This window comes from Apteryx mantelli, chromosome 1, assembly GCF_036417845.1.
Source record: "Apteryx mantelli isolate bAptMan1 chromosome 1, bAptMan1.hap1, whole genome shotgun sequence".
Lineage (NCBI taxonomy): Eukaryota > Metazoa > Chordata > Aves > Apterygiformes > Apterygidae > Apteryx > Apteryx mantelli.
Window position 1 is genome coordinate 66,068,221 of NC_089978.1, and position 72,089 is coordinate 66,140,309.

At 40.4% G+C, this 72,089-nt stretch overlaps 1 protein-coding gene across 4 annotated transcripts; it reads right to left on the minus strand.

Annotated features, from left to right (window-relative positions):
• Window positions 1-10,596: 10,596 nt before the first annotated feature.
• Window positions 10,597-43,247, minus strand: IRS2 (insulin receptor substrate 2). Of its 4 annotated transcripts, none has more exons than XM_067293880.1 (2): window positions 39,739-43,247; window positions 10,597-12,989 (listed from the first exon to the last, which is right to left on the minus strand). In XM_067293880.1, the coding sequence occupies exons 1-2, from the start codon at window positions 43,220-43,222 to the stop codon at window positions 12,985-12,987; spliced, it is 3,489 nt and encodes a 1,162-aa protein (XP_067149981.1). In that variant the 5' UTR covers window positions 43,223-43,247; the 3' UTR covers window positions 10,597-12,984. The 4 variants fall into 4 exon arrangements, with proteins under 4 accessions (XP_067149981.1, XP_067149960.1, XP_067149972.1 ...); XM_067293859.1 differs by lacking the exon at window positions 10,597-12,989 and adding an exon at window positions 35,681-36,973; XM_067293871.1 differs by lacking the exon at window positions 10,597-12,989 and adding an exon at window positions 36,886-37,715.
• Window positions 43,248-72,089: the final 28,842 nt, after the last annotated feature.

A 72,089-nucleotide genomic window follows, 5' to 3' on the forward strand; every position in this document is an offset into this window, starting at 1 on the left:
GAACAGAAAAGTAAATTATCCATGAGATATTAGTTAGGTTGCAGTGTACTGCTGATCCATAGCCTCTGATCTGACAAATTCCCACCAGCCAACTCCAAGAGTATTTCTTTCCTTTTATTCAAGTATATAGAAACAGGCTACCTGTTCCTCTGATGTAAAGGGCAGCAGAGTTGATGACTATTCACCAGCATTAGAGTCGTGCAAGCAAAGAACAAAGACAGATACACAAGTTGGCCTCACAGATAAAATAATCCCAGTCAGTCAGATTTAAAGTGAAACACACATTTATGGATGGGATTGCAAGCATTCATGTGTCTGACACTCTCCTGATTTGGATTATAATGGTTACACACAGATGAGTTAATCCTCTTCACTGTACAACCCAATTGTGGCTAAGAGAGAGATGATCTATCTTACGGGATCTTATCTTTGAATCTATAGTTTGCATTCAGGAACATCCCCCAGGCAGGGTGAACAATCTTGTATTGATCTTCTATGTGGAAGAGCAGGAGAAATCCCATTATTGGCCTCTTGGAGTTATGTTGGTTTGGTCAACAGCTCATTTTTCAAGTGTAATGCGTCTGTCTTGGGTTCTCTCTGGTCCACCCTAGTGCAGACAATGTGCCTTCCTCCCTACCAAGCAACTTTTTAATACCCTACAAGCTCCACACATCTCTTAGCTGTGCCGCAAGCTGAGTACCTGCAGCAGCAGAGCTTGCTTTGCAAGTTGCCAAGGTTACCCCCTAAACTCTTCCCTCCTTTCCTTTGCTTCATGTATTCTTTTCTCGGTACGCAAATGTCAGCAGTTGTAATCTACTGTAGGGAGGCATCTGGCAGCAGTGGTTGCCACAGAGAAGGAGGTTCTTGCTGAAGATACTCTGCCAGCAGTGTTATGCAGACTCCCCTTCTCAATTCACATTTTCTTGGCACTTACACCCCTGTCTGACTGACTTTTAAATAGGCAAAGAATCAACCCAACAGATGGGCCTGGTGGCAGGCAACCAAGGCTCAATGAATGTACATTGTCTGGGTGCAGGGAGTCAAATTGCCAGTCAGGAATATCCAAATAGCTGCCCATCACAAAGTTATGTGACGACAGTGCAGAGATATGCTGTGAACAGCCAAATTTGAATGTCTTTCGTAATAGCAGCATTTGTAGACAGAAAAAGTACAGTAAAATGGTGTTACAGCTGACAATACTTCTGAGGAATTTAGGACAAAATTGTAATGGAGAGGAGAGTCAGGTGGAAGAATGTGTTTCCTCTAGCTAAAAGACTGCACTGTCTCCCATTACGATACCTTTCAGGATCACATGAGAAGATTCTCTTTTTATATGGGGCAAGGGAAGCAGGAGAGAAATTTTATCTTTTGTCTCTCAGAAGCCCTTTAAAATTCATACAAAAATCAAAAACATTAAATATTTTTGCTAAACAGATCAATAAGCTTTGGACAATACGTAGTGGCCTCTGCATGTATTATGTGGGTAGACTAGACTAGGAAGTCTAGTTATCAAGGAGACAGTTTTTAAACTTGAAACATAGATAGTCAAATAGACAACAAGATGTTACAGTTATTTGGAACGTGTCTGTTTTGTGAACAGAGAATTTGGTACCTTGTTTTAAAATTTTCCTCAGTTTGGTCACAGGGCAGGTGGAAAATATTGTTACGTTATCAACCCTGACCCATTGACCTAGCAGAAGATGAACCAGATTATATAATAAAAGATCGTTATGTTGCAGTGCATAAGGGTTTACCTGAAAAGAAAGCAAATATGGGTGTTAATTAGACAAGCACTTCCTTTCTTTGACAGAGCCAACCAATCAAGCTTTTTCTGCCGTGAAATGAGATGTTTTCAGTATAAATCTTTGAAGTCCCAATGCTATGTCTTTATAGGAAGAGGAAACTGATCACAGCCATTTACCGACAGAGTGGCTCTGAACTTAAAGGATCTGTCTTGCAAAATTCATTCACTAGTTCCTTCTCTCAATCTAATCTTGAATGTATTTGATTAAATGATTTAAATAATTTCTTCTTAAAATGACAGCTTGTAGGAAAATCTTAATTAAGCTCTGGGATATGAAGAAGGGAATAGCATGTGCTACACTTCTTGCTTTGTATGAACTCCTATTCTTAAATAACCACATGACAGCCATTGTAAGCCCTTGCAATATGTTGGGCATCTGGCCTCACAGATTCCTGTCTGCCTGACTCTCCAAGCCCAGATAGCTACAGGTTGCCCTTTACTGTGTGGTGCATTGCCCCAGCCATTACTCCCCCACCCTAAAAACAACTCTATATCCACTGTAAGCAAAGCCAGTCTTTACATCTTCTCATTTCACAACTCCTCTCAGAATGCAACAACCAGTCCCTAAGAACTTGAAAAATCTCTTGGTGCATATAACCAAAAGGGTTGTCCTGCTATCTTCATTGTCATTTCATCATTTAAAGATACAAAAAAAGTTACAATCTCTGTAGGAAAGATAGTGCAATAAAAGTTGTGAAACTATTACTTTCTCAGCACTTTGTCTGATCAGCCTGTCAGGCCTTATCTACAGAGACAGAAATCTGAATCTTATGTCTTTGCTAAAACAGTACCACCAGTTATGGCAGCAGTGTAAGTATTAACACAGATTGAGATCTCCAGCATTGTTTCTTTTAAATTTCTCCAGTTGTCTTATCTTAGCAGTTTAGAAATACCTCGCCTCAGCTTTGCTAATGTTCACAGTGGATCTAGTCCTCTTGTAGGATCACCAGTGCTAGCAGTGATGGATGTATTGCATAAATATACCCATTTAAATAAGGTTTGAGAGAAAGTATGAAGGAACAGTTACAGTGGACTTAATACCATTCTCAGTTATAACTAAGCAATTCTATTGACTTCAGTGGAGTTGCATAAAAATAACAATAAGCAAAACTTGGCTTAGAAACTTAAAAAAAAAAAATCCTTAAACCACAAACAGTATGTGGTTCATTTTGCAAACAATTCTTAACTCACCAATATATCAATGATAAAAACAAACCTCCCCCACTTCCAGACAAAAATGTACCAGGAAAGCAAAATTGCCTACACAGGGTAAATGACACACAAATAAACCAGAACAGGAAAAACATATTAATGAATCTTCTTTTAAGAGGTAAACAAAATATTGGCTTCTCGCCAAGGAGGAATACATTGAAATCAAGCAGGGGATCCCAGAAAGCACAGCAAAGCAGCTGATAAAGCCTCTTTAGTGCTGTAAATGAGGCAGACACAATCTGAATGATTGCTGTGCCACACACATTAGCAGCAAGTGACCTGCCTGGGAGCTGCACACAGCAGGGGAAGCCCTCCGGGCAGCCTTGCCTTTGCTCTCCGCCGGTGAGGAGCTGTAAGTGGCTGGTTTCCTTCAGCAGCCTCCTTTGAGGAATGCACTCAAATACCTCCCGGATTCCTCTCTTGCCCTTTCAATGGGGCGAGCACAATGGCAGAAAGCATCAGCCTGGGCTGAGTGTGATGCTTTGTGACATGCCCCACTACCACCGCTCATTTGAGAGCAGGCAGCTTGAGCCGAAACAAGCAGCTGATGCATCCATGCCATTAGCTCGCTGGGTCCCGGTGGCCGGGAAGCACTGCGGTTGTTTATGCCGGGCTTCTGCATCCGCCAAAGCAAAAGCTAAAGGGTTGCTTGAATAATGATGCACTCCGCTCTGTGCTTAGCTGGAGGTTTTTATTTCTTCTCTTGGAAGTCTCCTGAAAAAACTAGGATACAAAAGGAAATATGAAAAGTCTCCCTTTTCTTTTCCTCAGATCAGTCACATGCTGGAGCCACCTTGCAAATTAATGCATTAAAACAGCAGTTCAAAAAGAGCTTTGCAGAGTGCTCTCCCTCACTAAGTCTCAGTCACACCGATTAATGGGACGATTTAAATGAATGCACTAATAGAGGTGCAGTTTAAGTTATGAGGCAGTGAGACGAAATCTTCAGTAGCTGTCAAAAATTAGAGATCTCTTTTAAATTTCTGTGTTCATTCATGTAACAATCTCTTTTCTCCTTGCAGATTTTCTGTGTTAGAGGACAAGTACAATAGTGACCCACTAATGGCAAACCAAATAAACAAATAAATAACCCCTGCCAGTACATGGCACTCTGTACACTGACAGCTGTCAAGCTATATCTGACCACACACAAACCCAGAGATTTCTTGTGTAGTATCAAGCATAATTAGGCACTTAGTACAGTATCCATTGATAAAAACAGAGCGCTTCCTCTGCAGCAGAGAAGAACTGGGGAGCTTAGCTGAACAGCATGGGAGAACTTTATCCACAAAGTGATGATACATCCCCCAACATTGAGAAGGTACATAGCTACTTTATATGCCAAACTGAGGAAAATCACAGTCTACAAGTGACAGAATTGCTGGAACTTATAATTTCTAGCAGGACAGGCTGGAGGGTCTAAAGGCAAGTCCAAACATAAAGAGGTTCTTCTAACCATGATCCCTGGATGTCTCCCCTAATCTGCAATTCTATAAATGAACAATGAAGATCACAGACATAAACGGGCAATGTAGTTCTCCTGGTACATCACACAACAAATGTGTTTGTTAAAAGAGAAAAGAGCAGGTTTACAAACTGAAAATTATGGTATCTTGAACTTCTTCACAGTACAGCTATTCTATTTATTTTTTTATTTGGGCTGCTCATTTATAAATCTCATTTTCTTTATTCCTTTAGAAAAGAAAAATCCTGGGGTCTGTTGACTTCTGAGAAATACAGACAAAGTCAATAAAGTAATGAAATGTTTGTATTGTCCAAGTGTTTCCTGTGAAATATTAGGTTCATTATTCATAAATAATAATAATAATATAGACTCCAGCACTGGGATATTAATCATGCTGCATCAAAGGCAGAAAGGAAAAATATTATTCCACTTTTGTCAGTCTGTTACCAAGAAATGACTACTCAAAGTCGAATTACTTCAATATTTGTTTCTTAGCTAAATAAGTTGAAATTTTAACCATTAGTCTTCTGAAATCCTTGGAGGAACATTCATTTATCTGCAGCTGAAATTAATATTGGATTACTTTATTGATTCATTGGCTAAAAGCACAGATTGGCCATGGAAACTCCTCTCTGCTTGCATTGACACATTGAACAGGAACAAAAAAAAAGTCATTTAAAAGCAGTTTAGCCTTGAGGAAATGGGCAGTCATTGTGAGGTCTGGCATTCTAGCAAAAAAAAAAAATGTTCTGAGTGTATCCCACTTAAAAAAATCAAGATCTTTCTTTATATACAATAGTTTGATAGACATGATAAATAACTGACTATAATTACATTTCTTGAGGTACTGCTCAAGGACATCTTTGGCAAACTTATACCACAACATAAAAGGCCTTCACAGGACATAAGGATTAAAAAATATATATATCGACATACCCAAACAACCTCCCAAATACCTGAGTCAGACCTTCAGTTGTGGTAAATTATCATGAATGCAATGGTGGCACATTCCTAATCTGTGGCCACCAAGACTGTGGCCCCAGGGTTTATCTTTGTGCAACAGCTTGTGATATTTATACTGCAAAATGGCAGCATTAAAAGGGCAATTGGTGGGTACTTGTAGGTGATCAGGGTGATCTTACTATGGATGAGCTCAGTGTGAACTACTTCCCTGGCTCTACACCATGAGAGCTAACCTGTGTTTATACTCTTATCCCATGGGTAATGCAGGATAATTTGAAGTAAGTACTGCTCCATAGGAAAGGAGTAAATACCTCACGGTTATCACTGGGAAAGATTAAGTAAAATGATAGATATGGTGGTGTAGCTGCCGTATCCCTTATTCCTCCTTTATCTCCACAGCTTGTTTATGGCATATACACATTTATATGAACTATGGCAGGTATTTTTATCATACAGCTGAAGAAATGGCATAATACACCATCCCGCACCTTCTGGTCTTTTTTCAGGATGACAACACTTGTCCGAAGGGTTTGATCAGAACAGGCTGCTCTGTCACATCAACCAGCCTTAGCATGGAGGCACAAGGAAGCTGGGGGAGCCCCGGTAGGGATGTCCCCTAGGTGCCTGAGCCCTCCTACTATCCTGTAACATGCGGGAAGGCTTTGTCTTCCTGAAAGCATGCGTGCTGCCTCCTGATAGGAAATGACACCGTCTGTGACTCTGAGAGAAGTCAACCATGGTTTTGTTTTGTTTTTTTTTTTTTGGGGGGGGGGTAAAATCATGATGTTCAATGATTAGTTTTGTCTTTAACTGGGTAAGAGCACTCTTGAGCAAACGACCTGAGTTTTAATTGAGATTAACCAATCTACCAGTTCAGTTCTCTTCAGTATCTGCTTCTAAATCAGATCAATTACCAGTTAAAGGCTGAGGTTACAGAAATTATAATTTTTTTTTTTTTTCCAGGAGTAGCTGTTCTGTCAAACAGGATTGCAGTGTGTTGTAGCACCACAACTTTAGATTATACCTTGGAGACCTTACATGGAACATCTGTGCAACTTTTCCACAGTCATTTAGTATACAACCTCGTCTAAAAAGCCATTATGCCTGGATGAGGGGAATTTGTTTGTTTGCTTGTTCAAGGAATTAGGGGCATTAGGACATTAATTAATACAAACTCTGCTGTTTTAATGTCAGACTTTTCACACACAAATATTCACAGAATCACAGAATTGCTGAGGTTGGAAGGGACCTCTGGAGAACATCTAGTCCAACCCCCCTGCTCAAGCAGGGTCACCTAGAGCACATTGCACAGGATTGCATCCAGGCGCGTTTTGAATATCTCCAGAGAAGGAGACTCCACCACCTCTCTGGGCAACCTGTTCCAGTGCTCTGTCACCCTCACAGTGAAAAAGTGTTTCCTCATGTTCAGATGGAAGTGTCTGTGTTTCAGTTTGTGCCCGTTGCCTCGCGTCCTGTCGCTCGGCACCACTGAAAAGAGTCTGGTCCCATCCTCTCTGGTTTGAGATGTTTCTTCATACACAAGTTTCACCATTTGATCTGATATTTTGAATTAAGGATACACATAAGGACACTTGCTTTAGGAAAATCTAAGTCATGTTGCAAGATCTCAGTCTGGACCCTCTTGCTTAGGCAAAATTCCCATTGTCAGAGTTGTCTAAAGTAGAACAGTCAGCCTAGATGTTCACCTGTAATAAAGCTTATCCAGGTTAACAAATGAATAGGGAAGTAATAACTGCACTGTTGGATACACCCACATTTTCAGACAGGATCCTTATTTAATGTGAAGGAGTTATTTTTAGGAGCAGTAGCAGAAATTCCAGAGGTTGAGACAGGATATTATTTTAATGTTTAATTCCCACCAAATGTGGGAGTTTCAATTCACCAATCCATCTCCAGCAAGCATGATTCCAAATAAGGGAATCCTATTTGTTTATCTAGACTCCCTGATATTCATATTAATGGCTGTTTCAAGGTGTGTCTAATTCCATCCTCTGCCTCCTACATTTAAAATACATAAACATAGCCTGATGTTTATATCCTCTTCTGCAGGTAAGAGCTAGTATATTGTCAGTAGAACTCCTCATCTTCTAAACATAGCTTCTAAACTCAGTGTATTATTTATTGATTCATTTTTATGATGTGAAGGAATACTAAGGATCAAATAGACTTTTCAAAAACTTCTGGCAGACACACATTTAACATGTTACACTGTGTTGCCTAATAATAACAGGAAAAAAATTATGAAGCCATGGCTCATATGAAACAATATTATGGGTCACATCCATCCCACGGGTCATAGTTTTCCCATCCCTCATCTAAACAGTATAAAACGTGTTCAGTCTGATACATAGGTTGAACACATCATAATAATAAAAAACAGGGATCTATACTTTCAAAAGTGGATGGTGACATCTTATGTCCCTATTATTTTGGTGAACTGCTGAGATACTTCAAAGAAGTCCTGTTTTCAGAAGTCAGATTCCCACTAAAATGTCACAAATTATACCCTTGAATAAGAAACGCCTATTATCAACTGTAAGTTTAATATTTAGGGCTCCTAAAAAGCAAATTACTCATTATTAAATACAGCCTCTGCTTGCAGATCCTTTCAGAGACTCTCATCACCTAGGAAAAAACAGGTCTGAAGGCGAGTCTTGCACTGTATCTTGACGTCTTTGCAAAAGCTGACTGAAGTTTCTCACAGTAGAAAAGATACCTGGGAAAGACTGAAGCAGTGGAGATGCACAAAATATTTGGTAGGTGACTTGCCTCCCACAGAGCATGAAGACTGGCATCTCTGGCCAAATCTGTTCCCTTCATGCTATTCAGCAATGGCTCTTCCAGGGGCAGAGACTGAGCCAAGTGATCCACATTTCCTTACTCAGAATACCCCCAAATGTGCACAGAATGAATATATCTGAGATTTGAATCCTTTCTCCTCCTCCCATCATCTTTCAGGACAGAAAGTAAGTTAAACAGTAGGAACAAGTGCTAAGAAAACACCTTGCTTTTCCTATACTGATTATTTAAAGACTATTGCAAGATGTGGCCTTTTACAGTGGTCTCCAGGGCCACTCTGAACTGGAGAATTTGGGAATGCTTCTAAGTTCCAGGGCACAGGTATATGCTCAAGGTAGCCTCGTTCCTTACTGGAGTGACACCAGGATACCTACAAACCCTTCTCTGTGCTCTTTACCACAGAAAGTAAACCTAGGTTCCCAGTGAGCCTGGAAGCCACGGACTGCTTTGAGGTCCTTGAGCAAGACAGTCACTATATGAGGACTTAGGACCACCACCCTCAAGTCAGTGCAGATGTTGCTCAGTTTGGAAGCAGCCTCGGTCACTCAAAACTGTGCTGTGGATGGGCTGAGTACCCAAAGGTTTCCTCTATGCTATGATCATCAGAAGCCAAACACCAGCGAATCTGACACAGGATTTCTGTATGTCTTACCAAACAGAGTCCTGTTCTATGGTAACATAACATATCACTCACACACCTGTTGACAACAGACAGGACAAGATACTTCTAGATTGTTCTAAGTATTTCTCCAGAGCCATCTCAAAGACTAAAGCAATTGAGGTGCTCTACCTCTTTTAAGGATGTAGGCACTGTGAGATCCGCAGGGTCCCATTTTGTCTCCCTCAGCTAAACCTACAGCTGAGATGGTGATGACAGACGAAAAGAAGGAACTGGATGTTCTCTCTTGGGCAGCAAATTCATTATTTGTGATTCATGTTTTCATTCTGTGGCTTATATTGACATTCCAGCGGCCACAGGATGATCCTACTGCAGCAACAGACAAGCCTGCTCTTTCCATTCAAGCCACATTCAGAGAAAGAACCTGAGTTTGCCAGAATGATTCAAGTTTTTGTGCTTTTAAGACAAATATGATCCTTCAACCCTCCCCCAAACGTAAGGTAACTATGAAGGTACCAGCCCCCTTAGTGGTAGATGTTTCCAAGAGAATATAAAAAACATGCCCCAAGATTGAATTTCATTCCAAATAACTGAATGTGCTACATTAAGAGATCAGGTCTCCTCTTGTGCCAGCAGGCCTCATGTATGCTGCACAAAGGTGCATTGTTCAGATACTCCTCTGCTTAAGTGAAGGAGATCTCAGCAGGACTGTGCTATAAAAGGGACATCACACTTTTTTTGAACCTACTGCCCGCCCCACACATGAAGTAGTCTGATTCACTGACTTTCAGAGCATGCTCCATGGCCAAAATGTTTACTTAGGAAAATGAAGAAAAACAAGGCATACCAGGAACTGATGTTCCTCAGTAAGGGTTTGCTGTGGAAAGTTCATAGATTAGGTGCTTTGTGTTACAGCAGCTGATGTGATTTTTATAGTCATGTTCAAGGCCCTTAGAAACATGTCTATACAATTTGTGAGCTGTTAAGGACAGCACCTGTCTCTCGGGAACAATATATATACAGTAATGCAACAGATCTCTGGCTCTGGTTACTTCCTGAGGGGTCTGCTTCAGTATATGAGATAACCACATTTTCCTCTCATGACTAAATGACCCTTATAAGGTTCATTTACACAGGTACAAGCAACATTGTAAAGGGTCATTTACATGGGTACAACGAACGTTCCTACTGACCAAAAGCAGATTAGACTATAGCGTTCCCTTGGTGTCCCTCACTGTGCCCCAAAGGCTCTGCACAAAAGCCAGCAGATAAAGACTAGTTCTAGGTAGGGCATTAGGTTCCCATTCACTTTGTACCAGTGTAAATGACTATACAGTATGAAAGGCAAGTCAAGTTCCACTCTTCTAAACAAACTCCTGAAAGGATCCCCATAGTTTTTTACTCTCCATTGGGATGAAAGTTTTTTGAGCTGGAATTAAAAACCAAGACCAAATTCTGTTCTTAGTTATTTCTTTAAATGTATAAATTGTGCCTTTATAATACTGATTTTTTAATTCTTAAAAAAAGATTTAAAGTGATTGCCTGGTTTTCAGGAGTGTTATAAGGAAAAAAGGTAAGGATCTGCAGAACAGTAAGATTTATTCAGAGAAAGTGTGTTTCACTTTAAAGGGACAAGAATAAACTGATTTTATATCAACAAACAAAAAGGTCAACCACCCCTAGAGAAAACAGGCGCACAAATACTTTACTCCCTTCATAAATAATGTATTTTATTGCATATGGCTATTAAGGAGAGCATCCATGATCAATACAGACTAAATACAATACACTACTCTAGTTCCATTTATTCTGGTCTCCAGCAGCATCACATTTATCCTTATATACAGCGCGTACATTGGAAGACACAGCAAGATAAGTTAAGTCTCTTGTCATATCACAATAGCAAGAAATATATTTAACATCTTGATATCCAGAAACAAAAGGACCCATAAAGAAAACACTGCTTAATAACTGGTTATATAGCAAAAAATATTTTAAATTTAAGGTAAGTCAGGCAAAATGTACAAAGACCCAATATACATTGTGAAGTTTTAGCAAACATAACATTTATACATTTTGGTTCCATTCTGTAAACTAAATTAAGAATGTAAGTATTGCATATGCCTTTGTGAAATATACAGGATAGAGAAGAATTGACTACATTGTCAAGTTTTTGTTTTGAAGTTGCTGTATGCATAATAGCTATTTGTTTTAGTGGCATGATTCCATAATTGGTACAGAGGGCTACTTCAAAACAGAAGTTAAAACATCATCTTCAGCAGGTACCACATTCAGTGCTACTGTGTGTGTGTGGCAACGGGGGGTAGGGAGGGGCAGACAAAAAACGTCATCAACTGTATTTGTTTTTCTAGTTCCAGAACTGAACAAGCAGCATTTTAGAATGTTTTAGAACCTTTTATAGTGCTATAAAAAAAAAAAAAAATCCCAAAGCCCAAATAGATAAATTAGATATTTAAATTGATTTTTAGATCTAAAATTGTACGGCCTATGCATTGCTGTGATTTAAAACCCCAGAAAATTACACTGAAAAATAAAGTGTGCCATGGGGTAGGGAAGGAATTAGTTTACATTCATCTTTGTCTTGTAATACAATCCTCAGTTCTAAAAATTCAGCATGTAAGCAGGAAGACTGCGTTGCCATTCATTATATTTGTAAGACATAAACTCTCGTCTTCCTCAAAGAAAAAAAAATCCCAAAAGATAATGCATTGTTAAGAGTGACATACAGGTTCCACCTAGCACAACAATTTTCAAAAAAAATCTCACATAACCCAGATAACCTAGTAATACTTACAAGACTATCAAAGCAGGCACTGCGGAGGTACCCTTAAAATGTATATGAACTCTTCAACAAATTTACCAAAGGAGAAACTAGGAGACATGACATTCTGCTAGTCTGGTGCAACAGTTTTATATGACATTTGTGACAATAGCCGCCATATCAGCTGTATTTTCAGAATACAGGAAACGTGATATATGGGTAATCTTGAAAAGAACTCTGGATAAGTGACTGCAATGTTTCTTCTTTCCCCTGTAATAATGCCTGTAGCTGCAATGACGCTTTTCTGGTAGAAGGCAAGTATCAGGACTTTCTAGATGGCAAGATAATACTGTGTTAACATTAGCGCTTCAATCTGTCCAATACCCATTATCATCCCTGCATTCCTAGCGTGCCTGTGTGGATTTTTGGTTACAAGAAATGCAGCTAAGAACAGGGTTAGCTGACAAAAGTGAGCTTGTAAATAGGAGAAAAGGCTTTTGCAATCTGAAGTACCTACATAAACACCTACATAGAGAGGATAAAACAAGTGTGTCAAAGGTAAAGAGAGATACCCCCAATACAGTTTGATGTTTTTAACTTATGTTGCTTAAGTTACACATTTTAACTATTCTGAATCCTTCGTCCAAGTCTGATGCACGGAGTTTTATCTTATTTTAGACTTTTTAGTGCCCACGTTAGGCTTTGTCTGATAAGTAAACACTGCAGCCAGGGATTCAGAACCACCCAGCAGCTGTACGCGTTAGAAGTTCAGTAAGGCTGATGACTGTTCTTGAGAGATACTCAGCACAGAGATACAGGAGGTCCTGTTGCACACCGACACCGCAAATCCGGCTTTACTTTGAACTGAGGTAGTACTGTGATAGGCTTGAAATTATGCCAGTAAATACCAGATTTTGCTGCTTTAGCAGGTGTTACAGAATCTCCTAACATGCCGAAGAATAAATACAGTTTGTCTTTGCAGAAAAAGGAAATGAAGGCATTGGCCAGTAGTTAAAGAGGCCGGCAGAAAAGTTCCAACTAGCTAAAGAACATCTTGAACTTCTGTCAAAACAGCAGCAAAATGGTACTGTAGATGCCAATGACAGGTAATGAGTTAGGCAGGTTGCTTTCCCTTCCTTGCAGATTTGTTGTACAGTTTAGTCCACAACACTTTGAAAGTTAACTGTCCGGACCAACGATAACAACAACAAAAAGTAAACCTTAAGCAGCTTCAGTTTAAAAAAAAAAAAAAAATGCTGAGCAGCTTCTTTGAATGTTGTACTCTGTTGTTTGAGGTCATGGTGATAAAACTAACTCCTTCACTCTGAAAAGAAAAATGAAAGAAAGTCAATAAAAGCTGCAACAAAAATCTTACTGATGACTTAAACAATACAAAAATACCATAAAGAGTTTATTCAGACAGGTTTTCATGAAAAAGCTATGGAATAACTGCTTTTATATTTGCATACATCATAAGCTTTACAAAGGGAATAAAGGGAGTTCTTCCCAATCAAATAGTACTTCATTTCTAAAGAGCTTTCTGGCTGCTGTCCTTCAAACTAGCAAGACAGGGGAGATAGAATTAGTTAAGAAACCTAACCCCCCCACCCCAAGTTCAAGTTGTGTCCCTCATTGGTTTGTATCAATAGCACAGAATAAGACATTGCAGAAAGCAGGTACCAACTCAACTGTTTTTTTGCCTTTGTGTTATCAAACACTGTCCATCTCCAGACATTACAAACAAGAGTTTCTTCAAATTGTTTTGTATTGAGGAAAAGATTCCTCTAAAAAAAATGCAAGCAGGGTGTATACGGGTGTAACCTTCTAATTTAGCTATCTGATTTACTAAATAACTATTATTCCATAAAGTAAAAAAGCAGGTATGTGAGCAAACAGAAGGAATCCGCTCCAGATTATGGTCTATAAAGCTGCTTTAAAGAGTCAAGGTAAATTATACAGTTGATTATAAAGCAACCTATTCTATTTTAAAGAACTCAGCTGACCTGCTTTGTATTTTTTCACTGCAAAGAATTAATGGAAAATGTGTGCCACTGCCATAATGCGACATGGACATATTGATTAACTCACAACATTAAGATGGTTTGTTAACATGGTCATTAAAAATCAGATTTCCTTAGCACTTTGCTCATCATATAGATTTTTCCAGTTTGCTATAATATTTAAAAAGCAGAAATGCATAAACAATAGTGATCAAAACACTCAGGGGGCTGTAAATTTTAAATGAAAAAAAACACTGACACCTCATTTTGAAAGATGCCAACAAAGTGGCATATCCTGATACAATCTCGGGCTGCAGCATTACATTCATGTCAAGCGCTATTAACGGTGTCTCATTCATTTAATAGTTCATAGCAATTTTTTGATGTTTCTTTTTGACCCCAAGCTTACAAGTTAGGTGAAAACTCTAGTTTGAAAATGGATTACAAAAGTTTTCCTAAAAATTGAAGTTATTTGGAACACTTTAGGAAGTAGCATTTTTATTCTGAACGGTCTGTAAAGGACATAACCCATTAATTTTGGCTAGTGCTTTGTCATGGTATAGATATAAGGTTAAGAATGCACAAGTCAGTATTCATGTATATTTTTAATTATTTTGGGACCATAAAGGCCAAACATGAAATTATATATGAAACCTAGATGTCAAAGGAAGTACGGTATTTATATCGGCAAGTTTTAATCCATATAAGCTTCTGACAAACCAATACAAAGGATTTTCTTCAAAACTATACAAAATCAAAGGCTGACATATCTTGGCATGAATGTGAAAATTACTAAATTGCTATCGAATCTTTCAGAGCTAAGGTTTACTTAATGAATATGTCCTGTCAAAGTCAATCGGAGCTGCTATATGATCAGTTTATTGAGATGTTACTTAGGATTTGGTTTCATGATACAGCTTGAGATGAATTAACAGTTTGCCAGGACCAAAAGGAAAATATCTCATTGCCCCCACTCGCCTTCCTCCCTCTTTCCTGTTCCTTGCCATTTACTTGGTGCCACTTTTCAGATCAGACAGTAAGTCAATTCTACCCATTCAAACTTCAGAAAAATTGCTTTTGTTGTTTTATTTTTCAAATTAAGAACTTGATTGGCTTATGATGCAACCAAGGGAGTCCCCAAACTGGCAGTAGGACAGAAGGGGAAGATGCATACAGGAGGAAGAAGGAACTGAGGGAGTAGTAGGAAAGCCAAGATAGGAAGAGGAGGACTTGGAAAGGATGGAGGGTCAGCGAGATTTCTCTTTTTTGCTGGTGGTAAGCTGTAAATCCAGCTGGTGAGGATGCTGATGATCCCATAACACAAAACTACACCTCCAAAGTGTTTTGTAAACTTCAAATCTGGAGTTTGGAATCAAATGAAAATTATTGCCTTGGCAGAGAGCCTCATCCAGCAAGGTTTTGTGGGAAAACAAGTGGCAATGCGGACGGCTCTCAAAAGGGAGCAGAGATCCCTCTTTTGGGGGAGAAGTGCCTAACAAGCCACGTTGTTCCAACTTCTGTTCAGGGAAGCAGGATGTGTGTGCTTTATGTAGGCAAACAAGTGAGTGACTGAGGATACATCGTGATTCTGCATTATTGCTTTTCTATTCCAAATGGAAGCCAACCCTCCAACTGAATTTAGGTTACCACTCCATCAAAGCGACCACATGATGGTGAAAGCCAAATAAGTTAAAAAATAAATAATAAATACAAAATTCATGTGCTCAGATGGAGAAATCAGAGGGAAAGATTTTGTACATGCAAAGAACACAAACATATACTTTCAAGAAGCATGTCAGGCAAGGATGGTTATTAGCGAGGATTATTAGCACTTGAGTAATTTTGCTGTTGCCCTGACTGCACAACAGGTACTTTCCAGCCAGAAATATACTGGAGAAGGTGAAGCAGTCCATGCTTCAAAGCACTTCCAAACCTAGATCTCACAGTTTTGTAGGTGTATGATAGGGACTGTGGACTTAAGCCTAAGAGCCTAGGACAGACCTATGATGAACTCAAAGAGTCTACAACACTGACCTATAGTCTTAAACTAGGCCAAAAGTAATCTTCAATTGTGAAACAATTTTATCTGACTTCAGTGAGGCTTGAATCCAATCTTGAATAAACTTTAAATCAAGAAAGGAAAAATAACTGCTGCTACCATGTAAAACAGATAATACCAGTGTCAGCTTCACAGGAAGCCTACTTTTAAGAAACAAATTGCAAATTTTATGCTAAAGTTAAAATAAGAAGAAAATTTATGTCAATATCACTGCTAATTTTTACTTCAGCCCCTAATATCTTTGATATTAACGGCTATTAATAATCTAATATCATTAACCTCTATCTCACGTCAACATTGCACTTAAATATCTGATCTATGACAACAACCCAAACAAGGATATATTGTTTTTATGCAGGGACTAAACAAAATTCATATGGGACATGAATATGCTTTTTGATAGCATCATCCCCCAAAGGCACACACAGATCACACACAAAATATAACACTGTTTCAATGCAGAAGTTTCCTCTAAATGTTTTGGGATATTATTAAGAAAACATCCATCATTAGTGCTGAGTTTCCAAAACAACTTAAAGTCATCTGATCCCACTAGCGCGTCTTGTGAAATAGGTCAGATAATAAACACATAAGAATTGCTAGAAAGCTACTAAATACTCAAGGACTTGTTAAATATACTGTGAAGAGAACACAATAGTTAGTCAATTAAAGAAGATCCAGTCTACTTACTAATTTTCAAAGTCAGTAAGCAATGAATAAGAATCTTCTTAATTCCTAAAAATAATTCTCACCTGCTTACAAGCATACAAACAGAAACAGCTATTCATGTGGCTCATGACAAAACATGTTGCTGGCTATTCATAACCAGTAAATTTATTCAACTGGCAGCGCAATCGTTAGAGCGGATAAAGCGTTGGACTTGAAACACCCTGCTCTGCTCCTGGCTTGCATTGTGACTTTAGGCAAATCACTTCACGGCTTTGTCCCTTTGTTTCCCCTCCCCACGTCGCCTTGCCAAATCGATTAAGGCTCTGATCCTGCTAACTAACTTTTCCCGGAAGAGCAATCCTATTGATATAACTGAATCTGAAGGTTAAGAACGTCTAAGTTTGTAGGCTTCGGGCCAGGCCATTAGACGCTATAGCCCAAGCAACCGAATCCCGTCCACAGGGAAATGTCTTTGGCCCCCGGCACCTGGAGGCAAAGTGTGGCTCCAGGCGAGGCAGCTGGCCAGCCAGAAAAAGCAAGTGTCCCCAGCTGGCCGGCCGGCCAGGCAGCTGCACGGCTCTGACTGCCCACTGGTTCACGTGAGTTAGGCATGTGTACCTGCCTGGCTATGCAACGGGAGATAGGTTTACAAGCATATGTACGGATTATACTGTTGCACCTTAGCAACGCTTCCCCTGTGCCAAGAACAGGCAGCATCAGACAACAAGTGGAGGAGGGAGGCAGGCGGCATCACGATGCATGTGGGGAGGGAGGAAAGGCAACGCGCGTCCTGGTGGTGATAACCTGGTGCCTACGTGGTACCTACAGCAGTGGGAGATGGTCTGAACTGCAGTCGCCAAGAGCTTCTTTATTCACACGCACACGTGCACATTGCAAAGTCACTGTCTCTAATTGGAGACAGAGATGCAGGGAAAAGACACATGACCCAACTTCCCAGTAAGATCCCAGCCCTCCTGCTCCCCAGCATATACAACAGCAGCCAAATCCGGACTTAGCTCTGACCATCACTAAGCAATTTACTGAATAATATACTTAGAATTAAGCACACAGGTAGTCCTACTAAGGATAACAGAACAACTCATGTGTTTAGCTATGGGTCTTCACAAGTAATTCCAGGGAATGTGAATTCCATTCAGTAAGATTACTTGTACCAAATTAAGCAGCATTTGGCCATCATCACAGGTAAAACATTTGCCCTAGCAACACTTCACAGCAAAATATAAAGTAGTATGCTGTAACAGTTTAAAAAGTCCATGAATAATATCAATCCAAAACAAAATGCCTCCAGGTTTGATGGGACAAACAAGTTAAACCATGAAATTAAGAAGACATGTTTTTGTTGTTTGTTTTTTTTCAAAACAAGTCATGGTTACTCAGAATTTGAGACATGCTGCCACCAACTAACTATACTCTTTTGGTTTGTTATTCCACTAGGAGACAGTACAGAATGTTATTTGGAAGTTCTTGTTGTTGTTTTATGAATTTAGAAGTGGGTACCAGGTCAATATAGGTTCTTCACGACCAATAATAAAAATTACTGAATTTCTTCAAAGAAGCAAAGCGGGGGTGTTGTGGACACAGTCACCTACATTAAGATGAGCTTTACAGTACTTTTAACTCTTGGATTAAATAGTTAAAATCGTAAGACGCATTGAATTGCATTAATATAAAGAAGGAGAAAGATATTATCTTCTAAAGTGGGAAACAAACCACCAGAACATCTGAAAAAGATGCTGCGTGTCAGCACTTGCAAGTACATTATTTTTCTTCCCCCAGCACACACATGGGAGAATAAAATGTTCATCTGGTGGCATGGACAAATTCCCACAATTCATAACAAGTATCAAGTTTCATCCAAAGATACTAAAATCAAGGACAGTTGTATTTAATGCCATATATTTACACGCATACCATAATTATTTTCACTGTCATCTTGCACTATAGTATAAGCAACTGAGTCTACAATAGACGTACGCACGACAATGAGGGCTACGCTTAGTTTATTTCAGAATTTGATATAATTTGCATTTCAATATCATTTTGTCAAGGTTCTCATAGATTTTGTAGTATGAATAACTAAACATTAAAATGTAATTATGTGGAAAATAAAGGATTAAACTTACAAATGCCATTATAATGAATTTATTGCTAAAGTGCTGGTCCAGAAATGCATTTCCCATATCAATTATAACAAAAATAGGCACTTTAAATTTGAAATTAAGAAACTAGATGTGCTTATTTTTTCCAGGATTAATTTAATACATTTGCTATTACACCTCTTAATTTCAGAGCTACAGCCATTGTATACCATTAAACAAGTTCGTATAGATGTGACTTAATCCCATGATTAGGAATAAAATAAATTAAGCAAAAAAACCCAACATAGCACTATTTGAAATTTGTTCAATTACCCTCTCCCTTGCAACCAGAGTATACTACTGTTCAAAAATGTTAAATGAAATTAAACAAAGTCAAGCTGCTTTCTCTGAGCAAACAAAACATTAGAAAAAAAAATTTAGTCCTTTTGGCCTTCCACTGGGAGTTTACAAGAGGGATAGAACACAAAGAAGTAGATGTGTAAAGTATATAGGAAATATGCCACTGAAAAGATTAGCCTGTGGCAGCCAGCCAAAGAGCCACTCTACAGTTCACTTGTACAGGATTTGGCCATCGTGGAAAAAGAAGTCACACCCTGGGTTGGTGGCCACTACCGTGCAACCGTAACTGCCTCCCACCTTACAAGCCGTCATTCTATTTCTTTATCAATGAAGACGCAAAACCAGAATATTGGAAACATGGTCTCAGTTAGACTGTTGGCTTGATTTTTACAGATTCTTCTGGCAGTGAGAGGGTAGGAGTCTTCCCAAGAACAGACTAATGGCAATAAGCAAACTTTAGTAACGCCACTTTGCATACAAAGTGAGGCTGGAAGTTTCCTAAGAGAGACCGAATTTTTGCAAAACAACACACTCGCCTTGCAAGCGATGAAGGGCGAGGGAGGAAAGGATTTGTGACTAATACATTGTACAACTTACCAACCCCATCCTCGCAGAAACAACCAAAACAACCGAATTGGCATGTCTGCCCCTGCAGCACACGTAGGTTAGGCGATATTCATCTCAACTAACTTCAGGCATCCACAACATCTTCTACACCTCTGACCTAGTCACCCTATGAGGAGCTGGGATGACTAGCTTTTTACAGGCAATGGAAAGAAACAGGCAATCCTAAGCAACAATTCATGTGCCCTATTTTATATACCTACATTAGGATTAAATGAGTAAGAGTTATGAAAGATCATGGAGTCTGTGAGGTGTATGACCTAGCATTCATCTTAAGAGCAGAGAACATATCCTTTTAAACACATGCTTACATACCATTTGTCCCTCTTCTGCTACATATTGCTAGTCATTAAGAGGGGCAACAAGGTCTGACAAGAAAGAAGAGCTCATGTAGGTGGAGCTTGATAGTCTCACACACTGCCTACTGAAATGCCATCAATGTTGGTGGACCTATTTCAGGTAGGTGGCAGGGAAAAAAAAGAAAAAGCAGAATCAGACTTCAGGTTAGATCCACAAGTGAGAAGGTGACTGCAATTTTAGACAGCAGCATCCAACACCAATGTCTGATAGCTGCTTCTAAGCCATTGGGTTACGTCCATCCACATGCCTAAACACACAATGTTAGAGTGCTCTCAAAGAGCTGAAAGCATGCTTTTTCTCCCTCTCATCTGGGGGGGGGGGGGAAGCAATGTTTTCCAGTGAATAAATTGAAGTATTACTCATATTAAATATTTAAATATTCATGGAAACAGGGATAAAGACTCATGTAAGTTGTGGGAAGCCATGTTCACTCTGCCTTTCCACTACAATAGGTTATCTAATTATTCCATAAAATTGCTTCAGTAAGGAAGAATGAGAGCACTCTGCCAAAGAATATACGGCCAAAACATGTTGGGGTGGGAAGGGGGGGAAAGAGGATTTAGATCTTTTCAGGCAGAAAGGTAATGGATGCAGGTCAGTACTGGGTGAGTAGTCTAGCCACTGACATATTGCGGTTAGGGGAACAAAAACACTTCTTCCAGGCGCTCTTTGATCCCTGCCTCCACCACTGACAAAAAGGCTTAGGCACCTAATACCAAAAGAGGTTTCAGGTTTACAAAGTCTGTATGGAGACTGGAGAATCCCTCCATCCTAAAGGAAGACATTTATTTTCAGAGTGGCATGTTTTAAAACACAAGGCTCTCCTCAGCTTTCACAACCAACTACCCGCCAGTTTTGTAAACTGACTTTTGGACTTCTTGCCATTTAAACTGAAATACCCCTTGCATTATACGTCTCATTTATGCTTCTAACCTGGCATCTAAACTCACTGGGTGGTCACACACTAAATGTTAGGCTGACTGCTATAGCTCTTAGGTTTTCATTGTAGGATACGTGTCCAGAGAGATGCTTCTTGAAGAAGCCTCCTTGAGCCATGATGTCCTTGCTGAAGCAGACAAACGCTGAAGATTCCTTGTTCTGGCGCAGAAGAAAAATACGGGGAGTGAAGGAAGGAAAAGAGAAAGAGAAAGCAGGAAAGGCTAAGAGGAACAATCTGGCATGGATGGTAGGTAGGTATGATATAAACGAACACCAAGCAACCCAGCCTCAGAGATGCAAAAAAGAAACAATTTCTTGGGCAATCTTTTTCCTAATGCTTTCTCTTGTTGTCATATCCTCACTTACAACTCTGAGCATCCGGTGGTGGAATAGAAAAAGATTTTAATAAATGATTTTCTATTTTGTATCAAAGCTTTTCTAGAAATCTTTCCTGTTATCACCTTTGTGAATCAGTTAATCACAGAGGAGTGAGAGATGAAGCTGGGCAAGAAGTCACAGGTTTCATGTTCCAGGAAGAAGAGACCAAAAAACCCTCCTAAAAAACATGAAGTGAAATAAACAATATAACACAAAAGCACCCATACTGAAGCAGACTAAAGACTCCTCTAGCCCAGTTTCCTGTGTCCAACAGTGGTTAAAAGCAGAAACCTAAGTATGAGTATAAGAACAAGACAATACAGAGATACTTCCCAAATACTCATCCAGCCTCCAATAACATATAGATCAAGGACCCACTCTGTCTAGCCTCCCCTCCCGGAAACCTTTAGTATCCTGGAGCTTCAAACCTTAACTTCATGCTGTGAGAAGAATAATCTCTTTTTGTTTGTTCTGAACCTTCCACATGTTAGCTTAATGTCCCCAATAAAGCCGAAGTCTTAGTCTCCTGTAGTTAAAAGTCACTGTGCCAAATATCATTGCACAACGTCCTTCATTTATTCTACGTATTGAGACACTCAGCAACAGGAACTGCAGCTCTCCCATACAGGTGCTTCCTATCTACAATCTGAGAGCACAGCACAAACACTGAAGATCATAGCTCCCAAACATTTCTATACAATCCTGCAAAATTGGGAAGAAAAGCTCTGTACAACTGGCCAACATTTTCTGCAGAATCCTTGAGAGAAGCAATTATGCTGTATGTTACCTGAAAAGGTTTCTAGTGCTTTGATGGGAAGTCTATTACACAGTATAATGGATGGTGGTAAAGGGACAAAAAGGAAATTCCCTATGAGAAGAGAAAAAAGTATCTACAGATGTCCAGTGTTTCTCACCATAGCTCACTATTTCATTTATTTTGCCCATTGACTTAAAACATGGTCTTACAAGACTGAAAAAACAGGTGAAAATGAGATATTTTCTTTTTCCATAGTTTCCTAAGGGTTCTCAGTATTTGATATATAGATGGAATCTACAATTTATTATGATTTTAACCAGGCCTTTCCCAATATATTTACACAAATAAGATATTCTTTCTCTTTTTTTCCTGAGGTTTGTTCTGTCCAACTGTTTAAAGCCTTCCATTCATGAGACCAAGTTAGAATCCTTTTCTCACACACAGAAAGAAGAATGAGCTGATGTGTTTTGGAGCTTAGAAAAAAAGTAAGAGCAGTTTGTTTTCTTAATTTCAAATTCTTTGAAGTATCATTACTGAGAATCTTTAAATATTTCACTTCAGCGATTAATCTCATTGTATGTAATATTATTCCTGTTCTTTTAAAAATATGTCCATACTAGTCCACTTGTTAATACAGTAGCACAAATCAGGTTAAGCCCTTAATCTTTTGCCTTTATTAACTCCATCTATAAACTTTGTATCAAAAAAACTAAAATATTTCCATTAATAAAGCTAGAGTCTCCTTATTTTAAGGGATTTTTAATTCTATATATTTTGTATTTCTTTTTTCGTTGTGCTTAGAAATCTCTATTAATGGAGCCTACAGTTCCAGACACTGTGCACACATATAAGCACAATATATTTCTCTCCTAATCACCATAAATTAATTTAACTGAAGCAAATTGTGATTATGAGTTATCAAATGTATTGTGCCTGTTAGTAATTAAATACTTGTAGTAGCAACACATTAAAAAAAAAGAACTAAAAATAAAACACTCCCAAAAAGTGCTTGGGGAGGAGAATATTATGAAAAGACTAAACTTGTGAGAAAAAACTATATAATAAAATCTTGCAAAAACGTATTCTTACTCATTGCCAGACCACTTCCAACTCTTTCATGACAGGGCAGAAATAAAGACAAAAACAAAACAAAACTTTACCAGTTCATCATGCATAAGGAGCACAGCTCCACATCTATAGTTCAAGTCATGACCAGCAGATTTTCCTCCAAGTAGAAAAAGTTACAGAGGGTTATTGGCTTGTGAAACGCTTGTGAAACCTAATATCCAGCAACCACCCAGTTCAGCATGCTGTCAGGGATGTGCATCTCAACACAAAGATGAGAACCTGTTTAATTTGTGAATATTTCTTTAAGATTTTAAAATACTTCTGCAGGAAAATTATTTCTGACCTTTTGAACTATAAACTTAGTTTATAGCTAGCTGGTCAAATATATTTTTAGCTCTCTCTCTGCTCATTAGAGTATTACAGTTGCTATTTTACAAATATTTATGCATTTTACTGTATCCAGCTACATTCTTTACAACTGTGGAACCTGTTAAATATAATCTATATAATCCAAAATGAAAATTTAAAAATCCAGCCTTAGAAATAGTTTTACATAGAGAGAAACCAGCCATAACTGAAGACACTCAAAGAGACTATGGCTGTATCCAAAATGAGGCGGGGGGCTCCACCAACAGCTCTCCAGCCCCAATCTGTAAGACCAGGAGCAACAGCCAGGGAACCCTCTGGGGCTGGGTTTTTCCCCCCCAACCCACCACAAGGAGTATCAGGAGACAGGATGGGGCTTGGGAAATGATGCACACCTGGGCCCTTTTTCAACATGAAGCCAGCAGGTGACGGGAGTACACATCATGAACTCAGGGGCTAGAAAATGCTCCTGGTCCCGCAGCTCAGACATGGGATTTGGGAGACGGATCCTGCCCTGAACCAAAAGAATTCAGTTTAAGCAAGTACTTTATAATACCTCCCCAGAGAACAATCAAAATGTCTTACCCTCTTCTCAGGTATGCACTGGGGTTATGGTCATCTTTCAAGATAACGTTTATGAAAGTACTCAAGCCAGCTACTTCAAGATGAGGGAACAAGCTCTTGTTAGCTTCATTAGGACGTACACTTGCTGGCAGCTAAACATGGCACTGCGGTTATTGTCTTAAAGGCAGATTCACAAACTCAGTGATGTGTCTAATCCCTGTTGAAGTCAACACTTTTGTCAATTTGAGCCTTAATACCTATCACTCCTTAGCAAGCCACAAAGTCGCCTTGAAAATAGCCATTCTCTCGCTAACATTATCCCCCAGCAGATTTTTCATACTATTCTTTCAATAAACAACCAAAAACCCCTCGTTATCAAAGTAAAAGGATGACTCAAAGAATATATTTTTAAATTTCTTGTTTGCAAATTAGGCCGTATTCTTCCTTCCATTAATTGCATTTATGAGATATACTAAAAATGTTATTTTTATGTTGTATTTTTTAAAAACAGACTTTGTTTAAAGGGCACCTGTAACTTCCTTCATAATGTGCTCTGAATTTAATCTCTAGATGAAGTAGCACTTTTTTCTGAAGCTGATATGGACTGTATTGCCTACAGAAGCTAGTGTTTTGTTAAGATATGAAAGGAGAGGAGGTATTTTTGGCACATTGGCATCATAAATATCTATCCACATATCACACCTGGAGGCTAATTGATAGTCCATTTGAAAACAGGGGAAAAAGCTCAGTAAACTGTTTAGAAAAGTAATTCTGGTGTTTAAAATTTATCTCCTGAGAACACTAGTTTAAGAACTGGAAGTTGGTCATAAACTAATTTGTGAAGGTGGAAAGCATGCAGAATAATAATCTCTGTCTTACTCACATTTTACTTCTTTCTCAAGAAAGAAACACAAGTTGTACCAAATGAACAAGATTGCTCCTAGCTCCACTGCATGCATCTTGAATCCTCCTTATCTAACAGCTACCTGGAGACAAAGTGAAACAAGCCTATATTCATCAGTTCTGCTAGACCAAATAGATGCCAAAGCTTCACTTTTAAGAAAGGTAGCTAAGAAATGTGAAAATGCCACGTTACCTACCCTAAGGCACAAGTAAGAATACTGAGACATGCGATGAATCTCAGCTTGAAAAACAAAAAAATATGCGTTGCTGTCTAACTGTGAGACCTTAAGTACAAAATATGTGAGCTTCCCTAAGTAAAAAAAGCTTGTTTGCTTATTGTTTGAATATGAAAAATACTATGCTCTCAAAGCACAGTGTTCATTCATAGCATTTTCTCAAAATTTCAAAGACACTTTTTAGAATGACGAAAAAATTAATATCATTTATGTCCAATATTGCTAACTCCAGAGCACGTTATAGACTTTATTCTGTAATTACCAGAGCTCTCACTAAATATCTACATAAACAAAGCTGTACTCTACTGTTTCAGGTGTTCTGTTTTCTCCTCATCTCACGGTGTTCTTCACACATGCATTTTTGTTTTGTTTTGTTTTATGGCTGGTCTGATTTGCTGGAGTGTAAATATGTTTATAAGCAACCAATGAGGCTTACTTTTCTTAAAAAGGTTCACCAGTACCTTGTATTTTGAAAAACACATTCTACTTATAGCAATACATCTGACCACATGTCTATACAACTGAGGCTACCATCTTTTACCATTGTATTATATTGCCAGGGCTGTTTCTATAGACCAAACAGATTAAAAAACATCTTTGTTACTTTGACAAAGTTTGGCTCTAGTCCCACCAATGCTCGGCAGAGAACTCCCCTAGACTTCAGCGAGAGTTTCCAGTATACAAAGACTTGCATGTATTTTTTTTCCCATTGTCAGCCTCCCAGCATTTTAAAGATGTATAGGACATCACAAGTAGGTGTTGTGAACATTTCAGGAAGTCACAATAAAGAACTAGAGCTTCCTGTGGGATAGTGTGCAGTAGATGAGGCTTTTTAAAAGTTAGGATGCTGTTTTAGAAACACTGTTTGCAAAGAACAGAAAAGGAAAGAAAAGGCACAGACAATGCACATAAAATATTTTGCAAAATACGAATGTTTCCCCAGAGGTGCCTATGCCTTTAAGATATGTTTGTTTCAAAGTTGTAAGGACACGATATCCTTGCATATTTCATGTATTGTGACTGACCAGGAAACATATTGAAGTGTGTTCAGTCAACAGTGCAGCAGCTGCATAGCTAGAGAAAACACAAATCCCTTTTAATTTCACATTTACTGAACAAGTACAATACATCATAAACTAACCAGAGAGAGTACAGCCTAGGTCAGGCAGAAATACTTAGCTATATCCAGCTGATACACATACACAGCAAACAGAAGTCTCATTTCAAGTCCTCTTGCTTAAAATAGACTAAACACATTAAGACTCATCTCACCAAACCTTAGCCGTCCAGAAGCTAGCTGTTCCATTTATGCTAAAAGTATAGGCTCCCTCTATAGTCAGAGAAGAGAAGGTGGTATATATCAGTCACAAAGACTGAGGCGGACCTGCCTCTTCAGTATTGGAAAGATTGGTGCCTTTAAAGTGACTACACATGGAAGCTAGACCTCATTTTAAGAGGACTGTTTTGGTAGGTATCTAATGAGGAGCAAACAAGGTGTCTACAGGGTGGGCCAAACCTATTAATTCTATATATAGTGTAACAACTCTGGCTAGACAAGAAAACCCTCATATATATGGAAATCTCAAATACGAATACCTACCCTTAATATGCACTGGAGATACGCTTACTGGAATCAGCAACACTGAAGGAATTAAGCAGCTTCACTCAATTTTCTAATAAGCTGTTACTCTACTTGCAGAATGCATATATTAATACCCCCCTAAGATTTTGAAGACGTGGTCATTGATAAACTGGCCTCAAAAGAAGGTATTTCCATCCATTAATTATACTCCTGTGTCCATCAGACACAGCCCAGCCCAGCTGAATTCCACAAGGCCTGTAAGGAAAAACAGGGCTGAATTGTCTCCTCTCGAATATTCTCCCTCGGTTTGCAAATAACCCTAAACAGTCTATGCTAAACAATCATGCTGAAACTTCTCAGCAGCAGTCACAAGATGCCTGTTTACAAGGAGGAAAACAAACAAACAAACAAACAAACCTGAGGCACTAATAAAAGGCACAACAACTGTAAACATGTTTTCCAGTTTGATGCCTCAGCCTCACCCACAGCCATCAAAAGTCTCTAAGCAAAAAAAAAATCCACATTCAACCTACATTTGAGATAAAAGAGACCACAGAAATACTTTCGTATGCAGCAGGTATAAAACTTGGACAAAATCACTTAAGTGAGAAAACATTTCCATAAAACACATAATATAAACCCAACACGGACAGGCTATAAACAACAGGTTCCTCCATATCAGACGTTTCCAAATTACAGTCCACAGATCACTTCAGAGCTGGCGGTTTATACTGTATTAGAGGTCCTTATTTCCAGTAGTTAATTTAAATTAAAAAAGGGGGGGGGGAAATAATTCAAGTAATTATTATGATTCCAGAAGAATATGATATGGTCACAAATGGTCCAAAAAGAGATCTAAGAAGAGAAATGGCCCCAAACCTCCCTAGTGATACCTGACCCCGCTATGAAAAATCTTGGAAACTCTGTCACCGTGAGATTAAGGAGAAGTTTTAAGAAAGGTGCTGCCATACCCATCAATATAAATATACACGTTAGGGAAGAAAAGCTCTAGTAGCACATGACCCAATGAAGAAACAGAATTTCAGACTTACAAGACATGAGGCAATACCGGTCATTCTGACAGTTACAGTCATAGCTTCAGTATGCTATGTTCTGAACTAATAAAGGTACCCCATATTTCTAATTGTTTTCCTAAACTAAATCATAGAGTTTGGCAAGCGTTTCCTGCTCCTGGATTAGCTGACAATTACTGAATGCAATTCATTGTAGCACTGTGCTTATTCTTTAACTGATGAGAAAACAGTTTGCCATTTATCAAATATACTTTATTTCCTGCTTCCAGGTAAGAATTTGTTGTGTTTGTATATGATGCAAATAACCAATTAATATCTTTTGTAACACATACCAAAATGTCCTTCACATCTATCAAATGCGAAATGTCTCTTAGACTACAGAAGCAAAACAAAATCTTACTCAGGTACACACACACAAACACACACGCACACACAGCTACAGTACACGTGCAGTAGATGTACACGTACACACACTCAAGTAAGATAAAGCTACTCCACAGTTCAAAAAAGCAATGACTTTGCATAATAACAGAAAAAGGATACAACAAAGAATTTAACAAATAGTTTCAATAAAAGACCTATTTGTCTACTGCTCTGCAATCTTCTGCAGAACCCAATAGCACTTTGCCTCCAGAGTGGAATGAAGAAGAGTCAACTACTTGGGCGGCTCTTTACAAAGCGCGTGGGAAAATGCCTGAATGAGACAAACAAAAAATTGGTGCCTGACAATGGGGACAAGATCTGAAACAAACTAATAGGAAATACTAAGGGAAGAAATATTTCTTAGTGCTCACAACATCTTCAGAGTTAAGACACCTGACTAAGGATAAGAAGTATACACTTCATTCCACTCAGGACAGAGTCCAGAGTTGTCTCTTACACTTAAATGCTTCCCATCAATCCTCAAAAGAGCACACTATTTTCCATTTTAAATTCACCAAGTAAGGAACAGTTAAAACACTTGCCCCCAGAAAGGAAAGGTATGACTTCTACGCCTTTCTAAACCCAGATCCACTCAAACCCATGCCTCCCACCTCTGGAGTCCCAGAGTTAAGTCCCAGTTACGTTTTAAACTCCCATCACTACCACCACTAATGTTATTAGTAAAAATCAATAAAATTATATCCTTTGGCAAAGGAATAATTAGTACAATACAAGCCTGAGTCTATAAGAGAAAAAGTATCATGTAAATAATTCTTTGTCAAAAAATAGTATGGTTGAAATGTTGTCCCCTTATAAAGCTACAAGAAAAGAAAAAAAAAAAAATCTAATGAGGAGTGAGAGGAGTAGAAAACACTGTAGTATTTTCTCTCTGCATGATGACAGAGGGTCTACCCAGCCAGCATGGCAAGTTAAAGCTTGCCATGTTCATGATGGATGAAGCAGCCTCAAGGCTTGGGGAATAATTTCAGACTCACAGAGCACTCTATAAGTGACCTTTTGTGACAATGCCATGAAACAGCGGTGTGGTATCTAAACATCTTACATAGCTCATTGACAGCACAGACCAACTCCCTCTGCATTAAAGCACACCAGTTTAACCATGCTCATTCAAGCTGCAAGATCTAGTCTATTGTTTCTTTTTCCTACGGTAGTCAAGAATACATTTATTAAAATAATGGAGTCTAGCAACTTATTTCTTAAGGGCCAAATTCTGGTTCAACTAAAATCAATAACAATAAAGCTACCACTTTCACTGCTATCAAGTTCTGATTTCATGATGTCTCTTTTTTTATTATTATTCACAGATGCACAATCTAATACCACCATATCGTAAACAGCTTTTAGTTTACTGTCACTTGAACAGTCATACTAATGGAAAAAAAAATTAAAAAAGACCTGGTCTAGAAATCACTTACAGTGCTGAAACAAATTGGTATATTCATATCTGGAAGTCACCCTATTGGCTAACATTCAGCAACTGATTACTACCAATTTCTTTACTTAGTACCCACATGATCTACTATTTATTTAGAATACACCAGTTATTGCTAAAGTTAGAAGCTGATTTTATATAGGAATTTGATATTTAAGGATTAAAACTGAACAGTGTAATAACAAGTTACCTTTCTATAGAAGAATTTCATGAAGAAAGCACTCTCATCCTACCAGTCATTCGTGCATGCTGGAATCTCTGATATTTATGAGAGTAGAATACTGAGATTATACATTCATAAGTACTCCCATCTGAAGTTTATAGCAAGCTCCCTCAAGTATTCTGTGCCTCAGGATCATATAGATGTTTATTCTTAATGCTCCTCCCCATACCCCTTTCTCTGCAACTACTGTTAAAGTTGTAGAGCACTAATTCTATGACTGCCACTGTGACTTTCCTGCTCAATAAATTATGTACCCTTTCATTAATTACATTTGAATAAGGAATCAAACTTGTAGAAAATGTTCAAAGTTTTTATAATATTAGATCAAAATTAAAAAACTGTAAATAATTTTATTACAGAGACTTTCTCAGAGTTCACAAACTTTAATATTAGTCACCATCATGTTTTTAATTAACAGTTTTTGTTCATGAGTGTTAAGCAAAAGCATAAGTTTTCTTCTTATGTTAAAAAGCCGGTATCATTAAAATTAATGTTTCACTAATTTTGACAGAAATAATTGCTCAAGGCTGAAATCTGCCTTGAAAGATCCAAGTCTACCTTCCCACAAACATTTTCAAATGTTCATGTTGTAAAAATGAATGGTATTACAACACAACTTAATGGAACTGCCATATGGAAGAATTTCACCTCCACCTTCCAGATCCAAATTTCTTAATTCCCTTGCCAGAAGTCTTTCTCTGGTATCAGTGAAATTTTTTTTTTTAAACACTTGATCTCAGATTTGGTCTATCTACATTTTAAAGGAAAGTAAGTACTCTGTCTTTCCCAGGCAAATTCTTGTTCAAGACCACCATCAGCAAGCCTGTTTCTTCTCTCCTGGAAACTGTTCATCTCTGTAAATCTGTGCTGGCATTTGGGCAAGTAAGATACTTCCATGACTGTCTCAACTGATATCATTACTATACTATAAATGAAAAGAAAAACAAACCTTCACTAGAGTTTTTGAAAAAAGTCAGCAACATAAAAACTGGTAAAGGCATAGAGAAGAAATCTGCCATAATTTCTCAATGATTCAAGCACTGGAGAGAACACACTAGTTTAAGCAGTCAGCTTGGTCATGTTAAGTGTTTTCACGTTAACGAAACAGAAATCAGATGACACTGGCATCCATGTGTCAATTCTATTCTTATTTCTTACAAATAACGTTGAAATGTAGTATTGATAGTTACTGCAAATACTTTCTATAGTCTCACTTATCTCCACCAATGAAAGTAGACTTGGCTACTGTCATTATTGCTTTCTTGTTCTTAAGCAACCATTCAACTGTATGCTGTCTCGTATATTAAAGTAAAAATTAAGCCCAACTCTCCCCCAGAAGACTTTCATCTGAATGTCTTGTTCAATCAATTTCTGAGTAGCTCCTGCTGAGCATGCGCCTAGACCCAAAAGAAAAAAAAAAATCTAAATTATCATTCTACACATTAGTTTGACAATGGTACCCAATTTAATGAGGGGTTAAACTGGACATTAGGACTGTCTGAAACACTGTTTTTAAATAATACATTGTCTGGGAGAACACAATCCAAGAGGCAAACCTAAAACTGTTTAGATTTTATTCCTTTCAATTTAACATTTTTCATTCACACAATTTTCCAACTGTTACTCATATGATTTATGATTTGCCTTTGACTTAAGAGAAGCAAAGTCCTCTATCTTAAGTCTCACTTTTAGCATGATTCTTCATCTACTTCAAATTGTGTAACAGATCTGGAAATTGAGAGCACCAAACAGAACAATGACTTTCATACCTTACACTCATCATCACAGCACTTTTCAAATAATTTTTTTTTAAGCATCACTTGGAGAAATTGTACAGCATGGAAAATTTGTCACTATGTTCTGCTGTTTCTAAGGAACTTCTGCTGTTTCTGGTATCAGCAAGTTTGCTATTTCGGCATTACTCTAAAGCCCCAGTGCCTCCATTTCTGACCCCTTCAAACAAAAACAAGCTGCTCAACAACATCTAATCCGTGCGTCATGTAATCCTGCTTAATACTCTACAAACTCTGGGTAATATTTGGGTAGTTTTTAAATTTAGCAAAGAACATTCTGGCCTACTTCAAAGACATCCTTGCCTTGGGTAGCATCCCCTAGAAACATCTCCTGTTTTCATTTCAAACGAACAAAAAAAGCAAACAAACATAAATGCTTAAGAAGAGTTAACAAAAGACAAATTAAGAGATCCTGGCCTACTGACATAATAACAACATGTAATGTCACAAATCAAATGACTGAAACAAGAATGCACTGTGCAACCACCAAACACAGCATCCATAAATGATTAGAGAGATATTCTTACTTTTTAACACAGCATTGGACTCATCTAAGAGCACAAGACTCGACCCTACACAAGGACTGCAGACCTCTCCCTTCCAGCAATGCAATAGACTCTTCTGAAGATTACTATGGCACCGCAAGCTAAATTATGCGCGTGTTCTTACCATCTACACAGAGCTACCAACTACAAAGTAGGATATCACTCTGTTGGAGCAACAGAAAATCCCTTCTTTGAGACACAGCTCACTTTCTGCAACATAATTATCTTAACAGTGGCTCACGCTACGAACACTTTCAAAGAAGTCTAAATTAAATTCCATTATAATTCCTCAGTACACCATCTCGCCTGTCCTTCCTAAGATCTTTCAGGCCCTCACTGAAGGACAAATATGTTCCTATTTTGCTTCGGCTGTCAGGCAGACAGTCTCCAATCATTAGCCTTTTGTCAACAGTGATGCTGAGGTAGATTACTAGTGCGCAGTGCTTGTAATGGCAGGTGCATGGCCCTGGGGCTGCCATCTGCCAGGAAGGAAGTGTTCTCCTCTAGGATGCTGAAGAGATTGACAAATAATGTAAACAAAACACTGAATCATTCCTAATCTATGGAATCAAGCTATTGCGTTACTATTTTGCAATGTAGATACTGTGATCCAAGTTGGGGGCTTAGGTCTGGGGTTGGGCTTTTTCATTAACTATTTCTATGTTTGGTTTGCTAAGATAAAAATGCACTCTAAAAGTATTTATATTTTAGGTAAAACAGGCAAAACTGCATCTGGGGAAAAAAAAAAAAACTTACCAGGTGTTTTTAAAAAACTAACATGAAAGATAGTTATTTTGGAAAATATTTCCCCACTTTCAATTTATAATCTGCTTCCTTACAAAGTGTGTTGGATGTCACTGTGTGCAAGAACTGGATTTTTTGATTGTTTGTTTTAGAGACCCCTATACACAATTTTGGGCCATTGTCACTGATTAAAAAAATTAAAAACATTTGTTCTGGAAAAATTATAGAAATTTTGAAAATAAGAAAAACTGGATAGATATCAGGCCTCAGAGTCTTGTCATTGGTCTTTTAAATAGATTTTCAACTGGATTTCTCATAATCAGATTGAATATCTTCTCTCAGTGTTGCTAGTTTTCCCTTCAACTAATATTAGCAGTTTATTTTTCACTTAAACTCTCAAGCAGTAACACACATTCATGCAGATCTAAATGCACTTACCAGACTAGTCACTGTAATCACACATACTGTACAGGAAAGTATTCATTAGTGCCTAACTGACTGTACAGCGGAGATTACACGCTACTGCTGTCTTTGAGTGAGCCTCAAAAGTTACTATATGTGTTATCACTTTAACACTCAATGAAGTATATTTTTTGTTTTTAAGTAGGCCTCCATAAAGATGTGGGTAACCTTTACATTGTTTTCAGTAAGTTTTAAGTCAGGTTTTATAATGTCTAACCCTAAAATTCTTGCTTTAAATGCAAATACATCCCTATAATTAAGGGTAAGATTCATCTTACCTAATTTAGTACGAAAAATACAAACACAATCTAAACTTGTGATCTAGGTTTCTTTTATTGCTGACAGAGATACAGTCAAATGCAGAGGCAAATTCCTGTCATCTTATAATAGATATTTAAAATAGGTGGGAGGACTCACCCTGGCTCTTTCTGTTTACTTCTGTTGATTCTAGAGAGCACCTAGATGACTACCTCACGCTAGGTGCCTACATTTTGGACAGCTGAAGCCAGCTGAGACAAATACCACCATAAAAAACAATAAAAGTTTTCTTTTGGAAAGGCTCAAGGACAAAAACCAGCCATTTCAACAATTAGCAGCAAGACAACGACCTAACTGAACCTGGCTCTCAAGACTGCCACTCTTGATCCCTTACACACGTAGACAATTAAAAAAAGATAAAAATAACTACAGACTAAACAAGCACACCAACAAAACATACATGAACTTTGGGGTTAGTACACCAACTTCTAAAAATCAATGGATGCTACTGATTTCCATGGATATACACAGATCACTTTTAGGCAAATATTGTAAGAAACAACAATAACAGAAATAAAGGTAGTTCTGAAACCCTCATAATTACACACCCTATTTACCAAATAAGCTGCTATACTCAATTTATATGTCTATCACACATGCTTTGCAAATATAATATTAAAACTTCCAAGCATTCTGCTAACATAGTCATGACTACTACATAGCACAGAATGGATGCAAACCTAGACACAAACAGGAAACACTTAAAACACCAGTGTAGAAGCATACAATAACTCAACTGTTTGAAAATAAATTAGATATAACCATTTCTTTCTGTGTTGGTTACTTAAAAAAAAAAAAAAAAACATATTAATGGTGTCACTGCTTTAGAGAAGATTTGATTTAAACAGAAAATAACCTGGATTGAATCTCTATTGTCATTTAACTGCCAAGTAGGGGGGAGAGATTCATTATATACCCTAACGATAACATAATTTTTCTGTGAACACTTGCTCTGTTTCAACTTTTAAACCACTTCAGGATTCCAGTGTAATTAATGCTATTTAAGAATAATACTAAATCAAGAATAAAGAAACCCATGTTATTGTCTCCTTATTAGAAAAAAACACCATATAAAACATGTCGTAATGTTCTTTCTGTTCAAACATTCCTTTATCCATTTTACTTACAAGTGAATGTTAGTCTCTGTAGCTATCTTGAAAGAAATCAAGTAATCAGAAGCAATCATCAACCTAAGCATTTCCTCTGCCTTGAGCAATGACTGTACTGGTTCATTTTAGAACAAACCCACCATTCAACTTAGTCTATAACAATTTATCTTAAATGACTCAAAGTAACCATGACATTCTTTAAATGAGCAGTATAGCTAAACATAATTTAAAGTATAAAGCAAAATAAAAGTCTAATACATGTTACATGTTTTAATATTCCATCTGCTTGTAAAAAGCTGAGATCCATATAATCAACCTAATTTAAAATATCAAAGGCTTCATTTAATTTTAGATAAACTTAATTTGCATTTTGTGTCTCATGGATAGTACTGCCAAATCTGGACCTAACCATTCTGGTTTGGTCACTTGTAAAATGCAATCTGAAACAAAAGAAGTACATTTCCAGAGTTATTAAAAGAGAATGTACAATTTTTAATTCTAAGCATAGGAGGTAAAAGCAAGCTATGTATGATATTCAGAGTAGTTCAGTTCTTTCAGCTTTTAATTTTGATGCATACATTCCACTTCATAGAACTTATCAGTAAGAGAAAATACTGCATTTACAAACAATTTATTCTAAAAAAAAAAAAAAAAAAGACTTGAAAAGATGCATGGATTTCTAACACAACATATAGTTGTTTTAATACTTTTAACAAGTCATTTATAAATGAATACAAGTTTTGTGAAAGAGGCAATTATACATTCTCATGCTGTCTGCGAATCAGAACTTTATGACAGTTGGAGTATCAGAAGGAAAAAAAAGTCTTAATAATATAATTCACTGTGCAAAGTAATCCAAAAAGAATAAAGGAAACAAGGGTTTTGTTTTAAATAATCTAAAATGCCATTAGAAAGACACAGGAAGAGATTTCTTGAGATAGGCTTTTTATTGTTTAGGTGCAATCATAGAACCCTCACAAAAGCAAGAGCTAGTTGACAAGGGGGGGGGGTCATTATCATTATCAAAAATCACCTTATTACGATCTTAAGTATATGCATTACAGATGAAGTCTTCTTTAAATAAACCAAGACAAGAGAAACTTAAATAGAATGAAAACAACCCTCAGTTTTTTGCATCATTATACATAGTATTTGTTCAGTTTTAGAAAACTAGACCAGAACTACTAGACTACTAGAAACCTTTAAAAGTTACAGAGCATTTTAGCTGTAGAAACAAAAAAACAAATTAAAGATATCGCATCCAAGTCTGATGTTATCACAATTAAGCAAAATTCCCTATTTCAAAGTTGATGTAAAACAACCACTATATTTAATGGAAATTTTACTTAAGAATTTCAAGGTTACGTACAAAGGGTAAAAGCCCACTGAAATCAAGGCAAAACTCCCATTTGAACTCAGTAGAGCTAAGATCCACCATAAAAAGTCAGATCATTTTTGGGGTGTAATCTGTCACAGATCCATTGAAATAAATAATTTACATTATATGAGAAAATGAGCATAAATGTCTCCATAAATAATAAAAACCATACACAGTTCATACTTCTTTAAGCAAAAAAGCAGTCAATTTCAGAACAAAGATTAATTATCAGCATGTAACAAGAGTTTCAACTGACCAGTAACAGTATTATTTTATTTACATATCAGATGAAGGCAAGTGTTTCTCAGACTCTTAAATATTTGCCCACTTTCAGAGTACAGCAGAACTAAATAAACTGACAATTTTAAGCAATCTTTTAATTTTTCTGTTTTGACAGCTATTTTGGTTGTACTAGCTTGCTCTTGTCACAACAGGATAATATGGACAGAGAATTCCAAAAGTACAGCATTCCCTAGAGCAGAGATAAGTTACTGACAGCAGAGACAAGCTACACATGAAAGCCAACCACCTTATTACTTCAAATGATATAAATAATTTCCTTTAAAACAGTTACCCACATGAAAACATTTACATCTATTGCTACAGACCTTTAGGAAGAATTCAAATTGACTTTTTTTTTTTATTATTTTTATTTATTTTATTTTTTTTTACACATATCTTACACTCATGGAAATAGTAATTTACTGATAAACCCACTGCAAGGAGCTTACTTGTATACCCTGTATCTCTGAAAGAGGTCTTCCTGTCCCTGTTATTAAACAAATGTGCATTCTCCATTGTTTTAAAATAGCTCCGAACTTCTCTTTAGTTTTGAAGAAGTAAAGCTTCCCACTCAGTAACTCTGATAATACAGTTAAAAACAAAATTCAAAAGAAGTGCAAACATCTAAGTAAACAATGCTGATCATACATGGCAAAAGCTCTCTCTTGTGCAAACTATTAATAAATTCTGCTAAATGAAATTTTCTCAAATCTACCTGAATTACTACGGTTTTACAACAGTAAACAGGGTTTACTCCTGCTTATGCTCAAAATACATTTTTCTTTAAATTGCATATGTGTTTCTTTGTAAAACATGAAAGTCCTAGTAATGTCCCAAATTACAGTTTTTGGACTTTAAAAGCATTGGCACAAAACCGAGTGATCTTTTTAACAGTGGCAGTAGTAGTTCTGTAAACAAACTCCAGTGTGAAATCCTAATGAAAACCAAAACAGAAACTTGGATATATGCAAAAGTTAATGACTTGGTTCTACTTATACTGATAAAACTATTTATATTTCTACTTTCCCATGCTATTAATTTTCTAGTTAGTCTGCCACAAATACAATTAACATGAAACCCTGTTTTTAAAATATAACCCAGAACACTGCTGACTGATGTTTATGCAAGTTTTTTCTTACCGCCTTGCCCTGATACTGGTACAATAATCCCCGAGCAGAATAGCTGTAACTATGCGCAATAGGCTTACACATTTTTCAGGGAAACAGAATGGTGGAGAGGAGAGCTTTGCCTCCTACACAGAGATTAAATCTCAAAGAGTTTACCCAGAACACTTCTGATTGTGGTCTACATTTATAAGCTTCCTAGGGAAATAGGAAAAATAAATATTCACACAGATTAAATATTAAAATAAGGCAAGTCTATAACCACCATTTGTCAAATATTTTATAGAATTAAGCCTTCTCCTCTGTATGCCATGTAGCAAATTAACATTGCTATGTTTATTGCATTACCCTTTTGTTTGCCGTATTAGAAGGATAGCAGTCAATTCCCCCTGCTTATCTCACTTATTGACTATTTTATTCCCCCTGCTTTTAGCCTGGATGATGAAAACACTCATATCCACTCCAGGTTTTCTCTGCAGCTGGTTCCCCTCCCCCTGTTTTCCCCCTTTGCCTTAGGGTCAGCAGTTTGGAGAATGTTTTGAAAATAGCTCTTTCCCAACATGGGCTTGGTTTGCAGTTGGGGCTGTAGGTGGTTCAAGAAAAAAATCAATTATCGTGAAAAATCAGTTTGCAAAGAAATGTGCAGAATAGTTTGTTAGTGTCCTGGAACAGAACTCCAAGGCTTGACTTTTATAAGGCAATGTAACCAATAATCGCAGCATTCACATTGTTTTTAATCAAGCCATATCAATCCTGAAACTGACTTCAGCAAAACTAAAAACGACTAACAAATAATGCTCTGCCCTCATCCCTCCAAGTCATTCAGAGTAAGTGTTCATCCTTTAAAGCTTTGACATTTCATTCAACAATCCTCTCGTCTTAATTAGGTTCAAAGCTTGCTCTGCAAACGGTGGATCTCTCATCTTTTCCATCTTCCTGTACTTCCTATCAAAAGAGAAAATATTTTCTTCTTCAAAATCAACTAGCTAATAAGGAAACAGAAGAAAAAAAAAACTGCAAGTAGCTCTTACAAACTGTCACTTTTTGCTTATAACTGATGACCTCTATCAACACTATGAATACAGAAGCAATACCTATATACCTCCAAGCAACTACTTCTAAATCGTATGTCATTTCAGCTAGCCAGACCTATAAACATATATTACAGCTCTATATACACACAGGTTTAAAGTACCAGGTCTTGCATAAATACAAAAGCAAAGAGAATCCCTATGGTGTCTCATCATTAACTTTTAATCCTTGACAGATTTTCTGTTCTGTGCCCTCCTCAACTAGCACTCCTCAATTGTGTGCAATTTCGCACTTGGTAAGAGGAGGTGGCTTGCTATTTTGGGGGGTTCTTTCTTCCTTTTTTTTTTTTTAAACACCAAAACTAGCACCTCAACAAAGGAACAGCTGCAAAATTAAAATATAAATTCTCTCTCACACTAAGTTTCAGATTTCTTACGTTTGCTTTTGTCTTTGAACGCTGAGCATTTGCAATCTATTTAAAAGCAAGCTAACCAACTGGTCATTCGTACTGTGATTGAACTGCCAGCTGGAACGTAGTTACACGCCACTATAGGGTAAGGCTTTAAGTAAAATGTGCAAAACAACGGGAAACAGGTCATGCATATATTGACTTCTGGAAAGACTTAAAAAAAAAAAGATTTCACATTCCATGCTCACCATGATTTACTGTTAAACTTTTGCAAGAGATATGAAATTTCAAAATCAAGATATTAAATTAATCCTTCTCATTTTGTTATAATTGGCCTTGCCAGCTAGAGAGCCAAGGGTTTTTTTTGTCATCTGATGTCCCTCACTCTTTTCAACTCAATCATTTTACATTTCAAATACTATTTAAATGCTGCATTAATGTATATTTTGGTCACATTTTCCAAACACTTTCAAAAATCTCACATAAGAAAACTCTGAAGTAACCCAAACATAGTAACTGCACAAACATTAGCTTCTACTGAGGTACCCAGAAGTACACACTCAAAATAGCACAGGAGAATTTAAATGTGATGAAATACGCCAAAATTAAACTTTCTCTAATACAAAGAGAGAGAGTTCCTCCAACGTTGTTTATTAGAGGACACGTTTGGGAAATTGTAAGAAAGAGGGGAGGGAGAGTGCTCTGCATGGGAGAATATAATACTGTAGTGAGAAACACAAATAGTAACAGTGCGCATGGCTGTCAGACAGAGCTACTCACCTTTCACAGCACTTGCTTCTTTCAGGTTGTGGGACAGAAAGTCTATGCTGGCATAGGCGCTTGTCTCCACTCCGTTGACGCCCCCGTTCAGGACATGCCTGGCTTTAGACCTGGCTTTGTCACAGTTTGCCAGGGTCCCATCCACCACGTCAATGGCGATGTAGTTGAGGCCGTTCTGGAAGCCAGCCGAGGTCTCCCGGCACATGGGGCTGCTGCCCTGCTCCTCCTCCAGGCCTTCGCTTTTCCTGAGGGACACATTCTCCACTGAGGCTGAGTTGTGCCTTTTGGGGTTGTGTGCAAAAGAGGGGGACACGGGGGTCACAGTGGTGGTGGAGGAGAAAGTCTCAGAGCTGTGCCTCCGTCTCCCCTGGGGATCTGCACGAATGACCTTGGCCCCACGGTTGGGGTCAGGAGGAGGGCTGGAAAGAATGAATGCCTCCACCCCCGAGAGGGTGAGCCTCTTCACCCCCGCCGTGGGGCTGGTAACCCGGGCACTTTCCGGCTTCTGAACGATGGGCTGGGGTGGGGTGGTGGCCATGCCAAAGGTCATCTCGGTGTAATCCCCACCATCGGATGGGCTGGACAAACAAGCCACCCCCACGGCCGCCTTCAGGTAGTGCCCATCGGGCTGGCTAGTGCTGGAGGAAGAGCCTGGTGAGAGCGCTTCCAGGGAGCCCACTGAGACCGTGCCCGACTGGGAGGGTGACTGTGAACCAAAGTCAATGTTCATGTAGTCGGAGAGTGGAGAGCGCCTCTGCCCCGTGCCCGAGCCCAGGGAGGAGGCTGGGCTGTCAGCAGGCAGCGAGGGGGGAGAGTAGACAGCGGCATCCCCAAAGTCGATATTAATATATTCACCGGGGCTCTTGGGTTCGGGCGGCAGGGGGTGCTCGTTCATGCTGGGCAGCAGCGTCCGCAAGGTCTCCAAGGAGAGGCGGCTGGGCCGGACCACGCGCTGGCACCGCTGGCTCAGGAAGCTCTCGGTCCGGCTGTGCCGCAGGGGCGAAGGCACCATGTGGCTGGAGGGAGCGAAGGTGCCGGCGGGGGACTGACCCGCTCCGCACACTGCTTCCTCGGGGATCATCCTCCCTGGGGAGTTCATGAACACATACTGGTCGCTGTCCTTAGCCAGGACCTGACTCTTGTAGGAGCGGGGTAAGGAGCTGTATGAATAGCAGCCAGGCTTGGTGGGCTCGCTGGCCCCGTGCCCTGAAGGGGCGAAAAAGAAGTCGGGGGGGGTGAGGGAGGGAGCCTGGGGCCCATGCTGGGGGTCCCGGGGGGACATATTGATATAGTCACCACTGCTCAGCCTCCCGTCTGAGCTCTCCACGGACAGCTTGGAGCCACACCACATCCTCATGTAGCCGCTGTCATCAGGGGAGCTCTCCCCGGGTGAGCTGGTCTTGTAGCTGCTCCCGTTCCCAGGGGACCCACCACCCACCCCGGCCCGGGGCTGCAGAATCTGCTTGGGGGCGGACACGCTGGTGGGGCTCATGGGCATGTAGTCATCGCCACCCCGGCTTCCCTGCCCTAAGGCTGCAGCCACACCGGGGGTCATGGGCATGTAGCCATCATCTCCTCCTCCTCCCACCGCTGGCAGCCCCAGGTTGGTGCTGCTGCTGCCGGAGCTGCGGTGGGAACCAATCTCGATGTCCCCGTAGTCCTCGGGGTAAGGGGTGTAGGTGACTTTGGGGGAAGCTCCCGCCTGGCAGGAGGGGAAGAGTCGGCCGGCGCTGCCGGCAAAGGTGGCACGCATCAGCGTGTACTCATCGAGGGAGGCAGAGGAGACCTGCGGCGGGGCGGGCCGCTGCCGGCACGGGGTGGTCAGTGAGTAAGTCCGCTTGCGATGGCCCTTGTCGGCGGCGTCGGGGCAGGGTCGGTAGCAGAGCCGGCCACTCGGGGGCCGCTCCATGGCCATGTAGCCGTAGAGATCGGTGCCGCCCCCGGGGTCCCGCACCGGGGGGGTCTCGGCGACCGACTCGGGCGTGTTGCTGCGGTTGCTGGCGGTGGAGGAGGAGGAGAAGGGCCGCAGGTCGCCGCCAGGGCTGGAGCCGTACTCGTCAAAGGACATGAAGCCCGCGTCGCTGGGGGAGCCGGAGACGGAGGCGCTGCCGCTGGACGGGCGCTGCGGGTGGTGCAAAGGGGCCGGCTCGGAGCCGAGGCCACTGCTGGAGGAGAGGCTGACGGGGCTGGTGGCGGAGGGGGGCGAGTGGGAGGCGGGCATGGACATGGAGCGGCTGCTCGGCAGGCCGCTCCCGGCCAGCGCTGGCAGCAGCTTCCCCGCCTGCCTGCCGCCGCTAAGCGTGTGCGAGCGGCTGAGGGGGGTGCGCATGGGGCCGGGGCTCATGGGGCTGCCGGCCGCCGAGCCCACCCGGCAGCCGTCACCCTCGCTGGCCGTCCGCACCCGGCACGGCGTGCCCTTGGTGCCAGCGCTGGCCGCCAGGCTGTCGGTGCGGGAGCGGCGGAGCAGGCCGGTCTGGCTGGGGGGCAGGTTGACCAGGTGGTGGTGGCGGCGGCCCGGCACGGTGATGGGGTGGGTGGCAGAGGCGCCACTGCTGCCGGGCCCGGCGGCCCCCCCGGAGGAGGAGGAGGACGAGGACTGGCTCTTGCTGCGGGGCCGGAACTCGGACAGCTCCTTCAGCGCCTTCATGGCCTCCAGGATGGTCTCGTGGATGTTCTGGGCCACCACCGAGTCGTCCGCCTGCATCCAGAGCTCGCCGGGCCCCGTGGCCGCCGAGCGCCCCACCTCCATGAAGAAGAAGCTGTCGGAGTGGCCGCAGCGGCGGATGTTCATCAGCTGCAGTGTGACCGAGGGCAGCTCGCAGTTGAGGCGCACGAAGCCGATGGTGCGGGCAGAGAGGCAGAGCCGGTGCACGCCGGTGAGGTTTTTGCTCTGCCCCAAGCCCTTGGGCTTCAGCGTCACCTGCCAGACCTCTCGGTAGGCGGCAGCGGCCGGGGTGATGAGCCCGTAGTTGAGGTCCTCGCCGGCGGCGGCCAGCGAGGCGGCGGCGGCGCTGCAGGAGGCGGAGAAGGGCGAGGAGAGGTGGCGGTGCGGGGAGCCCTGGCACGCCGCCTTGCCCTCGTTGAGCAGGTCGGTGAGAGCCCGGTACCAGCCCTCCTGCTCCTGCTCGTTCTCGGCCGCCACGGCGAAGTACTCGTCCTTGGTGTAGAGGGCGATCAGGTACTTGTGCTTGGCGTCCGCCCGCTTGTTGATGTTGAGGCAGGAGTCGAGGGCGATGACCCGCTTGGGCGCCCCGGACTTGTTCCTCCATTTCTTCTCGCTCTCGTAGTACTCCAGCCGAGCACCCGCCGCCTCCTCGCCACCGCCCGGGCCGCGCAGCACGAAGAAGCGCTTGTGGCCGTGCTTCTGCTTGCGCAGGTAGCCGCACTTCCGCACGCCCTGGTTGTTGTTGTTGTTGTTGTTGAGGTTGGGGCCGGCAGGGGGGCTCACGGGGGGCAGCAGCCCCAGCACGGCGGGGCTCGCCATCCCCGGCCCCGCGGCGGGCAGCGGCGCCGGGCTCCTCTCCGCGCCTCGGCCGAGCAGCGCCGGCGCCACGGGGCTACCTCCGCCGCGGAGGAAGCCCGCGGCGGCGGCGGCGGCTGGGTCCTCCCGGCGGCGGTGGAGCCGCCGCCGCCTCTAGGCAGCGGGCGCTGCCGGCGGCCGCTCGGCGGCTCGGGAACCGGCGGCGCCGCCGCTGCCGCGGGCGCTCCCCAGCGCGTCTCGTCGCTGCTGCTGCTGCCGCGGCGGCTGCTGCCTACGTCGGTAGGAGTTTAGCAGTAAGTAACACATCGCGCACCGAGTGACTGAACTAAAGAGCAAAACAACACGTGACCCGCCGAGTTACCGAGACGCTCACACACCGAGACGGGGCCGGGGGGGGGGGGGAGGGACGGGCCCACCGGCACCGCCCCGCATTGGGCGCCGCGCCGCCGGAGGGACGGCGCCGCGCACCAATAAGGCCGCGGGGGCGGGCCCCGCGGGCGGGGCGGCGCGCGGCAATTGGGCGGCTGACGCGCTTGGCCTCGCCTTCCTTTCCCTCCCTGCCTCCCTCCCTCGGCGGCGGCTTTTCCCGCCCACAGCCGCGGGCTTGTCTCAGGCCTGGCCCGGCCCCCTCCCCTCCCTTCCCGCACACACCCCGGAGTGTGCCTAAAACACGAATATACCAGGAAGAACAAATACATCCGACAAACTTGCGTGCTGCAGCTCACCCTAATCCAAGCCATCGCAGCGGCAGCCTACCTCACTCGGTTGCGCTTGGGGGGGGGGGGGGGAACGACACGTCCAAAGCTATTTACAGAATAAAGGAGAGGGGTTGTAAAACGAGATGGAGGCAGAAAGAGGGGCTGTGAAATCGGAGACGGAGGCAGAAAGAAGGGGCGGAAGCACGGCCGCAGTCCCCGACAGGACCTCATTGTGCAACCTCGGCGGAGAAAGCGGTGGGGGCAGAAAGGTGCCTTTCCGCCCCAATGCGCGGCTGCGGCGGGGGGGGAGGAAGGGGGACGGCTTTCGCAGGCGACCATCGATCGGGAGTCACGAAATCTCCCCCGCGGCACGGGCGCACGCTCCCTCCCCGTGCCAGGGAAACCACTCTGCCTCCCGGCGGGACAAAGACCCGAGGTCGCCGAGATGGCCGTATCCATCTTACCCCCTTCCCTCCTCCCCCGCCCGCCCGCCACCACAAAAACCGCCTCCCTCTGCGGGCAGCCCCGCTCCCTGCCTCCCTCCGCCGGCGGTACGTGTCCTCCTACACCTCGGTGTGTCAGCGTACACCCACGCAGCACAGCTTGCGTGACCGCCCTCCCTGCGTGCGTGTGTCCCCCCGCAGCCCGCGTGGGCTCCTGCCCCGCCTCGCGCCCGCCATTTCGCGGCCCCGGGAGCCGCCGCCGCCGCCCCCCGGCATGGCGGGGGGTGGGGCGCGGGGAGGCCGTCGGCGCTCCCGACCCTCATCAATCAGCGGCTTGTTTCCCCGCTCCCCACGGTTGTTATTTATGTGTGGCGAGGAAATGCCACCTCGAGAGGAGAGGGGAGGAGGGGGAAGAAGAGGAGGAGGGAGAACGTTACTCATTTTTAATTAAGTAAATTAATTTATCTCTGCGTTTTGCGTTAGCTGTGAATAAGGGCAGCGCTCGCGTTTCCTTTGGAAACAAACCCCGCCGCGCTGGGGGATTACAGCACATCGAGGCAATTAAGTAATGAGTTGTGGGGGGGGGGGGGGGACACAACACGCAGCGCTCAGTCCCCTGTTTTTCTCTGGAAAGCTGCTGCGGCGGCTTGGCTTTTTTGCGCGAGTCCCTTCCCTGTGGCTACGGTGCCCCCCGCACCCCCCCCTCCCGGCGTTACAAATACTTGTTTACGCGCTGCTCGGCTGCGGGGTTTTAACGTGTCCCTCGTGTGCTGGGGTGGGAGCCAGCTTTCGGCAAAGCCCCCCCCCCTCCCCTTCCCCCGTCGGTGTGCAAAGCGGGTTTTGCAGGGGAGGGCTCGGGCTTGTTTACCAGGGCCCGCCTCGGTCACGCCGGCGGCCGTGCCCGCGGCGCAGGCACCACGCGGGGGATCAATAAGCTCCTTTCTCCTCCCGAGGCGGGAGGGAGATGAGCGGCAGCCCGCGGCGGGGAGGGGGTGGGGGTGGGGATGCCTGGGCAGCCCCCGGGGGAGGAAATCGCTGCTCCCTGTGAAGCGTGCAACATGAAACACGCCGTGGTGCAGAGAAGGGAAGTAATCATAAAAGCCTGGGGGATGAAGGGAGAAGGCTGTGTTGGAAACGTCCAGCGCGGTCTGTTTCTAATCGCAGCCGCATCTTTTCCTCTTCGCCGGGAGCAGCTCGGAAAGCCTCTCTTTCGCACACGCCTGGGAGGAAAAGCGAGGCTGGGGTCACACCAACATCCGCGCTTTCCGTTTTCTTTCCCGAATGCCATCGGGACACGCTCTCATTTGTCGGTCTGCGACGAAGCTGAAGCAGCCGAAAAAAATAAGAAAACCGAGGGGGAAAAAAAAAAAGAAGTGATGCGGTGTCTCCGGCTGCCGCCGTGCGGGGCGGGGGGGGGCCCCGCGCAGCCCGGGCGTAGCGCTGCCGCCGCCGCCGCCGCACGGCCCCGCTCCCTCCTGCCCGAAATTCTCCGCGGTTTGGGTCATAATAACCCATTTAGAAATCAACAGCTGTAACTGGGAGGGGGGAGTGGTGAGGACCACTTCGCTATAAATACCGGTACGTCGCAGTAAAAGCGGCTTTTTAAGAAAGAGCTCTCCCTTCCTCCGGTGGGGAAGTGCTAACATTTACATATAAGGTAGTAGTTACCTGCTTAAAAAAAAAAAAAAAGAAGAAGAAGAAGAAGAAGTAAACGAGGCGGGGGCTAGAGAAGGAATTGCTGGAGATCTGAGGCACTGACCTCTCCACAGGAGCAGGAAAGGGGCACCCGCAGTCGGCCTGCTGCTGATTCACTGTGTCACCTTGGGCAAGGTACTTGTAACCTTTCTGTGCCCAGATGACTCCTCACAAAAAAAACGGTGCTTACAATATTTACTGTCCTGGGAACGTACTTCCATTTCTGTATGTGAAAAATGCAATATAGAATTGGTAAGGAATAGTAAATTTAGGTTACATGTTACGACTGCATGCTAGACCTCAGTGAGAAAAACTTCCTATGAAAAACCAGGAGTAGCCGATTTTCTACCTGTGACTGTAATGGGCCAGGCTATCATCTTTATTTAGACTACTGAAGATATAAGAGAAATCAGTTATGTGAGTAACTTCTTCCCAATCTGAGTGATCTGAGCCTGTAACCACCAAGAGGAGCCATTTGTCTGGAAACTTCTTGCAAATTTGGAAAGATTTTTCTAGAAGTTTAAGAAATATGCTTGTTGACCTTGAGCAAACATTCTTAGATTTGACATGTGAAAACGCTGAATATTAATTCATGTAAATGATATTTTCATATGTTATTCATCACTATATGGTAAATAATAAACATTTTGATATACTGACTATAGCAGCAGAATTAAGTTAGCCAACAATGTGTGTGACAAAAGCATTAGGATAGACTAAAATTCAAGGTTGACGTTTATACTTTATATTATTAGCATTTATATAAGGAGTAACATTAGCATTTAGTTTTTTAGCAGTGGATGATTCATAACAAGTATTTTTTTCTATAATTATTTCTGGGTTTTGTATTTTTAATGCATATCTTTGGTGCAGAACACAAGAAGTGGGGCCCATAAACTTCAGGAAAAGAAAATACTATTGTTTCATGACTGACACTAGAATGAATGACCCTAGTCTGCGTCGGTGATCTTCCTCATTCACAGTTTTCTCTGAACTCCTCTGAATTGTTTTTCAAAACTATATCGCTTCTGGAAAATGTTGCCAGTCATTCCAATGTAATTACACTAGCATGTAATTAAACTAAATGGACTAACCCCATTAGCCCATCCCACTTCTCTGCCCAGTTCACTGTTTCTATAGGCTGACGTGTCTCTGCCTCAACTGTTTCAATGCATACTGCAACATACTAGCTTTCATTTCTGACATGAGTGGATTTTCAATGATACAGCAGGCTGTGAGTTTGGATGGTTGATGCATAGCACGCGTTCTCTCGTTCCACCAAGTAATTTTGGGCAGAACATGGGGGTGGACAACTAGGGATAGTAGCATCTTCAAGTAACTGCATTAGATTTGCCAGAAGATGTTTGTCAAAGCCCTAAAATGCTATTGCTTAAATCATCTCTATGGAATAATTTCACCATGATGAAAGAAAAAATGATCTCTTCACTTTACCTCTCCCATTCCTTTCCTTCTGTCATATCACCCTGCTCCAACTCTATTTCACCACATTTATCTTCCAGTTTGAGGTCTCAGCTGGGAATGCTTTGCCAATATAACTATACCGATGAAGTTGACCAGCAAAGGAGTGCTAGTATTAACATCTTTCATGCCTGCTAAACTATGCTTTTGCCAGCATACCTTGTTCCAGCCATCTCTTTCTGTCTCCAAGAAAAATAAGTTATGCTGGATAATGGTCAGATTTGTCAAAATATGGTATCTATGTGAGGGGCATTTGCCTGCAGTTATGTCAAGGATAAATTTTTACCTCCTTCCACCCTAAACTGGCAGAGACATGCTGAGAAAAGTATACACCTTGCTTATGAAAAGGGTGAAGTTTTGTTTAGATCTAGCATATACAGTTTTGCCAGCACAAAGTTCATTTGATTTCAGTAGTTTTCTCCATGCTTAGAGTATTTCGGATTCATTAGCTATATGTCAAAAGAATGAGTGTGATTATTTAATTTAGTTATAAATTTAGTTATAAATATGTTTTGGTTACTGAACTACAGGGATGGATGATAAAAAAAATGGTCAGCAACCAGGATTTTGCAGGCAATGCTCTTAAGCCATCAGCGAATTTTGCTCGGAAAAACTGATTGCCTGAATAGTAGTTAAAAGATTTTACTTTTACTTGGTCGGATAAAAGTATTACCTCTAGGGGCATCCAACTGTTTGTAGTTACATGTGGAAGCTTGATTCTGTGCAAGCCCAGAATGTGCAGAATCCACTTTGGGGTTTTGTTCCGCATTAGGGGGACTGGAGCACCAAGCCCTATGAATATGCTGCTATATTTGAATATTGCCCAAAGTCACAGCCAGGCTACCCAAAACATTTTCGGAGAGGCTGGATGCACGAGTAGGTTGAATTTCAAAATCTGACACACCCTTTGAAAATGCATTTTTTGTTTGTTCTTAGTCTAAATCTCATTTTGAAATATATTTCAATTTGAGGGTAAGGAGTAACACTTGAAAGGGATGTACATGATGTTTGGCTTGGCTCTTGCTGTCCACCTGTTGCCAGGATCACAAAGCTGGTGGTAGTCAAACCATGGGAAAAAAGGGTAGAGAAAGATTATGTGCGTCAGCAACACTTTCTTACATTATCAAGAGTACAGTTATCTGTTCCAACAAATTTGAGTGATTTATATTTTGATGTCCTTGAACTTCTACGTAAATAGGTGAAGTCAGTTTATTCCCTTGTACATTTATGTGCATACTTCTGATACAGTGTCATTCTGGTTACATATTTCATAATCTTACTGTAGAGGGACATGGATTCCCGTCAGGTTTGTTCTCTCTAACCTTTCTCAGCTTGAGTGCTAATGTACCATAACTATGCTACTATCCAGTTATGAAGTCTCTATTATTTGGAGGGGAGGACAGGCCATCTTTCTAGATAGTTTTATAAAATAATTTGTCATTACTACTCATTTAGTAACTCCTCACAATATGTTTTATCTCTATATAGTGAGAGCAACTCTAAGGGATATAATCTCCCTCCCTCCCCCTCTTAAAGATCCTTGGCTGGTAATTCTTTTTTCCTGGTCCTATGACAACACTTATGTGTGGCTTTGTACATCGGGCAAAGAGATTCAGAAATCAGAGTCTGAACATACTTTTTTTCCATGAGTAAAGGTTACTTTCTTGAGTAAAAATTGTGCCCACAGATTTCTGGAGGAGTCCAGGTTAAATAAATTGAGATTGTGGTTGTGCAATTTTCTGCATATTCAGTAATTCTTGAAGTTAATAATACATACAATATTTCTATTGATTATTTTAAATATATATGAGAACAATGTAGATGTTATTTGCTTATGCATTCTTAGATAGGAGGGGGAGAAAAATGAGGAAAATCTGGAGCATGCCTTATTTCCAGTTTATTATTTCTGACAAATAAATATTTGGATATTTTCCTGTGTTTGGATTATTTCTATCACCAATTCAAATTTCAGGTGGCAAGCTCGCGACTCCGTAGTCCAGAAGCAGGCTGATACGTGAGAGTATCCTCAGGGAAACAGTGAGAAAAGTTACAGTGATCTTCACAGGGAGAGGATTCCCCTGAATGCGACAGGTGTACCGAGAAAAGGCTGTTTTTGAGAATGCCCCTGGCCGCGGGAGCGGCTCCCAAGGCAAAGCCGCTGCTCCGCACTGCCGGGCCGCGCCCCCCCGCCGGCCCTGCGCGGGGCGGGCGGCGCCTCCGCGGCGCGGCAGCGCGCATGCGGAGGGGGAAACACCCACTTCTCGGCTCCGCGCGTTTGCTGTCTGCCGGGTAAATAACTCGCTTTGTGAAACCTCCCCGGGCCACTTAAAGGAAGAAAGGAAGCGGTCCGGCGAGCGGGACCTCGGCAAACTCGCGGCCTCGACGGCCCAGACAAAAAATAAATAAATAAACAGCCTGGCGCTCCGCGCACCCGCAGGACAACAGCGGCGTACGGCCGGTGCCCGCGCAAGCCCCGCGGCTGCGGGCCCTGCCCCGCTCCGGCTCCGCCGGGCCGGTGCGAAAATCACACACCAGGGGCTGAGCTGCGTCAGCGAGAGGCAACCATCAGGATTTCCTTCCTGGAAGATCTTTTTTTTTTCTCTCTCTCCTTTTTTTTTTTCTTTTTCCCCCCTCTCCCCCGCGTCCTCCATGAGCGATGAGGCGCAGCCGCCTTGCGCGGCGGCGGGGCCCCTCCGCTCCGCAGCCGCGGCGACGGCGCCGCGCTGGCGCGTGCTGCCCCCCGCTGGCGCGGCTCTGCCCTCAGCGCGCACCGCGCAGCGCCTTTCCCGGAGCTTTTCCAAGTGGTTCGAGTGTCATTGGTTTTAAAGGCAGCCTTTCGCCCACAGGCTTTTTTTCCTAAAGCCAGACGTGAAAGTAAAACTAAGGTGTTGGGAGTGCGGAAAACAACAGGTTGCGGGGATCCCTTATGCACTCTCCTAGGAGGGGCTATCAGCACATCAAAAAATATATTTTTAAATGAGCTTTGGGGGAAAAATGCTATCTTCTGGAATGATCGTAAATCTAAAAAAAAAATAACCTGATGTTTGTTTAAGGAAGAAAGTGATTAAAATATAACAATCAACTTCTATAAAAAATGATTCATGAAGCAGTTCAACTAAATATTTTCAAACAGTAGTTGAAGTCTATACCTCTGTTGCATGCAGGAAGAATGGTTAAATATCTAAGAATTATTTAAAACAATGTTCTTTTTCCCCCTTTTTTTTAGCAAGTGCTGTTCAAGAGACCTTGGAATGTACTGTTCTGACCTGCATGGATAGCCAAAGTCTAGGGGCTTTCAGGGTATTTCTGTTGGAGAATAGATTGATGATAGACTTCAGTATTTCTTTGATGTAATATTTACAGAAAATGAACAAAGCCCAATTGCCCCAAACACAACAGGACTCCAACAGAACAGGGCTTTGTTTGGTTTGCTTTTTCAAATTCTATTTCTTTCCAAATAGCATTCTGTCTGAAAGGCTCTTCTTTTACTTCCTTTCCTAGGTAGGTTACTCATGCCTCTCTCCATTTGTTTCTTACTGCTTTTGGGAGGCTGTTCCCAGCAAAAAAATCTCAGGCATTCAGCTTTTCCCCTGCCGTACAATTCATTTGGCTATTTGTCTTTGTTTCAGATGGCCTTTGTATCTGCTTTAGGTAGTAACTTTTTTTTCCTCTGGTTTATTTTTTTCTTTTTTAACTTCAGAAAAGGAGCTTAACTTCCTCTGTTATTTATTCTGACATAGGATAATTTTCCTAACAGCAGGGGTAATGAAGTCCTGGAGTAGGTTGTCAAGGGATTTTTATAGAGTCCCCATCACCAGAGGATTTTAAGCAGGACAAATATTTTTCAGGAATGACACAAGTACAGTTGTCCTGACTCAGGGCAGTGTGATAGTCTATATGATCTCATGTTTACTTTCAACCCTGTTTTATCAGATTTCTACCATCTATACACCTAATAAATAGTCCCCAAAGTACTACTCCTGAAGGGAGTACTTCTTTATTTCTGCCTGGGCTTATTTAACAGTGCAAAATAAAGAGTATAAAACCATGAAATATTATGGCTATTAATCGCTCCTTACTCTTACTGTTTGGAATATGCTATCAGTGCAATTTTTACTCATGCAAAACATTTGCTGGCCTAATCTGTACACACACAAGACCGCCAGGGAGATAAAGTGACATTTTGGGGAATATAATGACTATAGAGGCAAATCTTGCCTGCTTTTTTTCGGTGTACAGCTTTGATGGAAGTTTTATGTGAATAAAATGAGAAAGACTTGCCCTTGGAATGGACTGGCTGCCTTCAAAGAGTATTATCATCTATCTGCATTATTTAGACAGCGTCTGGGAAACTCGGTGGAGCCTCGAGCTCCCATTGTGCTAGACATTGTATAGATGAGTAATTAATGGTGGACCTCCTTCTGTTCTGTTTAATGTATATATTGTACATACACAACAGACTGAGGAAGATATTGCCAGTGTGGGGAGTCACATAGGAAAGACAATTCTACAGACACACAGAAATGGTATGGCTGTCAAGCAGAAGCTGCAGCTTGCCAACTGCCTCACCAGTGGAAACTGGGGGCAGGCTCAGGTTTTAAAGAGGAATTGAGGAGTGGCAGCCTTATAAATTTGGGTGTGCTCATATGGATGGGAAAGAGTGAAAGGCAACACGTATGTGCAAAAGGAAGAGGTGGAGCACCTTTTCGATATATCTTTGGAAGCATATTTTCCAGATATATAGTTTAGATGCAACTATTAATTTCAGCAAGACTGAGCATCAAAACAAAATGAGTGCAAAGCTGTTGGCCCCAGAATTTGACAGTTTCATGTGTCTTCAACAGAGGTTGAATAAATCCTTCTTTCAGTTGATGGGCATGATGGCCCAAACGCCACACTCGCTGTTACAGACACTGTCACAGATGGCTGGATTGTGGAGACAGAAGGAAGAGTGGGTATCTCCAAGAGCCTTACTGTAGCAAGCACTGCACTGGTTGGAGGCAATCATGTCTAAAGAATAATAATAACTTGCTAAAATAATTTCTATCAAGTAATTTCCACAAAAAGAAAAAAAAAAAGGTTTCATGCATGGTCTGCTGAGTGCTCATGAACATAGAACAAAATGGTCACTTAATGTTAATAAAATATTCATGCGAACATTACATTTTCATTACTGAAGTGGGAGACCACAGAATCAAATACAAGTGAAGAGTGTGCTTTCAGTTAAACTGCTGATTAAGCAAAGGCACAAGAGACAGCATTAGTAACAGCAGAGAATGAAGAAGTCATGGCAAATGAACATGTTTTTAATTTCATATGTTGTATTTAATCATGTAACAGGAGAATGTTTCTAGGTGCCCCACTTCATTCCTTCATGCTTCTGTTTTTTCTGGTCTTGTCTTTCAGTTCTATTCCACAGCTCTTCATTATTTTCTTCCAAGTGTCTCACTGATTGGCAGAATAGGAGGCTTAGAGTATTTTCCCCAAAACCTCTGGAGAACAGGAAATGTCCATTGTATCACTCTTAATCTATTCAGATTATTCAGCAAGGAGAGGTAGGCTGCATACTGTAAGATTAGGATACTTCTGAGCTTAGAAATTCACTTCATTCTGTCACATGATGGGAATTCTAATTGTTTTTGGCTAAGGAATGGCTGGCTTGTGAAATCCTTCAAGATTTTTTAAAGGTGAATAGCTCCAAAAAATAGCTCCATTTCAACTCAGGTGTTGCAAGAGTTGCTGTAGTCTCTAGAAAGCAGCTGTGATCGATGTGGATCAGTTCTATAAGGTAGTGACCTTAGAGAGACGCAATCAAAGAAAGCTGTTACCTCAGCTTCAGCTGGAGCTGTATAAGGACCTGGCAGAAGCTTCAGAAATGTAGCCTCCTAGGTGTATCTTTTCTTATACCTTCCAGAGAGCTGAAAGGGCCTTTCATTGCTGGTACAAAGTGTTCTGAGTTTGTTTGCTAACAAAAACTTCTTTTGTCATAAGTAACTTTGACCTGATGAAAGATCCTTGGATCCCAGCTGATCTGTCTACCCAATAGTTTATATCCTCTGCAACAATTTCCTGAGATGATGTTCCTTTTTGTAACAAAATGACCTTTTCTACTTTATTTAGAAATGCGTTAGAACAACAAATGTGCTAAACATGTAACTGTATCCCAGAGGTATAAATTACATAGACACAATCTATTGATTGTGAAAAGATCTGAGAATTTTAAAGTCAATGGATGGCTGTCGGTTGCTAACTGAACACTTACTGAAAAATGCCTGTTGGTAAGTGATCTGGGTTTTCTTGCAGGATAATCAGGTTTAAAAACAACGGTTGTCTGCCACCCTCCTATTTTAGCTATATTTAAAGAAATACCAGCAAGTTAAAAATCACACTCCCCAAACTGTTCACACTTGCACATCCTTACATTACTAATTCCTTAGACTGATAATACTGAAACAATTTTACAACCCAGTTTACTGACTTGTTGATTTTAGCTACTTTTTACTTTTCTCTCAGTTGGGAAAATGAAAGTAGGTTGTTCAGTCTCACTTTTGAAGGCCCTCTATAATTAATTTTGATTTGTTGCTTCCATGTGTGGGTTTAACCATGCTGCACACACACAGCAAATTAACATATTACTTTAAACAAATATCTTGCCTACATTTGGATTTCAATAATTAAAAAAAATCTTAAAATCTTACAAAGCTTTCCTTAGGAATTGTTTCAGTAAGGAACAGGAACATACAGCAATTGAAGAGGCCCCTTCCTTTTGAAAATACGTCCATATAATTCACAACATTTTGTTTCAAGTAAATTAGTTTCAGTAAAGTCATTTCTGTCCCCATTAGAAATAACTTCAGGAGAATATACTTTTTTTACTAGGGTTGTTTTACATAAATGCAGCAGCTATACTCTGCATTTCCAGAAGTGAAGTTATACCTGTGGAAAATCGTCAAAATGCCCAGTCAAATATCATCTTCTTTCAGTGCTCAACTTTAAGCCAGTTTGGGCATCATCTACACTCCTGTAGGCAGCAAAAAACCCTAATACCAGCATGGACTCAATACTCTCTGCTCTGCTTATTTAACAGAAATATTCAGCTTATGTTAAAAGAAACATTCAAGGTACCTTTAATATTGCTGTGTGCAGCTCTGGAATTAATGATCACAGAATAATAGTCTAAAATAGGTAGGACACATTTCCCCTAGAAAATAGCTGTCTCTCTCAATTTACTGTAAAGGGACTCTAGAGAACTAACTTACTTGGCTAAGTAAAACGAATATACGCATTTGTTTGCTCGCCTGTCTGAATACAACGTGACCACTTTGGAATTTATCAGAAACAAAACTGAAGATTTCAGGAAATGTTTATCATTGGGCAAAGACCTATTGATTCTGGTGAAAATTAGAAAACTGGAAGATATTTGCACTTTAAAGTTGCTTATTGCTCTCTGTGCTGAGTGCTGTGTAACAGCTGTGGGACAGATTCTTAGCCAGCAAGGGAAGCCAGAGGCGAGCAAAATAGAGACATTTCATTTTTTCCCTCTTCCTCTTCACAGACTGTCTGTAGATGATGGTGGAGCAAAAAAAAGGAAGACACCAGCTGTTGGGTCATTGTTTTAGAAAGGGCAGAATTACAGGCAATTTAGAAGGGGGATTAAAACTAGAAGCCCACAAAATCCTTTAGTATGGTGGCAAGGATGCTGAAAGACAGGGGTGGTATTCCAGCAACAGGTTCATCAGCACTTTATTCAAAGATAACCACTCCTTGTTATCCATTTCCATCTATAGCGATCTTCACATTCCTTATGAATACCAATGATTTTTAGGTTAGGTGGTTTTTGACTCCTGCTGTACACCCCAGCTTCAAAGCTAATGCTGTGCCCTAGCCCTGATGTCAGTCCTGCCCCACATTTGCCTGTCTCTCAGTTCACAATCTGTCAACTCTCATGCATTTACTATGAGAGTTGTACACTGGCTCTGACACTTCTTTCCATTTAGCCCATATTTCACAAATTTTTGCTGCCTGCTCTCCTGCTCCAGGAACTGAGGTGTCAGACAAAGCTAATTGACAAACCCTTTGCTTTATTGACCAGATACAGGATTATGTGTCAAATCACAGAGCAGAGGAAAGGTTGCAGGACTGTAACGTAGGGAGTCACCAAAAGGATTTTGCACCCCTAAGCTTACAGGATATATGCCTCAGCTGTGGGGCAGCATGAGATACACATCTCCCCACTTCTTGCTTTTCAGTCCCACCTCTGCTTTTCCTGCATCTCCTCTCTGACCGTGTCCAGATTAGCAAACCCCAGGGAGTTTCTGCATCCCAAGCCGGGACTTCAGTTTTTACTCCAGATAGGAATGAGATCTAAATATTCAGCGTCCCCTTCTCCTGATCCTTGGTTTCCAACTGAAATGCTATCCCTGGAGACTGGACAGGATTAAGACACTAGGGTCCTGGGTCTGCTGCATGCACTCTGGCAGATACATAGTTTAGCTTCTCAAGCCAGCACCAAACTGCTTTTGTATATTCTTTCTCCTTTCCAGACTAAAAGATTGGGGATGAGAACTGCAGAGGTTCTTCACCCTCTTCCCCCTTCAAAGCATCCCAGGAAGGGAGAAAGGAGTGGAAAATCAGGGATACTGTCTCTGATGCTCCTGGACAGGGGAGACAGGCTGTTCTGGCCCCTCGTGACAATCATGCCTGCCCCAGAAGGAAGTGGAGTGTGAGTTTTAGCTCTTACGCAGGAAACCTTTGAGGACCAGGAATCAGAAAAATAAGCAGGACACTGTTAGGATGGGTTTCCCATTAAGCCTCTCAGAAATTTCATCACTGTCTAGAGCATCTTATGTCATTCTGAGACTGGATGTATGCTTACTAAAAACCTAAAAGCATTCAAAAAAATCAAAAGAGTTAGCAAAGTTATGAAATCTTATTTGCAAGTAATAGAGCCAAAGTCTTGTTTCCTCAAATACAACAAGGACAAACTCCCTGCTATTTTTCTGTGCCTTATTTGATGCAGATGTGCATAACTCCTGCCAACCATTTCTCCATCCACTGTGTTTGCAATATATCCCAGAAAAATTGCTTCATATAGTCCAAAACAGAGTAATATATATTTGTTGGGTGGTAGATTTCATTGTTTCTGCATTTCTCTATGAAAAGCTTTATTTGGCCTGACTGTGGTACCTATTAGAAGGCCACCTCTGACCCCTTCCAGAATAAAGGTTTGGATTGCATTAGCCAACTTCATGACATCTTTACACTAAAAAATTTACTGTCAACCATTGTCCTTCCATTTTCTTAGAGTCATTACACTCCTTAGTCTTGCAAGTGTAATCTACATGTGCCCTTCACAAAGTATGTGGCCTTTAATTGGCAATATTAATACCCATATTTTTTCTGCTCCGTTACAAAGTAATCTAGATCAGTTCTTATTTGTCATCTGTCTTCCTCATCATTTCTCTCCTTCTTTTGTTATTTGCCTCATTTGCAAACAATACTAGAACTTTATGTTTTTTCTTATGCCATAGGTAAAGACACTGAGTAACACTGGGACAAGAAAGGATCTCCGTAGGACCACACTGGTAATGCTTGATAAATCATGGTTAACAATTACACATTGAATTTCTGAGTTTTAATCTCACTTAATATATGTTTTCTTGATTTTGTCTAGACATCAATATTTTAATCAGGTTGACATGTAAAATCTATGCTTTACAAAAGTCTAAAAGATATTATTTTGTCAACAAAGTTACTTTTATTAACCAAATCTAATAATCAAAATTCTGATCTCATAAGAATACTATGCAATTTGTTTAACATGACCTATTTTGCATAGTCATGTTGACTGGCAGTAACTATATTGCCATTCTTTATTTCCTTATTGACAGTGTCCCATATCAGCTGTTCCATTCTTTCACATGGAACCAAGGTCAAGTTAACCCATCTACAATTACCCTAGTCATCCTGTTTATGCTTTTGAAATAGCAGCACAGCATTAGATTTTGCCAGGCTTCTTGGACTCCTCCACTATGCTAAGGCTTTTTGTCAGTGAGCACCAGTGCAAAATTCCTTTTAAAAACTTTAAATCAAATTATCTGGTGCTGCTAATTAAAAAAGTTAATATGTGCTCTTCACTACCCCCTTTAGAGAATGTCAGTATAGATAGTATTTTAGCAATGCAGACTCTATTTTCCTTTCTAAATGCAAAACAGAAATATTCATTGAATGCTTCTTTCTTTTCCACAGCTAGTAATGGAACTATGTCATCTCTAGGGTTACTTTCATCCTTAATAGTCCTATATCAATCCAAAATGAAACCAAAAAAATGTCCATATTGTCTTTATCCCTGCATTTTCATTAATATATTTAGCTTGCATCCCAATATATTGTATTTATTAATGTATGAAATTTATTAATTTATATAACTGTTATGGCTTTCAATTGCTTTCTTAGCTACAATTCTTATCTATAATTGCCTTTTAAGCATGGTATTAGTATGTGTATATACACATATATGTATATGTATATATACACTAATATACTAATGAACTACTGTATACATTAATTATAATTCACATACTATTTAACACTGAAAACTGTGTTCATATCTTGAATTTTATCAGATCACTACTATGTACACCTAGGCAAGTGGTAATTTTAAGTTTAATGATCAGTCACTTTCATGAGTCAGAATGGAGGATGATGCAGTATTACATTATGTTATTCTTTGTGATAGAAATTTCAATCTATACCCTTTAGAGAATCCAGGGCATTATGGGGAAGGTGAAACAAGAGCATCAGCACACATTATTGTATTAGAGGCCTCTTAATAGAGGCAATGTTTCTTTCTCTGTAGATACTTGTTCTTGGTTACAAAAGTTACATGGGGTGTGAATCAACTCACCTTACTTGATAACATAGATATACACATCGAAGCCAGTCATTCCCTAGGATGGCCGTGCCTTAATAGTCCATGGAGGAAAATAGATATTTAGAGCTCAGTGAAACTGACCTATTTTAGATGCCTACATTAGGATGACTGAAGCATGCCTTAAAGTACCTTTTTTTTTCTTTTTGCACGGACAATGAAGAGAGAACAGGGTGATTAGTCCTGATGCAGTTCTTTCCACTGCAGGCATCTATACCTGGTCAACCATACTGTCATTTTTCTTTCCTAACTGAAAAAAAGTGATATAATCATGAGGAAAATTTGAAGAAGCACCTGAGCCTCTGAATCTTCAAGATACAAGAATTATTTAAAACCGCTGCTTTTATTTAAAGATTTTCAAGCTAGACTATGAGTCTCTGAGTTTTTATTGTATTTAGCTAATTTAATGAAAGAACTTAACGTGCTTAACTAAATAGCTTTTCATTCAAGTAATAATTATAAGTAGATATTACTGATCTTTAAGGTTATTTTATGTCAAATGAATCAGACTGTGAGTATGTTAAGAAAGCATTCTCTAACTCACATAACTATTAATTAAATTAAAACAATTCAATTTTTTTTTATTCATTTTACCTAAATATTATTTTCACCCCAATCTAAAATGTTGATTTTGAAGTTTTTAAGGATTTAAAATGGGTTTTAAATTTAAAATTTAAAAAGGACTTAATTTGTTTCCTTCTATAATAAAACCATAATGGCATGGATAATCCATAAGTGAGCTATCTGAGTGGATATGCTGAAGTTGATTACAATTAGCTGTTGTTTTCACCTACCAATCATTTTGGCAAAAGAACTCAACATGCTAACTTGGTACAAATAGCTATTCAGGCACATAATTACTTCAAAAAGGCTTTGGCTAGTGGGTGAAGAATTTTTTTGTGTTTGAGAACCCTGCTGTCCTGATGAAGAGACAGAAAATCTTCAACAGAAACTTTTTTATAACACAGGTGTTTTAATTCACCCTTGGGTTCCCCAAAATACTTTTGATAGTCATCAACCCAATTATTAGGCCTATAATTTAGACAAAGAGTACCTCTGTTCTTGTATCATCAGGTGGGAGATCCCTAGAAATAACAATACATTATAATGACACTATGTTTAAGTGAAATTCCGATGACAGAAAATACCTTTCTCATTGATAATAATTGTGTGTTTCCTCTAGGCATTGAAAAAACTTTTGTAATAAAATAATTTATTTTTAAGGTATTTACAGTGTTGGCCTGTTTTTCTCTCTTTACACTAACAAAGCCTGTAGACAAACCAAAACTTTATCACTACCACATCACTGTAGAAAGGAGATCATGGAACGCTGGACTTTAAACAAATGCCACAAAGATTTAATCATGCACATCATCAGAGGTTCTTGTTGTGAAGGTATCTCTAACAAACAAGGACTTGAAGCAACCAACAAGCTATAATACATGTATCATTCATTACAAATTATGCAGCTATGCCAAATGCTTGAATACCTCTGATATCTTTTGAAGCATAAAGCATGATGCCAAAGGCTTCCTACCTATATGAGTGGTGTAGATCTCCAGAGTAATTGAATTTGTTGCTGCAGTTCTACAGTAGAGAATTCATTTGCACAGCTCCTGGCTATCCTTACACCGGAGCCTCCATGTGCTAATCTGGTTATTGTTATGCTGCTTTTTATGATGAGTATGGTAAGAACTAATAAGCTCAGGTATAAATGTGTGACCATCTCTCATAAAGACCTGATCCTGCATATGTAATATACAACATTTATACCTCAGTAGGTGCTTTGTCAGAGGTTACAAAATACATACACATCACCATTTTGCACAGTCTTCAAGAAGACTCTTCCACTCCTGTGTGGCCTCTAGGTTTAGTTGCTTAAAGTACACCTACATTCTGTAGTGAGCAGCATACAAGAGGCTGAGATGTGCATCACGGTATCTGGTCACTTTTGATACTTTGACTCAAATGACATGCTCATAACTGAGTTTACCGTGGGCAGCCTTCACCACAGATTCAGAGCAGCTCTTGAATTTATGTCTCTTGATGGGCAGCAAGATGCCCAACCTGCTCTAGCTCTATAACACATACAGCCTCCATGCAAATGTCATCTTCCTTGAATGACTAGTGTCTAACATCACTATTGGTTAAAGAAAGTTGACACTGTTTTTTCTCTGCTGAGGAGTGCGTAGTAGAAGTAAAGCATTTAACTTTGCAGTTGGACACTAAAGTGCCATGATGTTCAAGACCTCACTTCCACTTCTTGTAAATGTAAAACTCTTCTTAGAGGAAATCTGCTGAAAAGTCCTTCATCATTATTGCCTTTCTCTCTGATTCTACCATTTACGTCAGATTCATACATATCCAACATGGCAGCTCTGTGTGGCCTGTTGAATGGAAGGCAAGTTTATTGTAACAGCAGGTACAGGACAGAAAAAATGGTAAAATAACTTTTCTGGCTCATTTTCATTGTGCCTTCAGCTTTGTGCTCCGTTATTACTAAGTAAATCACCCCCCTCTGGCCACACAAACATTTCAATAACTGCAAAAATTTTAGGCATTTTTCACCTTTGGTGGCTGCAGAATTCTGTTTATTTAGCAAGTTGACTTTATGTTGACCTGCAGGTATTAGAAAAGAAAACTTCAGGCAAAGATAGTGTTCTATTTTAGAATGGATATTGCGCAACTAAGGAAAAAGCAACATTTTATCGTTCTTGGCACAGGAGGTTATTTCTTGGGCAATAACTACCTGTTCCTTTTTATCTTTCCCACCCATGCCACATTGCAGCAACCATGGCCACAGGTGCTAACACTGGGTGAACACCTGTCCAATCTACACAAGAAGGAAAGGAAATCAACGGATAGCATGTTTACTGATGTTGTGTACACAACTCAACAGAGTGATAAAAAGATGGAGAAATGGAAAGAAAGTTAAATTTAAGACGATAAAAAGGAGAGAGAGAACAAGAAAATTGTCATGACCCTTCAGGAACAGCTTTTGCAAAAGATGGCAAGTTTTTTTCAAGGGAAAAAAAGTCATTCCCTCTGTGCCTTGCAACCCGTCTTCAACAATGTCTTTATTGAGGTAGCAGCTTTTACAGCACTTTGCAGGTGCAAGTTTGTCCTTTCACATTCCACACTGCAAAGCAATAAGTAAAATGTGCATAGTGTGAGACCCCATAAACTCATCCACCTACCCAAAGGAGTAAGGTCTTTCTGCAGTTCCACAGAATATTTTTTCCCCTGTTCTTCTGCTCTAACTTACTTACATCTTCTGCAATGGTTTTCATGACATTGCTGGTTTGTATAAAAAGCTTTGCAGAGTTCAATAAAATCCCCACATGTGATATATTAAAATCCTTCCTGTATACAAATGTCCTAACTCCTACCCAAGAGGGGATCCATTTTGTTCATATATCTGCACTCACTTTGTAACTGAATTGTAGTGTATGTCTGACTGAAGTGCTTCTGATCAGATGGAAGTGTGCACTGTCACTACTCTTTCTCACAGTGTTTCTCTGTTTACTTTGCTCTCACAGAGTCTGCATAACATAGAGGAAATGATTCTCATATAAGGCAGTAATTGCCAATCAGCATCCAGTTTTTCAGTGTTGTTAATGTGCAATCTACCATCACCTTGCAAGAGAAAAAAATAGCATGCCAAAGAAAAAAATAGCATAAATTAGCCCGTTGTTTCTAAAAATGTAAGTTTCTTGGATCTTTCCATCACATCGCATTATATTAATGTCTCCCATCCGCCTTTGCTGCATCATAGATAAATGCTGCCTTCTTTTAGGTATGATTCTCACTGAGAATAGCCATGTTAGTCACACTGGTGACCTAAACACAGTTAGCTACCTCCAAACACATAAACTCATCAATAAATATTTGTGTATTTACAGCTCATATGACAAGACAGTTTTTTAGTTGTCATACGTAACTCTTTCACGGTAATCCTGACAGTTGATTTGTCTTCACAGAAATGGTTACCAAATGAGAATGGTGAGCCTTCAGATGCAAATGGGTGAGGATATTTCATCAGGCTGAGGGAAATTCTCATTACATGTTACACTCTTACAAGTGCAGAGGAATTTCTTCATTCAAGGCTCTTGAAAGTTAATATCCTCAAATGCTGTTGAAATTGCTGGCTGTCCTTGTTCTGCATCACTATTGAGCCCCCCTGTTTCATGCATTAGTTCAGTCAGAAGTCCACTTAGCTCATCTTCAGCTGTCCATGTATCCCTGTCCCTAAAGATATGCAAATAGTACCAGCAACATCCTAGTGGTTTTCCTTGTTTCTTGCCTGATGCCTAATGGTCCTTTGAAAATGGAGCTTGCTTCTAACATCATGATGAAATGAGAGAAATCATGGGAAATATTCCACTACCTCCTGGTGGGATCTTTCACAATAAGCATCATGGAAAAAAACAGACGGGCAAAGCAATAAACCATGGAATCTTCTGAGAATGCAAAATGGCAGTTTTGTAACAACTGTGTAGATATAACGATTCCAGAGCACTGTGTAGACATGATTATTCCAAACACAAATTGCATCATCTAGGATAATGAAACTCTCTGGACATACTGTTCTCTGTTTCAGAGGACGTATTATAGATACAGAGGTCAACAGAAAAATTCAGTCCTATATAGAATTTAGGACTAAGGATATGCCCCTCAGATAAGCTCTGTCCTCTGCATTCTGTGGAGGATGGACTATATAGTTGCTTCTGAGGTAACATAAAAGCAGATTATAAAAACTAAGTCTTTGCTGCTAAAAACGATATGATTTTTTTTTGCATAAAAGTAACTAATATATGTCAGATATGCCAAACTGAAAACACAGCAAAGTGCTGCATACTTCAATTTTACCACAAGATACATTCAACACAGTCAGCTCTATGCTCTTGCTTGGGACTGACCTTGGCAAATTTACCTCAGTGTAAAATTAAAGCACCTTATCTTCACAGTGTTTTTACCACAGGATAGCTGATGCACATCAGTTACTTTGAGGTTAAAAAAAATAATAATAATTTTTCTTTTTAGCAGTAGAAAAAAGTCCAAATCAATAGACTTTTCTCCATTAAGGTATCTCCACAGAACAATTTGTTACCTGTGTTCTTATATGGGTTAATTATTACATTAAAATTTGATTAGAGGCCATGGTATGGACAAGGCATTGTGTTAGCAGTGTGGCTGGCAGTGGCTTCATGTAGGACTAGTTTTGACAGTAACAAAGTCTAAAACACAGTATGAATTTAAACAAACATAGAGGTTGGTATAACTAGTAACCTTGGTGTATATAAAAGCGGCCAGTGAGGTGCTTTGTTTTGGCAACTTTTTTATGCTAGTAAAAACCTAAGGGGAAATCCACTTATCCTGGCACGAAAGTGGTACAGCTTATTTTGCACTTTTGGACTGGTATATGCTATATAGGTAAAGCACTTTTCTTGCTCACGCAGGCTCTCCCTGTCTGAAGAGGGCTTGCTGAGAAGGCTATTCTGACACATCCTTCTGGGCGTGGATTTGGCCCTAATTTTGTAAACTTCCATGACCACACCTTCATGACAGTGTAAGAATGATTTTCCCATTTATCTTTAATATATTCCTGACAGTTTGAAACTAAGAAATCCCTTCCTGTACCAAGAAGATCCACAAAAAGGATGGGCACTACAGCAACTATACTGGCTTCAAAGCTAATTAAATTTACCTCAGTGCAGCTTTCCCTTGTAGACAAACCGAGAAGTGCCAGCTCCATCAATCATTGCCTCACTCACCTCCCTGACCTATCTTTGAGACTACAAAAGAGCTGATCAGCTCCTCTCCATTTCAGTTTTGTGCCCCCCAGCCCGAAGATCTTTTTAAGTCCTAGCTTCTGGCACGATGCCTTCCAGTCACTGGTCAGATTCAGCAGTGCCAGCTGCTAGCAGAAAATCCTACTATTCAAGAGATGACCTTAGGTGCTCCGAGTGCTGCTTTCTCATCATGCCTAAATCATGTTTCCCCATCTTTGCTGCCTGCGCTGACACTGTGATGTAGATAGATAGGTTGGAAGTCTTCTGGAGGAAAAAATATTATGTAAAATGTAAAAGATTTTATGCTTTTATTCAAAATGATGCTGAGACAGCCTTTTTACTGAAAAAAATGTTTAAAAATTCACACATAGCATCCAGATTTTATTTTGAAACCAATACCACAAGATTCATCCTGATTCCCTTATGAAAGACCCACTGTAAAGTCATGTAATACCTTGCGAATAATTTTAGTGATTCACTCCCATGCAAATCTCTTATTTTCCAATGCAAATATTGCACACAGTACTCTTAAACATGAACAAGACATAAACCAATTTCGTTCAGATTATGTTTGTGTCATAAATAGGGCTCTGTATCCACTCAGTTCAAATCGGTCTTCTTAAGCAGGCTTGCACTCGTTAAATCCTGTCTATGACCTCAGGCAGCCTCTTCTAAATCCATGACTCTTGCATGTGAAAAGGGAAGCTTGGAAAATAACATTGAACTGAGCTAAGGCTAAATCTATTTGGATTCATTACATCTATGACCGGACTGTCTTTGTAAATAACAACTTATTTAAATATATTTGAACTGTCAGTTTTGCATACGGAAAACAGAATTGTAAGAATATGAAACACTCATTAAAGTTTAGGATACTCTCAGTTACCAAAAAAATGGCTTGTTATCTCCTCATATTTTACATAAAATACATGGTCAGTTCATGCCTACTAAAATCACTACTGTCCTTCTTTCCCTTTCTTTCCACACCACTCCTTTTCAGTTTTGTGCTCATAGTGCTAGGTTAAGTAGATTTTATATATGCAGTTCTCGGTGTGTGTGTATGTCTGAAATAACTACTATCACTGAACAGCAAGCCAGTATCCAGGCATGTTTTGATGAATTTTTTTTAAAGAACTTTAAGAACTTGTTGGCAGCATGAAACATGGGAAAGTAGCAAAGTTATGTACAGAAAGCTAAATTTCATATAGTTGACTGTGACTGTTTTTAAACAAATGTCTTCAAAAGTATTCCCCACTAAAGCGGAGCTGCAAACAGATAATGCTTTTGAAAGATGTTAACCTGGTTTTGTTCTTATTTGAAAAGGGTTCAGTTCTGACAGCTTTTTTTTTTTTTAAACAACTTATTTTTCTGTTTTAGGCTTTGTTTAGAAGCCCCAATAAGGTGCTATAGCTAGAATCCTTCTGTGGTTCTGCTGCCACAATTAAGGGATTTGACTCATGCTCACGCAGGACTGACTCAGGAGCAGGAATGGCTTGTGCTTGCATGGCTGTAATATTTCCTGCTCACAGCCACCTGTTTTGCCCTAGCTTTACCCCCTTTTCTGAGTTTACTAACCCCACTGCAAGAAGGGCTTGATTTCTTGGCAAGCAGCTGTAAGCTCAAAGCTTTTTTAGATCTGGCAAAATAAACCAGCACCAATACAGGGTTTTCCAACGCACTGCAGTTCACTGACTTCTCTCGTGAGTCATCCCTGCAGTGAAAGAGGGACAGGAGAACTGTGGCTGGGAAACATTCCAGCTCTCCCAAGGTTAGTTATCCTTGCCCACCAGTTAAAGACCTTAGCTTGTGGACATGCATCTTCTCCCAGGTCTGTCTGTGGTGGCTGAAGTTACTATTATCCGTAGACATGTATTGGCAGGTTGTGTTAACCTAGACAGTTTTGCCTAAGAAAGATTAAAGGAGGTAATATGGGGAAAACAGAAAGGTGCCTCCCCAGAGAGGATACTGAAGATGTATGTGATTAAAACATCTTTAGTGCGTGCTGCTGCTGCTTGCAAAACAAAGTTCAGTACAAGTGGTGTCATGGTCTGTGTAACAACTGCTCAGCCAGAAAACCATCTCCCAGGCAGGAGTTAGGTGGAGGAAATGCAAGCCCTCATCTTACCACTTCAGTCCAAAACCTGACGGTTTATCTTAAGCTCACCTGTATCAAAAACTTAAACGAAGCTACCTGACTTTGCACTAAACTGGTTGAGGATTATTCACGTGTTCTGTACTGCCATTCTCCTGAGGAGGGGATAAACTTGGTGAGAGGAAGAAGGAAAGGTGGAGGAGCAAATAGCTACAGGCTATTCTTTTTTAAATGCTACGGTTCACTTGTCATCCCTCTAAATTTTCAGTGACAAGAATAGGATCAAATGGACATCACGTGAACCTGCAAAGTTCCTAAATCACATTACACAGTAAGTGCGTAAATGCCACTTTCTGCTTTTGTTTTAGGGTTGCGGGGCATACCTACACCAGTGCAGATAAACCAGTTTGAATTGTCTTGGCCTATGAGCTGACAGCCACTGAAACAATTAGAGTATTTTTTGCTGAATTTAACAGGCATGTAATTAGGCTTTAAGTGTAACTTTAGACAAGTCAGTATGGATTTGTATGATCTAGAAATTAAGAGTAAATCAGTAATGCAAGTAAAACATCTTAATAGGAAAGGTAATATATAAATGGGATGGATTAAATTGCCAGGGAAGATTACTTTTTTATTTTGTTCCTTATTTTTCAGCATTTACTAAGCAATAGACCTTTTGCACTACTGGTCTTGTTATGAGAACATACCAATCTTCTTGGGAAGAGGAGTCATTAGAGCTGTTGTGCTGGTAAGTCCCAGAAAGATAAAAACAGAGGAGCTAAGAAAATACATTTTGATCACTGTGTGCAGGGAATATGGTTGTCCAGGTCTAACATACTATTTGTTCACCTTATGAAATGCTGCAGATGAAGGCCTGGAATCTTTAATGCTAAATTAATCCTCAACAGAGAGTTAATCAAAAGGCTATTTTACTTGTGAACAACAGCAGCCAAACTGCATTAAAGATGCCTTAAAGTAGGATGCCACCAGGACACCTTTGGTGATTCATGCTGCAACCATTTAAGAAGTTTCTACCCCCAGCTGTCTGCTGCACCTCTCTATGGATGTTACCATGCCTACAGCAAAACACTGTGTTTACTCCTCAGCCACACCAGCCCACAATCCAGCGCATTATCTTAAACTGGAATTGATTTAAGGTAATATGTCAAGCTTGAGACTATGGCAACTGAAGAGCAGACATAGTGCCTGTTCTGCCAAGTTTATGAAGAGACAACAATTTCTTTCAGAAAAGCAGAGCGGACAGCCAGAGCAGTACTATCCTAAGTTGCCCCAACAGTACTCTTTTCAAAGCATTCTTTTATCTGCCTTTATTTTGCACTTTCAGCTGATGTCACTTAACTTTTCTGAGTGATACTAGATAAACACAGCTACCGCTACTGCAGTTCGTGTGGCCATACCCAAGCCAGAAAGTGGCTCTGGTACTCTGCTCTCAGTGTAACCACAGCAATGTGGTGTGTAGTCTCAGACATAGCAGGCTATGTCTTCACTAACAACTTGTGGCTTCATCCTAAGGAATCAGTTGACACAACATGAAGTGCAACAAGCCTCAAGTCCTTTGCACAATATGTTTTGACTGGGAAACACTAGGCAAACGACCACTGCTAAGAAAAAAAACCATTTCTTTAGACTAGCCGTATTCACTCTGTTGGCAATGGTGGCCACTTCTGAGCTAGTCTTTAAAATGTGTCAAATAATAAATGTTACCTGATTATTTCCAGGGAATTTTTCCATATGATATGATCCTGCTTTCTCAAAATGGAGAGTTGTTCCCTTAGTACTTTCTCTATTATGCCATTACTTTCTCCATACTTTCTCCATTATTTCTTTCTGAAGCTCAAGCAGTCTTCATTTCATATATTAGTTTTAGGGAGAAGAAACATAAAATCTTTAACTTGCTTTGTGCAGATTTCCATTCTTGGGTACGAATGTTATTGGTGAGAATTACCTCCTGTCTTTCTTACAGTTGAATCTATTGTTGTCCATCAGGAGCCAATGTATTGTTAAAGTTTTTAAGCCTTAGTGATGCTAAACCCTGATTTTTTTAAAAAAAGTTGAACAAATTGAATTATCATTGATTAAACGTGTTTGTTGCCATATTCTTTAAAGCAAAAATCTTATTTTGATTGGTTGCTTTCAGAGAAATTTCTGGCTGAAGTAGAACAAAGCAAATTGCAGCTGCCAAAAAAAGAATCTCTTGGTCAGAAATTTTCTTGCATCACCCTTGCTCTTTGACTTCCCTTATTGGGTCTTATTTACCTACTTTCTCAAATGTATAGTCATTTCATCCAGATCCCCATGTAACATTGTACTTGTTTATAATTCCAACCTGTATTCTTTTACCACACCAATTTTCTATCTTCATTCTCTCATTAAGGTCAACCCTGCTGTCCTCTTGTTCTTTATCTTCCTACAATTATCTTCCTGTCTTTTCCCACATCTCCAGGAATAGGGAAAGAAAGAGACCAAGGTTTCCAGACTATAACTCTCTGAAAAATTACAAGGAGAAGACAGAAGCATGATCAGCAGCAAAATTAGAATTTTCCTTAGTCAAAATTCCTTAGTCAAAATACTAACTTGAGCCAAAAGACTGTACATATGAAAATCAGTATAGATGTAGAAAATAGAGGGGCTGGGGAAAAAGAGAGAAACATAGAAATTACACTGATCTTTTTTCAGAGACATGAAGTGTTTCCAAGGGATACATTTCTCAGTAGAAGATTACAATTCCAGTCCTTAATGGGAAGAGAGTTTTCAGGTGACTTCTCCCTTCTTTATTATAAAGATAGAATGCTCCACCCCTTTGATCTATTTGCACTAATAGCTCCCTGGTTAGAAATATCACATATTTCATCCCTCTACATTTAGGAAAAGTGTACCTGGTTAGGTGGAGGTCCTTTTTACATGTAACTTCAGAGAAATCAGTAGCAACATTCCTTAAAATTCAAACAGACAAAAAACCCAAACCTTCTTAAACCTCCCAGGTTTCAATCAATCGATTTGTCACAATCCAAGCCAATGGATTGGCAGTCTGTAAAGGAGAATAAAAGACTCTTCTGGTGGAGGTCATATTATAGCCTCAGGAAAAGGGCTCACTAATGCATCAAAACTCAGTCTGAAACTCCTCACACAATTAATGAAAGGTGCTGTAACCACAACAAATGCACAGTATTATAATCAGTTTAAGCCCATCTGAAAACACACTGCCATTGGCAGGGCAGTTCTGTCCCCTTGCCCTTGGCCACAAGCACCTGATGCCCCTACTGCGCTGGCACACGCGGTGATCTGGGTCAGTTTGCTGATCTCACTAAATACTGATGTTACCAAAAATAAAAGGTTGGTTTTCAGGAGGATCAGCAATACGAAGCACAGAGGAGCAGGAGGGAATGCAATGTCAGAACAAAATGACCACTTCCGTGAGTAGTGCAGTCTGAGATCAACTTCAACTCATTGTGAAAACATATCCCAACAGAATGACTGATTAGTGTCTTTGTGTTTAAAGAAATCTGGTTTGCCTGTAGTGAAAAGTTCTTTGAGCAGTTTTAAAAAAAGTATATTGATCTCAGTTGCTCTTTATAAGCCACAAATTTCTAGCAAAATAATTCTATAACTTCTAAAATTTTCCATAAATGCCTAGAATTCTTCCCTTTATTATATTGCCCAGGGAAAGAGAGCTGATTCAAATCAGGCATGGGCCCATGATCATGGCTATTGAACCACCCAGAAAAAAAAGAGTGTGAGACTCAGGCAGATTTTTATGCTTTTATTTTGGCTTTATGCTAATTGCAAGAGGACAGGTGACACTTAATCCAGTAAAAAATCAGAGTGGAATAGACCAGCAAGACCTGATCTGACATAAAATTAAAAAATAAATGTAACGATCAGTATTTTAAGAATGAATTTGAATGGACCAAGCTTGTACCACATCGGTATTCTGCATTATATAGCAGTATTTTTGGTCCAGTAGCAGGACCCCATAAGACAGAACGAACTGTACCATCCAAACAGAGCCTGAGGAAAAAGTAGAAATAACACATACAGATAAAGTTATTGTCCCAGTGTCCTACCACTATCCACAGCACAGATGACTGAGATGCTTAGGAAGCGCTGCGTCCACCATCACAATTTACACTTGGGCATTTCAGTGACACTATTCACCCTTGTAAAACAAAGTCTTCCTGAGGTTTTTCTGTGAGAAAGTGCATGGGCTGCAAGAAAGAAAAGACAGAAAAAAATGTTAAGCTACTCTGAGATCAATACTGAGTTCCTAATTAAACTGGTGATTCTTCTGTCCTGTGCATGTGGTGCCAGAGGAATACTTCTTTAGCACTGATAGATCAGAATTTCATGACAGGAATAGCCAATTTATGAGATAGGCTTGTCCCTTTGGCTCTGGATAAGGCTGGCCAAAAGTGTTTTAAGTCAATAATGTATTGCTCAAAGGTACCATTATATCACAAGGAAAATGTTTAAGTAGGTTTTAATTACTACTTAATTGTCTGAGCATTGTTCAGATGCTCATCCATTAATCATTGTTGTGCTTCTTACTCCTTCTTCTGTGGCTTAGAAACTTTTACAACATGCAGTCTACGTGAGTATATGTGTCTGAGTTAATTTTCCTCAATGTAAAAACTAACAGTGAAGACATACAGGAATAATGGACCTACCTAAGTCTTCATGTCAGGATCCCCTGCCACCATAAAAAAATCATCAGAAAACACAGAAAACACTATCACCCATTCTACAGACTGATGAAATTCTTCCTTGAAACAGTTTGGGCTATTATTTTCTCGTATCTCTCTTAGTATGCTGTTCCAGAAACTTATTTTTCCAATCATCCTGATACCTGTTTGATTTCAAGAAATGGTGAAATGCAGCACATTGTCACATTTCACTAAAAAGTCATTACTGTATTTATCTTTTCTATGATGAATACTGTGAATTTTAGTTACAAGATAATTTTAGGTGAAGTTTAGCTACAAAGGACTGTAGCAATATCAAGACCTAAATTCAGTTAACTCAAATTAAAACATAATGTGTTTGTCAAAGGATTTTTTATTGTTAAACCACTGTAACAAAGTTAAACAACTTGTGAATTGTTCAAAATAATGCACTCTATCCAGCTTGTATCAAGTTATCTCTATTGAAAACCACTGAAATTGAATGAGGTGTATTGAAATGAGGTGTAGCAACTAATGACATAAGTCTTCTCTTTCCTAATGCAAGGCTGAATTTTTCATTAGTAAATCATAGTATGCCTGGATCACTGGTGGCATAATGGGCAATTACATTTCAAATTGACTTTAAAATCAGTTATTTCCTTTATACTTTCAATCATTTAATAACTAAGCACTTAAATCTTCAAGTGATCATTAGTATTTCATCGTACCTCTTTTCAGTACTAGGTAAGAAATAATTAGAAAGCTATCTTCCTTGTAGCTTCTTTCATTTTAAAATAAGACTTATTATTATGTGTGTAATCAGAAGTAGAGTTGGATCATTTTAAATATATAAAATTAAAATTGAATTACATTTGATAGCTCCTATGAATTAGTAGAGGGAACACTGACTATTTTTGCACAATGATTCCTTAAAATTACTCCAGAATACTGTCTTTTTTTGTATTTATTTTCAGGTTTGTCTTGTATTTTATTCTGTAATTTGTGTTAGGAATACATACGTATTTATCTTTTAAAAGTGATTTATGTCTTATGAACAAGAAT

Coding starts and splice junctions, on each gene's coding strand:
- IRS2 (XM_067293859.1), bottom strand. CDS start 43,222: ATGGCGAGCCCCGCCGTGCTGGGGCTGCTGCCCCCCGTGAGCCCCCCT. Junction 36,974..39,738: donor AGAAGCAAGTGCTGTGAAAG/GTGAGTAGCTCT, acceptor CTGTATTATCAG/AGTTACTGAGTGGGAAGCTT.